The sequence below is a fragment of the Artemia sp. Qi Xiang Cuo genome, chromosome 11 (genome assembly GCF_049724085.1).
Source record: "Artemia sp. Qi Xiang Cuo chromosome 11, ASM4972408v1, whole genome shotgun sequence".
Classification (NCBI taxonomy): Eukaryota; Metazoa; Arthropoda; class Branchiopoda; order Anostraca; family Artemiidae; genus Artemia; species Artemia sp. Qi Xiang Cuo.
Window position 1 is genome coordinate 69,206,410 of NC_142804.1, and position 72,089 is coordinate 69,278,498.

Here is a 72,089-nt window from a genome sequence, read left to right on the forward strand (position 1 = left end):
GATTATGTAAAATTTTGTAAAATCCTTTTGATGCTAAACAAAATATTTGTATTAATAATTGATAATGCAAGATTTTAGTTACATGCAAACTTAAAAAGCATAGATTCTGAAATATTTGAATAGTTTCTTGACTCTGTGAAATGTTGTAAAATCCTTTTAAGGCTAAAAAAATAGATGTATTAATAATTGATAAAGGAAGATTTTAGTTACATACAAACTGCAAAAGCACAGAGTATGAAACATTTGAATAGTTTCTTGATTCTGTGAAATTTTGTAAAATCCTTCTGAGGCTAAAAAAATATGTGCATTAATTGATTGTGGATGATTTTAGTTACATGCAAACTGTAAAAGCATAGACTCTGAAACATCTGAATAGTTTTTTGATTCTGTGAAATGGTATAAAATCCTTTTGATGCAAAAAAATAACTGTATTAATTGATGATTGAAGATTTTAGTTACATGCAAATAGAAAAAACATAGATTCTGAAACATTTGAATAGTTTTTAATTCACTGAAATTTTGTAAAATCCTTTTGATGCTAAGAAAACTCTGTATTAATAATTGATAATACAAGATTTTAGTTACATGCCAACTGCAAAAGCATAGACTCTGAAACATTTGAATAGTTGCTCGATTCCGTAAAATGTTGTAAGGTCTTTTTGATGCTAAAAATATTTGTATTAATTGATAATGGAGGATTCTAGTTACATGCAAACTGTAAAAGTAAAGATTCTGAAACATTTGAATAGTTTCTTGATTTTGTTAATTGTGATAAAATCGTTTTGATGCTAAAAAGTATCTGTATTAATTGATAATTGAAGATTTTAGTTACATGTTAACTGCAAGAGCATAGATTCTGAAACATTTGAATAGTTTCTTGAGTCTCTCAAATGTTGTAATATTCTTTTGATACTAATAAAAATCTACAGTAATAAAACAAAAAGTGATACTATGAACATTATTTTTCTAATAGTAAAAAATAAAATTAAATAAAAATAAAATAAAAAAGTTGAAAAATTTTCCGTCCAAAAAATTTGAAGTACATAAAAGTTTTACTACAAATATTATTTTTCTAGTAGTAAAAATCACGACTAACATATCTAAATCGTTCTCATTTTGTATTTCGAAAATATTAAATGTGAATTTTATTCTTTTAAGTGTATTTCATGTCATTTTAAGACATTTAAAAAAAATCTGAAAAATTTCTATGTTAAAAAATATATAAATAATAAATAAAAGTTCACAAGAAAAATTAAACAAAAAAAGTTTAAAAAATGGGGGAGGGCGAAAAAGCTGGGGGAGGGGTATGGAGTCCCTTTGATATTGGGGTCCTTGGTGGTTGAGCTCTTTTGTGGTTGAGATATGGATGTCTAAGTCATTGCCTAAAATATATACGACTTTATTAGTTTTAACTTTTTGCATATTCCAAATACTAAACAATAATTTATATTAGCTTCACTCCTCACTTTGTACTTGTGTATTATAGTGACACACTTACACATTTTAAATTTCCAAGTTAAATTCACTTAATGCAGATTTTCTATAAAAATGTAAAATCGATTTCATCCAACCCAAATAAAAAATATGTATCTCTTAAGGGAGTCACCATATCCTCAAATTTGTCTTTCATTGGTATGCTATTAAAATTATAACCCCTTCTTTCTTCTGAAATTTAAATAATTATGGTCATTTGAATTTATCGTGATATCCATGTGCATGCAAGAACCATATGACAAAATTTACATAATTCTAACACACCTGTATGTTGGTCAAATTCCTGAAAAACAATTTGATGTCCGTCCAGCGTCACGGGCTATTTTGAACATGAGTAGATTTAATGTCACAGTATAATATATAATGTTCTGGTCGGAGTCCAATTGTCTCCCAAAAAAGGGTGTACGTTATGTATAGCAAGGGTCACCACTACTATCCTTAAATACATAATTTCCGGATCTTTCTCCTACATTGAACAAAATGGTTATCCCAAATTTTGATTGAATGTGTTTGGCGAAATGGTTGGCGTGGGAGGGGTGTTATTTGCCCTCCAATAATTTTTGACTATGAAAAAATGCACTAGCCCTTTTCAATTTCAAATCAAATGAGCCCTTTTTGAAGTTTCTATTACAACTCCTTCGATACGAAGTGCTTGTCTAAACAAAAAATTAATAAGAAAATGTGCCCACATTGCTCTTCACTTAAGCAGCCTTTTTGCGCTGCTTGTGAAAAAGCTCACTTGGATCTTCTGAATTCCAATCATATGAGCCCCATCCTAGTTGCTAGGAGGGGGGCTAGTTGCTCTCCAGTTCTTTTGACACTTAAAAGAAAAATCGAACTTGTAAATTTCCACTCATATTTTATAAAAGATTTTCTATAAAAATGTAAAATTGATTTCATCCAACCCAAATAAAAATATGTATCTCTTAAGGGAGTCACCATTTCCTCAAATTTGCCTTTCATTGGTATGCTATTAAAATTATAACCCCTTCTTTCTTCTGAAATTTAAATAATTATGGTCATTTGAATTTATCGTGATATCCATGTGCATGCAAGAACCATGTGGCAAAATTTACATAATTCTAACACACCTGTATGTTGGTCAAATTCCTGAAAAACAATTTGATGTCCGTCCAGCGTCACGGGCTATTTTGAACATGAGTAGATTTAATGTCACAGTATAATATATGATGTTCTGGTCGGAGTCCAATTGTCTCCCAAAAAAAGGTGTACGTTATGTATAGCAAGGGTCACCACTACTACCCTCAAAGACATAATTTCCGGATCTTTCCACTACATTGAACAAAATGGCTATCTTAAATTTTGATTGAATGTGTTTGGGGAAATGGTGGGCGTGGGAGGGGTGTTATTTGCCCTCCAATCATTTTCGACTATGAAAAAGGGCACTAGCCCTTTTCAATTTCAAATCGAATGAGCCCTTTTTGAAGTTTCTATTACAACTCCTTCGATACGAAGTGCTTGTCTAAACAAAAAATATATAAGATATTGTGCCCACATTGCTCTTCACTTAAGCAGCCTTTTTGCGCTGCTTGTGAAAAAGCTCACTTGATCGTCTGAATTCCAATCATATGAGCCCCATCCTAGTTGCTAGTAGGGGGGGGCTAGTTGCTCTCCAGTTCTTTTGACACTTAAAAGAAAAATCGAACTTGTAAATTTCCATTCAAATAAGCCTCCTCTAAAGTTCACACAACCACCCCTTCCATAAAAAGAATATATGCCCCCGAGGCACAAATTACAGTCCTTGCTCCAATACTCTCGGGGGTTATGGCAAACCCATGTGCCTAGTTATGTTATCTTTAGACTGTTTTTGAACAAATGGCTATCTCAAAAATTCTATCGGATAGATTTGGGGAAAAAAGACCGTAAAGGTGGGGGCTAGTTGATCTCTGACACTTTGACTCTCAAAAAGAGCACTAGAACTTTACATTTCCGATCCAATGAGACCCCACCGAAGTTTATGCGACCATCTTTTGCATAAAAACGTTATATGCCCCTGGGGCATAACTTTAAAACCTTTCCCTGAGGGCCGTGGTGGGTTGACATCTACAAAGACACAACTACTTGACCTTTGAACTACGCTGAAGAGAAGGGCAGTCTCAAGCTTTGCATTGGATGTATTAGGGGAAATGGCAGAAGTAGGGGGGCTGGTTGCCCTTTAATCACTTTCAACTGTAAAAAAAGCACTAGAAGTTGCAATTTCCAATCGAATGATTCTCTTTTGAAGTTTCTCCCACAACTGCTTCTATACGAAGCAGTCTAAAACAAAAAAAGGGCGTCTAAAACAAAAGGGTGGCCTTGGTCTAAAACAAAAAGGGTGTATTACCTCCGGTTACTTTGAATGTTAAAAGGGCCCTAGAATTTTTTATTACTAGTATGAAAGGATATGTATGGGCGGGTGTTTGCTTATCCCAGTGCCTGTCTTTGTCGGTTTGTATGTCTGAATCTATATAGTCGTATTTGTTTTCTTCTCTTTCACTCTCTTTGGCAATGTGTCTCGGCAGGTGTTTGCTTATCTCACTGCCTGTTTTTGTCGGTTTTTATATCTGAATCTATATGTTTGTATGTGTTTTTGTCTCTCTCACTTCCTTTGCTTGTGTGTCTTGGCGGCTGTTAGCTAATCTCAATGCCTGTCTTTGTTGTTTTGAATGTCCAGATTTCCCCAACATTCCCACTGTTGAATAGAATGGACCAAAAGGATGGTTTTTCAAAATTGATGGAGAAATACCTCTGGAATGTCATGACTTAGCAAAGGACATTGTTATCCCGTGCATAAATAGACCGGTGCCTAGGGACTCTTTGAATCACTACAATTTATCTTTGGTAGAGAATATGGGTATGCACTGGGCACTTTCAAAACAAAAGCTTATTGCCGACCTTAAACCGAAACAGAATATTGTTGCACACCATGTTCTTGCGGTGCGTGCTGGGCAACGGTTTCAATGTCACAAAGATTGATAGATCCCTCCAATTTTATCAAAAGCCTTACATGAAGACGTTTGTTGACACCTTTGTCAAGAAACAGTCAGAAGGAAAAGCAAAGGTCGAAAACGAAATTTTAAACTCATTTTGAATTCGGTTTTTCGTAAAATGTACGAGACTGTGCGCAAAAGGACTCGTTGTGACTTCATAACCGACCCAAAAAAATTTGTCCGAATTATTGCAGATCTGAACTTCACATCGATCACGATCATAAACTCCAATATGGTCCTTTATCATAGAAAAAAGAAACGTAGTATTAAATAAAAACACTGCCACTGGCAGTGCCTTTTTGGTAATTTCAAAGAAACTCATGTTGGAGTTGTATTACAATATGTATAAGCTCCAATAGCCGTGGGACGGACAAGTTCTGGTTTATTACGGGGACACTGATTCACTCCTGTTGAAAGTTAAAACTGATTTTGCTCATTCTCAATCAAGCATAATACAGGTGGGACGATTGGGGGGGATCCAAGCACTAATTCCCTTTTCTCTCAATTCTTTCTGTTTGATTTTCAGGGAATTACGAATGTCACGAACACCTTTTGTCCTATCGTCTGTTATATAGATATAGAGAGATTCACTTCCGGCTACTCTTCTGAACGGGTTTTCACGCAATTACTTGTTTCCCTGAAGGATACAGAATTTCTCCTTATCATCCTGGAGCTGGATTTTGATGAATCGATCCGTAAACTCAAGTAGTTCAAATTGGGTATTAATCCCAAGATATATAGTTTCTTGGTTCTGTGAAATTTTGTAAAAATCCCTTTAATGCTTAAAAAATACCTTTATTAATTGATAATTGAACATTTTAGTTACATGGAAATTGCAAAATTATAAAAAGGGGGAAAAGGGGAAGTACCTAATGATTTTAGGAAAACCTTAATTAAGCCACTTTATTAGAAAGGTGATAAAAGTGAGTGTGGTAATTATCAAGGGATTAGTCTGGTCTCTTTAGGTAGCAAATTACTTAGTAATATGATACTTTTTATCTTATGATCTTTGAAATGTCATAAAATGCTTAGTAATATGATCTTTGAAATGTCATAAAATGCTTTTGATGGTTAAATAAATACCTGTATTAATTGATAATAGAATATCTTAATTACAAGCAAACTGCAAAACCATAGATTCTGAAACATTTTAATAGATTTTTGATTCTGTGAAATGTTGTAAAATCCTTTTGATGCTAAAAAAAATACCTTTATTAATATATAATGGAAGATTTTAGTTACATTCAAACTGAAAAAGCTTAGATTCTGAAACATTTTAATAAATTTTTGATTCTGTGAAATGTTGTAAAATCCTTTTGATGCTAAAGAATACCTTTATTAATATATAATGGAAGATTTTAGGTACATTCAAACTGAAAAAGTTTAGATTCTGAAACATTTGAATAGTTTCTTGATTCTGTAAAAGGTTTTAAAATCCTTTTGGTGCTTAAAAAATACTTGTACTTATTGATAATTGAAGATTTTAGTTACAGTAAAACTTCAAAAACATAGATTCTGAAAAGTTTTAATAGTTTCTTGATTCTTTAAAATGTTGTAAAATCCTTTTGATGCTTAAGTAAATACCCGTATTAATTGATAATGGAAGATCTTATTTACAAGCAAACTGCAAAATAATGGATTCTGAAACATTTGAATAGTTTCTGGATTCTATGAAATCTAGTAAAATCCTTTTGATGCTAAAAAAATACCTTTATTAATATATAATGGAAGATTTTAGTTACATTCAAACTGAAAAAGCTTAGATTCTGAAACATTTGAATAGTTTCTTTATTCTGTAAAAGGTTTTAAAATCCTTTTGGTGCCTAAATTTACTTGTACCTATTGATAATTGAAGATTTTAGTTACAGTAAAACTGCAAAAACATAGATTCTGAAAAGTTTTAATAGTTTCTCGATTCTTTGAAATGTTGTAAAATCCTTTTGATGCTAAAGAATACCTTTATTAATATATAATGGAAGATTTTAGGTACATTCAAACTGAAAAAGTTTAGATTCTGAAACATTTGAATAGTTTCTTGATTCTGTAAAAGGTTTTAAAATCCTTTTGGTTCTTAAAAAATACTTGTACTTATTGATAATTGAAGATTTTAGTTACAGTAAAACTGCAAAAACATAGATTCTGAAAAGTTTTAATAGTTTCTCGATTCTTTAAAATGTTGTAAAATCCTTTTGATGCTTAAGTAAATAGCTGTATTAATTGATAATGGAAGATCTTGTTTACAAGCAAACTGCAAAACCATGGATTCTGAAACATTTAAATAGTTTCTTGATTCTATGAAATGTTGTAAAATCCTTTTGATGCTAAGGAATACCTTTATTAATTGGTAATGGATGATTATAGTTACATTCAAACTTGAAAAGCATAGATTCTGAAACATTCGAATAGTTTTTGATTCTGTAAAAGGTTGTAAAATCATTTTGGTGCTTTAAAAAATACTTATATTTATTGATAATTGCAGATTTTAGTTACATGGAAACTGCAAAAGCATAGATTCTGAAAAATTTTAATAGTTTGTTGATTCTGTGAAATGTTGTAAAATACTTTTGATGCTAAAAAATACCTGTATTAATTGATAATTGACACTTTTAGTTACATGTAAATTGTAAAAGCATAGATTCTGAAACATTTGAATAGTGTCTTGATTTTTTGAATTGTTGTAAAATACTTTTGATGCTAAAAAATATCCGTCTTGATTGATAATGGAAAATTTTTGTAAAATGCAAAATGCAAAAGCATAGATATTGAAACATTTGAAGAGTTTCTTCATCCTGTGAAATGTTATAAAATCCTTTTGATGCTAAAAAATGCCAGTATTTATTAGTAATGGATGATTCTATTTACATGCAAACTGCAAAAGTAAAGATTCTGAAACCTTTGAATAGTTTCTTGATTTTGTTAATTGTGATAAAATCCTTCTGATGCTAAAAAATACCCGTATAAATTGATTATGGAAGATTTTAGTTACATGCAAACTGCAAAAGCATAGATTCTGAAACTTTTAAATAGTTTCTTGATTCTGTGAAAAATTGTAAAATTCTTTTGATGCTAAAAAATATTTGCATTAATTGATAATGGAAAATTTCAGTTACATGCATACTGCAAAAGCATAGATTGCTTAACATTTGAATAGTTTCTTGATTCTGTGAAATGTTGTAAAATCCTTTTCATGATAAATAAAATACCTCTATTAATTGATAATGAAATATTTTAGTTATATGCAAACTGTAAAACCATAAATTCTGAAACCTTCGAATAGTTTTTTGATTTTGTGAATTGTAGTAAAATCCTTTTGATGCTAAAAAATACCCGTATAAATTGATCATGGAAGATTTTATTCACATGCAAACTGCAAAAGCATGGATTCTGAAACATTTGAATAGTTTCTTGATTCTTTAAAATTTTGTAAAATTCTTTTGATGCTAAAGAATATCTGTATTAATTGATAATTGAAAATTTATTTACCTGCAAACTGCAAAAGCATAGATTCGGAAACATTTGAATAGTTTCTTGATTTTGTGACATTTTGTAAAAATCCTTTTGATGCTTAAAAAAATACCTGTATTAATGGATAATTGAAGATTTTAGTTAGCTGCAGACTGCAAAAGCATGGATTCTGAAACATTTGAATTATTTCTTGATTCTGTGAAACTTTGTAAAATCCATTTGATGCTAAACAAAATATTTGTATTAATAATTGATAATGGAAGATTTTAGTTACATGCAAACTTAAAAAGCATAGATTCTGAAATATTTGAATAGTTTCTTGACTCTGTGAAATGTTGTAAAATCCTTTTAAGGCTAAAAAAATATATGTATTAGTAATTGATAAAGGAAGATTTTAGTTACATACAAACTGTAAAAGCACAGAGTATGAAACATTTGAATAGTTTCTTGATTTTGTGAAATGTTGTAAAATCCTTTTAAGGCTAAAAAATATCTGTATTAATTGATAGTAGAAGATTTTAGTTACATGCAAACTGTAAAAGCATAGATTCTGAAGCATCTGAATAGTTTTTTGATTCTGTGAAATGTTATAAAATCCTTTTGATGCTAAAAAATAACTGTATTAATTGATGATTGAAGAGATTCTGAAACATTTGAATAGTTTTTAATTCACTGAAATTTTGTAAAATCCTTTTGATGCTAAGAAAACTCTGTATTAATAATTGATAATACAAGATTTTAGTTACATGCCAACTGCAAAAGCATAGATTCTGAAACATTTGAATAGTTGCTCGATTCCGTAAAATGTTGTAAGGTCTTTTTGATGCTAAAAATATTTGTATTAATTGATAATGGAAGATTCTAGTTACTTGCAAACAGTAAAATCATAGATTGCGAAACATTTGAATAGTTTCTTGATTCTCTGAAATGTTGTAAAATCCTTTTGATGCTAAAAAATATCTGTAGTAATTGATAATGAAAGATTTTAGTTACATGCAAACTGCAAAAGTATAGATTCTGAAACATTTGAATAGTTTCTTGAGTCTATGAAGTATTGTAAAATCGTTTTGATGCTAAAAAGTATCTGTATTAATTGATAATTGAAGATTTTAGTTACATGTTAACTGCAAGAGCATAGATTCTGAAACATTTGAATGGTTTCTTGAGTCTCTCAAATGTTGTAATATTCTTTTGATACTAATAAAAATCTACAGTAATAAAACAAAAAGTGATACTATGAACATTATTTTTCTAATAGTAAAAAATAAAATTAAATAAAAATAAAATAAAAAAGTTGAAAAATTTTCCGTCCAAAAAATTTCAAGTAAATAAAAGTTTTTACTAAAAATATTATTTTTCTAATAGTAAAAATCACGACTAACATATCTAAATCGTTTTCATTTTGTATTTCGAAAATATTAAATGTGAATTTTATTCTTTTAAGTGTATTTCATGTTATTTTAAGACATTTAAAAAAATCTGAAAAATTTCTATGTTAAAAAATATAAAAATAATAAATAAAAGTTCACAAAAAAATTAAACAAAAAAAGGTTAAAAAATGGGGGAGGGCGAAAAAGCTGGGGGAGGGGTATGGAGTCACTTTGATATTGGGGTCCTTGGTGGTTGAGCTCTTTTGTGGTTGAGATATGGATGTCGAAGGGCTGCCTTATCATTGCCTAAAATATATACGACTTTATTAGTTTTAACTTTCTGCATATTCCCAATACTAAACAATATTTTACACTCCTCACTTTTTACTTGTGTATTATAGTGACACACTTACACATTTAAAATTTCCACGTTAAATTCACTTAATGCAGATTTTCTATAAAAATGTAAAATCGATTTCATCCAACCCAAATAAAAAATATGTATCTCTTAAGGGAGTCACCATTTCCTCAAATTTGCCTTTCATTGGTATGCTATGAAAATTGTAACCCTTTCCTTCTTCTGAAATTCAAATAATTATGGTCATTTGAATTTATCGTGATATCCATGTGCATGCAAGAACCATGTGACAAAATTTACATAATTCTAACACACCTGTATGTTGGTCAAATTCCTGAAAAACAATTTAATGTCCGCCCAGCGTCACGGGCTATTTTGAACATGAGTAGATCTAATGTCACAGTATAATATATGATGTTCTGGTCGGAGTCCAATTGTCTCCCAAATAAGGGTGTACGTTATGTATAGCAAGGGTCCCTACTACTATCCTCAAAAACATAATTTCCGGATCTTTCCACTACATTGAACAAAATGGCTATCTCAAATTTTGATTGAATGTGTTTGGGGAAATTGTGGGCTGGGGAGGGGTGTTATTTGCCCTCCAATCATTTTCGACTATGAAAAAGGGCACTAGCCCTTTTCAATTTCAAATCGAATGAGCCCTTTTTGAAGTTTCTATTACAACTCCTTCGATACGAAGTGCTTGTCTAAACAAAAAATATATAAGATATTGTGCCCACATTGCTCTTCACTTAAGCAGCACTTTTGCGCTGCTTGTGAAAAAGCTCACTTGATCTTCTGAATTCCAATCATATGAGCCCCATCCTAGTTGCTAGGAGGGGGGCTAGTTGCTCTCCAGTTCTTTTGCCACTTAAAATAAAAATCGAATTTGTAAATTTCCACTCAAATAAGCCTCCTCTAAAGTTCACACAACCACCCCTTCCATAAAAAGAATATATACCCCCAAGGCACAACTTACAGTCCTTGCTCCAATACTCTCGGGGGTTATGGCAAACCCATGTGCCTAGTTATGTTATCTTTAGACTGGTTTTGAACAAACGTCTATCTCAAAAATTCTATCGGATACATTTGGGGGAAAAAACCGTAAGGGTGGGGGCTAGTTGATCTCTGACACATTGATTCTCAAAAAGAGCACTAGAACTTTACATTTCCGATCCAATGAGACCCCATCGAAGTTTATGTGACCATCTTTTGCATAAAAACGTTATATGCCCCTGGGGCATAACTTTAAAACCTTTCCCTGAGGGCTGTGGTGGGTTGACATCTACAAAGACACAACTACTTGACCTTTGAACTACGCTGAAGAGAAGGGCAATCTCAAGCTTTGCATTGAATGTATTAGGGGAAATGATAGAAGTAGGGGGGCTGGTTGCCCTTTAATCACTTTCAACTGTAAAAAAAGCACTAGAAGTTGCAATTTCCAATCGAACGATTCTCTTTTGAAGTTTCTCCCACAACTGCTTCTATACGAAGCAGTCTAAAACAAAAAAAGGGCGTCTAAAACAAAAGGGTGGCCTTGGTCTAAAACAAAAAAGGGTGTATTACCTCCGGTTACTTTGAATGTTAAAAGGGCCCTAGAATTTTTCATTACTATTCCAATGAGCCCAGTCCAAAGTTATACAGCCATCCTTTTTATTAAAACTTTATAGTCCCCCCAGGACACAACTTACAACCCTTGCCCTGAGGGATGTTGGGGGGTCATACTCAAAGAAATGATTTTCGGACTTTTCAACTACGATAAACAAAACGACTATCTCTATATTTTGATTGGATGTTTTTGGAGAAATGATGGTCGTGGAAGGGGTGTTATTTGCCCTCTAATTACTTTCGACAATTAAAAAGGCCACTAGCCCTTTCAATTTCCAATCGAATGAGCCCTTTTTGAAGTTTCTACGACAACTCCTTCGATACGAAGTGCCTAAACAAACAAAGAATAATACAATGTGCCCACATCACTCTTTACTTAGACATTGATATTGCGCTACAATCCTTGGTTCAATGAAGCTCTTTACTTTTCTTTGAGAAACTTCGTTTGTGGAAAAATTTTTTCCATTTGAATTAATTAACAAATAATAAGCCAGTTCCTGTTGTTTTTTTTTTTTACTGAAAATCAGCTAAACAATAGATAAGGCTGCAAAGAGGGAGAGGAAGTTCTAGGTTTTAAATAACACCTTTTCCTGTCTCCAAATATTTCTGGAAAATTAGACACAACAGATTTTTTCTTCGTTGAATCAGAGTTTGGAGAACTGTATTATGTTTCCATTCATGAAACTCTTTTAAATTTAATACTGAAATAGCCTACGTTTTCTGTGCTTAAAACTTGCCTTTTTATTTTTCTGTTCATGTCGTGTTTTTTGTGTGAGTTTTAATTCTACTTTAGTCAACCAAATCTTCCGCATGTAGCTTTTTCCTAGCGCAATTAATCTTACTCAAAGTCCTCTATATTATGCCTTTTACAAAATTCAGCTCGTTTTGTTGCATTTTTAAGCTTTGATTTTGAACATTGTAGCTGCTTGCTAATTTTATTTAAATTCTACCAATCAAAAACTATCAATAAAGCATTTAGCTACTAAGTGGAAAATACTTTGTTTAACTTACACATGAGAAAGGCAAAGCGGCATTGGTTTCAAGTCATTCGGGAAATATGCCTTTAAAATCCAATTGAGCTTGCGAATCCAATCTGTGCTAGAATACGACTGGATAAATCAACCCTCAAATATTTAGAGCCTTTGGACCCATAAAAGACAAGTTACCAAAGCAATTAAAGCACGCCACCTTTTCCTCTATTACAAAAGTTTAAAATCATTGATGTGAAAGAATGTGAAATTGAAGCCCAGAAAATGAAAATATTAAAAAATTTGAATAGAGAATATGAAGAGCTGCATATACTTTGCAAAATAATCATCAAACTCTTAAATTCAGAGTTTGAGTCTCCTCCCATGTTTTTCGAAAAGCCTCATTAAAGTCAAAGGGGCTAAAATTGTTTCCCTTCAGTAGAAAAAATAACAAAAATTGACGCTACAGAGATAATACGTTAGGACCGCCAAGAACTCACTCAACCAATTTTGAAGCTGTAACGGTCCTGAATGATGTGAGTTCGCGCTGTTTGCCTAAGAAGGAGAACATGACACGGATGAATGTTTGTGGGTGTCGAACTCCTTGAGTCGAAAGATCTACTGAAAGATATTTGTGAATATCTAATAAATAAGAGACAACCAAGCCAGTAGCTCTGTAGCCCACAGAGTGAAGCAAAAGGAAAAGGGCTAAATAGTATCAACTGAAAAGCTTGCCTGCTGTGAAATAGAAGAAGAAGAAGGGCCAATTTAAGCTTATGCTTATCTCATGTACTCTGACTCGCTTCAGTGTGTACAGAGCATCATTATTGTACCCTGAATAAAATAAAAGAAGCAAACCAAGCCGTTTGAAAGCTAATACAGTATAAGCTCTTATGCACTCAAAAAAACATTGCCTCAGTAACTTACTCTGTTTCGGTGTGGTTATCCCTTTAGCTCTTCTTGATAAATGCGGTAAGCAGAGCGCTTAATTTCAGCATAGGGTTTAAATTGGACAAAAAAGATATAGTTGATAATGAACAAAAAAAATACTGAAAACTTTCAACTTTGTTATTGTTTTGTGTCTGCTTTTTATTTCAAGTTTCATTGTGTTAATTGTTCTCAGCTATTATTTTATGGCATCTGGATGTTAAGTTTAGTTGTGCAACCAAGTTGCACACTGAAAATTCTCGTGCAAGAAAAAGAGTAAATAAATAGTTTTTGTGATATTTGTTTTCTTTTATAACGTTAGTCGTTTTTAGAGGAAAGACAATTAGTGGTAAAATTGGATTTTAGTCCAGAAAACTGAGCCTTTTTGCTTTGTTCGCTGTCAAATTGAAAATAAGTCTGTAGACTGTAGGCATTAATATTACTCTTGTGCTTTATGGATGTCTCTTATGCAGTGGTGTCTTTCAGGGGGGGGGGGAAGAGAGGGCAGTTGCACCCCAATAATTAGGAAAATCCTATATTTTATTAAGTAGCTTTAAAACTGTTGCTCATTTTAAGTGTAAAATTTGCTGTTTACTTTGAGCACATAATTTTTTTAATTAATCCATGCTCTTTTTTAACATAAGGAAAACGAGAAAAATAGGGATCCATTACACTTTAAATAGAACTGTTCATTTCAAACACATTTCTAATATCTGTAAATTGGACAGAAATAGAATTATTGAATAATAAGAAGGTAGGCCTACAGTGAATTGAATTTCCTACATGAAAAAAAAATCTTTGAAACAGAAAATAAGACTTATTTTGCTTTTATAAATATTTCTTTTAACAAGCTCCCAAAAAACAATTGACATAATTGTACAGAGGATTATTATTGTCATTAGCCGCATTTCACACAAAGCTACTAGCGGGACATTTATACCTGCATCAGCATACTGTATGCAATGTCTGCTGAGGATAAGATAAAGTGACTTTACAAAAAATATGTATATTTTTCTCAGAATTTACAAATTTTTCGTGCATGTAAAAACGGTACCAACCCATTCTATTTTTCTATTTTCTTTCAGTTTTGTCTTGCAGTACAAGGAGACCTGCTTTGCTTGTGAAAGAAATTATTGACATATTAACGATATTCAGTGGAAACCCCCTTCCAGAAACGTATACCCCATACCCTAATTTACACAAGAACAGCTTTTGTGTAATTTTTATAGAATTCTTTCTTTTAAAGAAAAATAATAAGGGAAAAGCATTTTTCAAACTCTATGAGTCAATTTTTCCTTCCAATTGACATCCCTTCAATTTTTAATTAATTTAAGGTATCTGCCGCAATGATGCTAAGAATTGATTAGATATTTTGGATATTCTTTGTCAAACAATGACCAACGGTAAGTTAATAATTTTAATTTTAACTTTTTCAAATACTTTCAAATTTGAACTACGGTGGCTATTGAAATGTAGGGAATATGCCACTATATAATGTTACTCAATTTGAGGCAATTCTTTGACTTATCCTGTGTCTTTATTTAGCGAGAACTATTGTGCTGCCTGTGAATTTAATTTCGGCTTTATATGGCCTGCTAATATCAGTGCTATTTGTTAATGTAAATTGACTAACCCACAAACAAATCAATTTGATAAAAAAGCACAAATAATATTTAAATAAATCACGTATATTAAAATTTTAGCACCACAAATTAAATATTACCTTACCTTCGACCTTAGATCCTCTAGTGCCTCCGGAGCCACCCAGGGCATCGATGAAGAGACTCCTGCCGTCCCTCAAATGGGCTGCTGCCATAACGTCTATAGAATGGGGTTGTATAGACGTATTCGCGTTGAAAAGGTCCCTCTGGTATGTTTGGCGTAGTGTGTTCTTTGGTTTTCCCCTTCGCTGCGATCCCGTTGGTTACTACTAGAGGATGGACTTTGGTGTTCAGTCGTCTTTCATATGATCATGTTGATGACTAGAGGTTGCCCAGTAATTTGATGTATTGTCTGGTTTGAGATGTGTTGTGTCTAGTTTATGTTGAGGATTCTTCGGAGACAATTATTCTCAAAGGCTTGGAGACTCTTCCAGCATTCGCTTCCATACATTATAACTGGAGGATATTACTGTAGAAGACTCAAGTTTTAGCCTGTTTGAGAACTTTTGTGAGTGCCAAATCTGTTTCAGCCAGGTAAACGACCCACTAGCCTGTCCATTTCGAGAATGGATCTCTTTGTCTATTGCCCCTGTATTCTCTACTGTCCTTCCCAGATATTTAAACTGAACAACCTGTCCTACATCCTTGTTGCCGCACTTTACGTTGAGGGGGATCCCGTGACAGCTATACTTTTAGTTTTTGATGCATTTTTCTTGACGCCAAACCGAAGTGCATTTTCTCTCAGAACACCCAAAAACTGTTAAAGTTTCTGCTTGTCTGATTCAAGGTAACTAAAGTCATCTACAAAGTCTATATCCGCAATCCTCTTTTCGTTTCTGATGTGGATTCCGTAGTTTTTGTATCTGCAGAGGACGTAATCTATACCAGTATGGTGAGAAAAGAGGACAGGACACATCCTTGCTTTACTCCAGAAAGATTGAAGGGTAGCTAGTTCCCCTCATAGACCCTTCTTTTCTCCGAAGGTGTCCAATCAAAATTTAATCTTTATAAGAACACATTACTTCGTAAGAACACAGAAAACCGTGTTGTTCATCCCTTATATGCTTGTCGATCATTGGCTGATTACGAGGCAGAATTATAAGGGCAAAAAGCTTTCCCGGAATAGAAAGCAAACTGATACCTTGCAAGTTGTCTCAGGGCATGACATCACCTTTTTTGAATAGTTTCACAAGTGTAATGCGTATCCACTGTTTTGGGACAACTTCGGCGACCCTTATCGTGCTAAACAGTAGAATCCAGGTTTTCAAACAGGATCTAACAGACGTTTTTAGCATTTCAGCGGAAATTCTATCTTCTTCTATTTGAGCAGGCGGGCTTTTCGGTCGATACGATTTAGCCCTTTTCGTTTTGCTTACTCTGTGGGTTGAACAGAGCTACTGGCTTGGTTACCTCTTATTTATTAGATATCCCCAGATATCTTTCAGTAGATATTTTGACTCAAGGAGTTCGATTATAAGATGATAGATTTCGATCTTTACTCTGTGTACAGGTGTAGTCGGCTAGACTCTTGGCTGATAGTGAGATTTTGTGGTGTTTGAAGCACTTTAACAGTTTACAATGCAAGGTATGCTGTGCAGACGTCAGCGTATTACATTTAAATAGACAGTGGTCAATTGTTTCATTATACACATTACAAAACCTGAAAAGAGGGGACAAGGGAACTGAACCACTTGAATTAGGAAACTGATAAGAGAATGCAAGAAAATTTAGTCCATATCCTTGTTGGGAAAGGGGGAAAGATTAGGATTATTCTTATTAAACATAATATCTGATAGTCTCCATCGGCAAATATCTTTAATGAGGATTGGTCTCCCACTCGGCTGGTTAATATGTATAGCATTTTTTGCTATTTCGTCTGCCTGATGATTACCACATGTACCAGAGTGGCTAGGAACATACTGAAGATAAGTTCTCATACCACTTGAAGCAAGATTATCAATAATACTAAGACAGTGATAAGTGTCAACATCCAACTTATACTGAGGAGCTGAATACAGCAACTCATGGTTTGACAAAGAGTCAGAATAAACTATAATACTATTTGAATTAGCAATCAAAGGTTGTTTTTTTATAAGGTTGTCTAATGCCATGATTATGTCATTTAACTCAGCAAACATTATAGATACATTATTATACAATCTCTCACCCATTGCAATATTCAGGTGAGGAAGGAAAGCGCCACTTGCTACCTTCTCATTCAGTTTGACCCAACAACAAAAATTTGCTAGTGGTTTTAATATGTAATTGTATTAAGTTCAAAAAATATTTTCTGGGCGAAAGCAATGGGGGTTAAATCTTTTGTCCACTTTGAGAAATCAGTATCTATCATCTTCTGGAGCTCTTCCGTTCATCAGCTTCTTTAACGCTGAAACTATCTCAGTTTCTACAGGAGTATCGGTGTCGAATTCAAGATTAAGCAAAGGAATCTCTGATATAGTGAGGAGACTAATCGGATCTGGACGGTTTGAGAAACTTTCAAAATGGTTGGCCTAGGTTTCTTTTATCGCTTTCTCTTCTGTGACTATTTTTCCGTTTTTGCCCTTGACAAGGCCATTAGTTTCTTACTGCTTGTCGATCATCTCGTTAGTGATCCTGTAGACCGTCTTGGAATCTCCTTTTTTTGCCACCGTCTCTGTTTCCGCTGCCTGGTTCTCCAGGAAAGTCCTTTTGTCGGATCTATCATTTTCTTCACGAGCTTGTCTTTATCCCTATACGCCTGGAGCTTCGTCACTGCATCATTCTGGAATCCTGATAAAACTAATTTTGTCTCAGAATTTTTTTTCATAGATCAAGTGCCAAGTTTCATCAGAGATCTACTGGTGTTTTTGTCTTTTTTTATGTCCAAACACTTCCTTTGCGACATTATTGAAAGCGTTGCTTATACTATCCCATATAGTGTCCACGTCTCCCTCTCCTAGACCCAGATGTATAACAGCCTTAAACCTATTGTGGAGACTCAAAAAGAATTTCCTCCTAACTTCTGGTTCAGCAAGGTTATCAGTTATATAGGGCCATCAAGGAGTATGTCTTCTTTTTTGAGGTCTTCAGTTTGATCACAATCTTGGCTATACAGAGACTGTCGTCTTAGCCCACGTCAGCTCCTCTGAGTGTCCTTACGTCTTGAAGAGTTGATCGCCATGTCTTATTTATAAGAAAGTGGTCAATCTGATTTTGTGTTGTACCGTCACGGCAGGCCCATACTTTTGGATATTTTTGTGACTAAATTGTGTTCCGCCAATTAGGAGATCATTTGTGGAAGCCAACCCTATAAGTAGGGCTCCATTTTCATTTCAGTTGCTGAGACCATGTAGGACAAGTACTTCTGAGCAGTAGGATTTATCGTTGCCTACTTTGTCGTTGAAGCACCTGTCGAATATAACTACGTCATGATGCGGTATCTCTTTGAACACTGAGTTAAGAGTGTCAGAGAAACGCTTTTTAACCCCCTCTTCATCATCATTCGTTGGTCCATAACACGCAACTACAGTCAATTTCATGTGGTGTCCCAGGACCCTCACAAAAATTAATCTATTGTGGACAGAAGTCCAGCTGATGAGGTATTTCGCTGCCTTTTGGGACATTAACATTGATACTCCTGCTTCTCGCTTCTTTTTGAGTCCACTGTAGATTATTTTTCGGCCATTATCAAGTGTTTCTTTGCCAAAACCGGTCCATCTCACTTCTGACAGTGCTATTATGTCAAGATTGTAGGCAGCTGCTTTTTGCAGGATCCACTCGGTTTTGTTGAGCTGCCACATTGTCTCTACGTTCCGAAAACCAAACCTAAGAGGTCGTTTTGCGACCATAAAATTAGACCCGGGTGATTCCTTGTTGTCGTCATTTGAGGCGTTTATTCTTCATTGATGTTTCAATCGCTGATTGGTTTTGACGGGAAAAGGACGCAAATCCTTTGCCTAACCCTCCAATCAAAATTACAAGCACATGAATAGTGCGACACCCGAGGCTATTAGAATATAACTTGGTTCAATCATGAGATTGAGCATCCTTTGCTGGGCGCGGGAGCTGGGGGAAGCGGAGAGGAAATATGTATTGCAGAATTTTTGGTGAATCTGACTGAAGTAAGCCGAATGTATGTGACATTTACCTTCGCTCACCCGAAAGCTTGTTTATGCTATAATACTGTTGTCCATACCAGCTTATTGCTGACAATTTTATTAAAAGACAAGCACCACCACTTGTATTTATGATGTTTAATGTTTGTTTATTGCTTGTAATGTATTGTGTTTTCAAATTTACCAACTAGCGTGTTTGTTAAAAAGTTACTTTTCACCACTACCACTTGAATAGCACCCCCTCTTGCTCCCTCCAATAGAAATACTGTAGTTTTGCCCCTGCTCTTTTGCGCCATGGCAAAAGCTGCAAAACGTGCAATTTTGGCCTTATTTAGCGAAATCGGGCTCAATCTAGTAGATCTTTTAGCCGAAACAGACAAAAAATAAATTCTAGGATTGATAATAAAGAAAGCACTTAATAAAGAAAAGGAGTATTAATAAAAATAAAACAAATTTTCCAGTGAAAAATGGGACTTCTCCAATGGCTGGCTGATATGTCATTTGTTAAAGAAAAAGAAGGTCTAAGACTGGGAAATCTAGATAAAAGATATAGGGATCCAAAGTATGATCCTCATGAAGGCTTTGATTATGAAAGAAAGCCTAGAGGTAAGTATCACTGGAATTGATGAATTCTCATATCCTTGTTATGCAATATCACTTCTCTTTATGAAAGGTAAATCTTATGTTGTAGTACGGAAGTCTGATAGACTATGCTAGGAAATAAACATAGCAAGGTCTTTGTTTACCACTCAATTCCCCATTGAAGCTAGCCTATTGCTCTTTGCAAATAGGCTATTTCAATCATGTCAAATTAAAGACAATTATAAGACATAGGGTAAAATTCTACTTTAGTTACTTTTGGCTATCTTGGAAAGGAGTTGGGTTAGGAAAATGAAACTTTCAGGGATGGATGTACATGCTAAGGTTTGTCCCAGGAAGGTACTTTTAAGTACTCACCTCTCAGCCTCCCCCCCCCTCTATAGCATGTTATATTAAAGCACATAACAAGTTTTTTTTAAATCATAATTAAAAATTAAATAAAAAAAAAAAAAAAAAAAAAATCATTAAAAAACAAACAAATTCTATAAAACAAGTTAATAAAAATATATTCCAAAATCCTATTTAAATCCTAAGCCATTTAATTTTCAACCCATGCTGACTTTCTTTATGGTATATGAAACCCGGTTAGTTGTGATGTCACACTTGCCTTATCAGACACCCTTACCCTTAAGGGTAGCAGGCACATGCCAAAGGACTCTGTTGATAAGACCATTTAAACTGTATTAATTAGGGAAAGGATTTCACAAGAGAGAACAGTAAAAATAACCTAATCCTTTTTAGAGGACAAATTATGTCATAGGAAGATGTTTAGGAAGCATTAATAGATAGAGTGCTAAAAACATCAGAATCGACTTCAGAGGACACGTTATATCACGGGAAGAGGTTTTTAAAATCCCCCTTCCCCCCAAACTCAAAATTTCCAAAATTTTACTTTATAAGCTTTTTAAATATTTCTAAAGCACTAATAGATAGAGCGCTACAAGTTTCAGAATTGACTTCAGAGGACACGTTATATCAGGGGAAGAGGGTTTTAAAATCCCCCTTCCACCCAAACTCAAAAATTTCCAAAATTTTATTTTAGAAGCTTTTTAAATATTTCTTAAGCTTTAATAGATAGAGTGCTAAAAACATCAGAATCGACTTCAGAGGACACTTTATATCACGGGAAGTGGTTTTGAAAATCCCCCTTCCACCCAAACTCAAAATTTTCAAAAATTATAATTTAGAAGCTTTTTAAATATTTCTAAAGCGCTAAGACATTGAGTGCTAAAAACATCAGAATCGACTTCAGAGGACACCTTATATCACAGGAAGAGGTTTTGAAAATCCCCCTTTCCCCCAAACACAAAATTTACAAAAATTTTACTTTATAAGCTTTTTTATATATTTATAAAGCACTAAGAGATAGAGAGCTACAAGTTTCAGAATTGACTTCAGAGGACACGTTATATCACGGGAAGAGGGTTTTAAAATCCCCCTTCCCCCCTAACTCAAAATTTTCCAAAATTTTACTTTATAAGCTTTTTTAAAAATTACTAAAGCACTAATAGATAGAGCACTACAAATATCAGAATTGACTTCAGAGGACAAATTATGTTACGGGAAGATGTTTTAGGAATCCCCCTTCCCCCTAACTCAAAATTCCTAACTCAAAATCCCCTTCCCCCCAATCTCAAAATTTTCTAAAATTCTACTTTAGAAGCTTTATAAATATTTCTAAAGCATTAAGAGATAGAGTTCTAAAAACATCAGAATCAACTTCAGATGACATGTTATATCACGGGAAGAGGTTGTTAAAATCCCCCTTCCCCCCAAACTCAAAATTTTCCAAAAAGCTACTTTAGAAGCTTTTTAAATATTTATAAAGCACTAATAGATAGAGTGCTAAAAACATCAGAATAGACGAGGATATTTACATCTGTTAAGAAGCGACTATTTCAAATGCAGGAAAAACCCATACTAAGTTGACCTATCTTTCCAATATATTCATAACCCAATTCACTGTTATGTTTGTTCAACTATTCCTGCTGTTTAACAATGAAACAATTACTTAAAGCCGCAATAGATATTACAAGTTACAGCTTCAGTCTTTAAATGACAATTACTGAGATATGTCTTGCAATTTTTGTGAAATAAATTTCTGTGGTGGTATCGTTCAATTTTCTACTGTTGAGGCAGTCTTAGAGTTGTATTATAACCATTGCATGTTATTGAGAAGCAGGAATTGCGATATTTGTGGCCAGATTTGTGTAAAATATAGAAATTCGTTCCGTTGCCAGAAGTCTAGGCTTATACCTATCCGAGGTGGCCGTGAATATTCTCAGGTAAAGTGTAATTTTTCAAAATCGATCTATGACAAAACATGGATGGCTCGTTCACACCTTTCTGAGCTAGAAAATTTCCGTTTTTTGAGGATTTGGCTTCAAATACCGTCTCCAAGGAAGGATTTCATGATCAACAATGTTACTTGTTGTAAACAAACCTTTGTGGATTGGAGCCAGTTCTGCAGAGAGGTTTGTATATACATATGTCATTCAAACTTTGCTCCTTTGGGAGGAGAAGGAGTCATTGTTGAGATAGATGAAGCCCATTTTGGGAAGCGTAAATATAATAGTGGTCGGATTGTCAAGGGTAAATGGGTATTTGGTGGAATAGAGCGAGGAACTGGTAATTCATTTATGGTTTCTGTGCCAGATAGAAGTAGTGCCGTGTTGTTGGGACTTATCCAAAAGCGAATCCTGCCTGGGACAACAATTATCAGTGACTGTTGGAGGGCCTATGTTTGCCTGGCTAGCCAGGTCTATCAGCATTTATGCATCGACCACAGTATATTTTGTTGACCCTGCAACAGGTGCTCACACACAAAACATCGAAAGACACTGGCGTGACGTTCGAGACAATATACCCAGATATGGCAGAAGAGAAGAACATATGGAATGATATCTGGCAGAGCACTATTTCAAAAAAAATATTCAATCTCCTCAAGAATGCACCATTTCATGAAATATATATTGGAGCTTTATAACCCCAACTAATTTGTTTTTTATGGGTATTATTTACTAATTATTTTTTAAAACATTGTAACAGAAAATTTGGCAATTTACGATATCTAACCCCATTTGTTCTGAAAGCAGTTCAAATGTTTTTGTCCAAATAGTTTAGTGTAGTAATCTTGATTCTTGAAGCTACGAGACGTTATTAAAGTGTAAATAGGGAGGGGGAGAGAGGGGGCAGAAGTAAATATTTGACTATAGATTATTCGGTACTTGTGCATTATAAATAATCCAACACTATACACTAAATAAGTTAATTTTGGTTAATTTTAATTAAATAAAATAAAATATGATTAAAATATAATATTTTATAAAGTAATTTGGGATATATATTGGCACATTAGGGGGTGGGGGGTAAATCATAGCATATATTAAATACGTAACCTAACCCAGGTACCTTTTTCCCTCCCTAAACCCAAAAAAAACACAGTTTCAATATTGTAAACGCAATAAGAAATCACGCTTTGCGATCCATTTGTCTAACAAATACCCGTTTGTCTGGTTTCCTTGTACAGTCTATAGTGGTGGGCTATTTATAATGCACAAGTAACAAATAATCTATATTCGTTTTGATTATTTTTTTTTGGAAACCACTTAACATTTTGAGTTGGGTAACCACATAAAACATATTCAAATAGCTTAATTCTATAATGTTGAAAATTTTTGCTTTTATTTTTTAAATCCGCGATTTAAAATATGTAAAAAATGTTTGAACTTATATAAAAATTTTCTTTAGAGGGTGCAAAGGTTAGCTGCAAGGGGATTTGATAGCGGGGGGAGGGGGTGGGTGAGGGCAGTGGTCAGCAACCTGCTTGAGGTGCCCCTGCTTATACTAATCTAAGCTGACCATTTCGTTGCAACGTGTTGCACTGGAATAATACTCTAAAATCTGGTTGATAAATTGCCTGTCTAAAAAATTTGTCTAAGTTTCGTAAAAGGGTGAAACAAGCCCTAAAAGTCAAAGATTTTAATAAAACTCATACCATCAAATTTGTGGTTCTTGGCGAATACCCGCTGGAAAATCCCCCCGGAAAATACCTCCCCGCAGAAAATACCCCCCTCCCCACGAGAAATACCCTCACGGAAAATCCCCCTCCCCCCAAAAAATACCCCCGTGGAAAATAAGGCTTTTCAAATTTCAAATTATCAACCAGATTTTAGAGTATGAAGGGGGAATGGGATGAATGGTAAGGAGGATTTCTAAAACTTTGAGTAACCTTTAAAAATTTGTGAGTTATAGCAACGGAACCTTGCAAAATAGATCTTCTGTTTAAATGAAGTACAACAAAATTGTTTTCAGCTTCAAAATTTTTCTCAATCCCAAATTATAAGGTTTTAAATATATGCAAATACATTTCCTAAATTTTGGAAATAAAACATTGATATGGCTTAAGATTCTACTCAAATAACTGAAATTGCATTTTCAGAACTATAGCCAGAGAAAAAGAAACTGATAACTGAAAATTAAGGTAAAATGTTGTTTTGTCAAAATTTCAATGGGTAATGGGTATTTCAAAAACATCTTCCCATGACATAAAAAACATCTTCCCATAACATAAATTGTCCTCTAAAGTTGATTCTGATGTTTGTAGCGCTCTATGTCTTAGCGCTTTAGAAATATTTAAAAAGCTCCTAAAGTAAAAATTTGGAAAATTTTGAGTTTGGGGGAAGGGGGATTTTAAAAACCTCTTCCCGTGATATAACGTGTCCTCTGAAGTGGATTTTGATGTTTTTAGCACTCTATCTATTATTGCTTTAGAAATATTTAAAAAGCTTCTAAAATAGAATTTTAGAAAATTTTGAGTTTGGGGGGAAGGGGGATTTTAAAAACCTCTTCCCATGATATAACGTGTCCTCTGAATTCGATTCTGATGTTTTTAGACCTCTATCTATTAGTGCTTTAGAAATATTTTAAAATATTCTAAATTAGATTTTTTGAAAATTTTGAGTTTGGGGGGAAGGGGGATTTTCAAAACATCTTCCCGTGATATAATGTGTCCTCTGAAGTTGATTCTGATGTTTTTAGCTCTCTATCTATTAAAGCTTTAGAAATATTTAGAAAGCTTCTAAAGTAGAATTTTGGAAAATTTTGAGTTAGGGGGGAAGGGGGATTCCAAAAACATCTTGCCGTAACATAATTTGTCCTCTGAAGTCGATTCTGATGTTTTTAGCACTCAATGTCTTAGTGCTTTAGAAATATTTAAAAAGCTACTAAAGCAGAATTTTAGAAAATTTTGAGATTGGGGGGAAGGGGGATTTTAAAAACCTCTTCCCGTGATATAACGTGTCCTCTGAAGTCGATTCTGATGTTTTTAGCACTCTATGTCTTAGCGCTTTAGAAATATTTAAAAAGCTTATAAAGTAGAATTTTGGAAAATTTTTAGTTTGGGAGGAAGGGGGATATTCAAAACCACTTCCCGTGATATAACGTGTCCTCTATATTCGTTTCCGTAGTATGGCTTGCTATGTTTCGGATTTATGTATAAATATATACATATGCGACGATATTTAAGTTTTGGAAATTATTGATTGTGTTTTTCGGGGGTTTTAAAAAACATATTAACCTTATCAAAGTTTTACTATTTATTATATCATTAATGTTTTATATGACAATCTATAAAATAATTACTAATATTTATATATCTTATAAATTATAATTTTTGAAAATTTTGAGTTAGGGGGGAAGGGAGATTCCAAAAACATCTTCCCGTAACATAATTTGTCCTCTGAAGTCAATTCTGATATTTGTAGTGCTCTATCTATTAGTGCTTTAGAAATATTTAAAAAGCTTCTAAAGTAAAATTTTGGAAATTTTTGAGTTTGGGGGAAGGGGGATTTCAAAAACATCTTCCCGTTATATAACGTGTCCTCTGAAGTCGATTCTCATGTTTTTAGCACTCAATGTCTTAGTGATTTAGAAATATTTAAAAATCTCCTAAAGCAGAATTTTAGAAAATTTTGAGATTGGGGGGAAGGGGGATTTTAAAAACCTCTTCCCGTGATATAACGTGTCCTCTGAAGTCGATTCTGATGTTTTTAGCACTCTATGTCTTAGAGCTTTAGAAATATTTAAAAATCTTCTAAAGTATAATTTTTGAAAAATTTGAGTTTGGGTGGAAGGGGGATTTTAAAAACAACTTCCAGTGATATAACGTGTCCTCTGAAGTCGATTCTGATGTTTTTAGCACTCTATGTCTTAGCGCTTTAGAACTATTGAAAAAAGCTTCGAAATTAAAGTTTTGGAAAATTTTGAGTTTGAGGGAAGGGGGATTTCAAAAACATCATCCCATAACATATTTTTTCCTCTGAAGTCGATTCCGATATTTGTAGCGCTTTATGTCTTAGAGCTTTATAAATATTTAAAAAACCTTCTAAAGTAGAATTTTGGAAAATTTTGAGTTTGGGGGGAAGGAGGATTTTCAAAACCTCTTCCTGTAGAGTGCTTTGAAAATCCTCCTTGAAGGAGGATTTTCAAAACCTCTTCCCGTAGCACTCTATGTTTTAGCGCTTTAGAAATATTTAAAAAGCTCCTAAAGTAGAATTTTAGAAAATTTTGAGTTTGGGAAGAAGGGGGTTTTAAAAACCTCTTCCCGTGATATAACGTGTCCTCTGAAGTCGATTCTGATGTTTTTAGTACTCTATGTCTTAGCGCTTTAGAAATATTTAAAAAACCTTCTAAAGTAGAATTTTTGAAAATTTTGAGTTTGGGGGGAAGGGGGATTTTAAAACCCTCTTCCCCTGATATAGCTTGTCCTCTTAAGTCGCTTCTTAACATTTTATAGCTATATCTAATTTTTATTTATTAATTAATTCACATGAATATTATTTTTATATTGTGATTATATTTTTTTTTTTTTGAATTTTGTTACTATAACAAAATTAACATGATATAACGTGTACTCTGAAGTCTATTCTGATGTTTTTAGCACTCTATGTATTAGTGCTTTAGAAATATTTAAAAAAGCTTCTAAAGTATAATTTTTGAAAATTGAGTTTGTGCGGAAGGGGGATTTTAAAAACCACTTCACGTTATAGCCTGGTTCCTCAGAAGTTGAGTCGGAAGTTTGGAGCGCTATGTATCATAAATATTCATAAAAATTTCAACAGCATTTAAAATAAAATTTTGTAATATTTAGAGGTAGGGGGGCCGAAGGAGTTTCAAACACTATACCCGTGAGATAAAGTGTCCTCTGAAGTCCCGTCTGAAAATTTTAGCGCTCTCTCTATTAGTGCTTTATAAATATTTAAAAGATTATAAATTAAAAATTTGTAAATTTTGAGTTTGGGGGGAAGGGGGATTTTAAAAACCTCTTTCCGTGATATAACGTGTCCTCTGAAGTCGATTCTGATGTTTTTAGCACTTTATCTATTAATGCTTCCTAAACATCTTCCTATGACATAATTTGTCCTCTAAAAAGGATTAGGTTATTTTTACTGATCTCTCTTGTGAAATCCTTTCCCTAATTAATACAGTTTAAATGGTCTTATCAACAGAGTTGTTTGGCATGTGCCTGCTACCCTTAAGGGTAAGGGTGTCTGATAAGGCAAGTGTGACATCACAACTAACCGGGGTTCATATACCATAAAGAAAGTCCGCATGGGTTGAAAATTAAATTGCTTAGGATTTAAATAGGATTTTGGAATATATTTTAATGAACAAGGTTAAAAGCAGAAGTTGTGTAAGGTCAGCAGTGATTTATATTTATGATAGTAATATAGGATGAAATATGAGTTAAAAACAACTAGTAATGTGCAGTAATTTACCAGTATATAGAGGGGGGATGAGTGGAGGTAGGTACTTCAAAGTACCTTCCCGGGACAAACCTTAGCATGTACATCCATCCCTGAAAGTTTCATTTTCCTAACCCAACTCCTTTCCAAGATAGCCAAAAGTAACTAAAGTAGAATTTTACCAGACATAGTATTACATAGGAAAAAGAAAAGTATATCATTCTATTAGTTAGCCTACTGTTATAAAGCTGGGGTAAAATTACTTTCTGGTGCAAATGAATGTCAAATTTGGATTCAGGGTGCAAATCTGACTGTAGGCAAGATTTAAGTTTGAACTTCACCCACATCCCCTAATCTGCAAAAATAGATAAACTTTGGTCAATATCTACCAAATCATATTATTGAGTTAGGAATTAAGAGAATACACCATTCAATGCCTTTTTTTATGCTTATTACAAATATAATAAGTATTTCTATCGGAAATGAATTTCAGCCCCCCCCCTATATAGGCTATATCTAACCTAACCCTGAATTGGCATAGGCTATAGAGGGGGGGGCTGAAGTTCATTTCCGATAGAAATGCTTAATATATCTGTAATCAGCATAAAAAAGGCAGCAAATGGTGTATTCACTTTAGTCCTAACTCAATAATATGATTTAGTAGACATTGACCTAAATTTCTAGCAGGCCATATAATTTAGCTAAGATGAAAGTTAAATTATCATTTGATGCCTTTTTTATGCTGTTTCATAACTCATTAGGCCTAGGCAAATTGCTTTAGGGCTATTTGCATCTTGAGCCCTTAAAGGGACCCCAAATGTATTTCATTTTTGTAACCACACAAAGATGTTTTTTTTTTTGGAAAAGACCACTTTTCTTTGGTTTTCTGGAAAAATAGGTTTCCATGTTTATGGACCACCCCTATTTTACTACAGCATGATGAAGTGTAAGGGCATTAACAAGAACTCTGCCTTCTTTGTCAATTTTTCAGCATAAATAAAAAATGTGGTCTCTGTTTTGACAAGCAATTGAAAAGAAAAAATTATATTTAATATTTGTGATTTATTGAATTAACATCAAACAATGAAGTTACATTTTTAGAATCAGCTCTCTGTTAATATGTGAATAAAACTGAAACACTAAAAGGATATATACACCAAAATACAATAATTGGCAAGTCCAAAAAGAGGTCCTTGTAGGTAAGTCAATAAACTAATAATTTCAAGCAAGCATGTACCCAGGATCTTTTTTGAGAGGGTTTTACTCGAATTTTTTTTTTTGAGGGGGGGGTTACACAAAAAAAAACTTAAAAAATGCATACACAATTTGTTTATATTCATTTTGTTACATTTTTACAAGTCAGACAAACATTTTTTTTGGGGGGGGGGTCAAACCCCCTTCTGGGTATGGCCTTGATTTCAAGTGTTTCATCTTAAATGATTTTAATAAAAATCATATTAATGTATAGCTTAGATTGTTAGCTTTTCTCTGATATATACAATTCTTCTTAGTACCTCTTTGGTCACAAAATGTGAAGGTTTTAGTCTTATATAATTTTACTCAATTGGATACTGGTTTTTTACCCTAAGATGTTCAATAGTAATATATTAACAATTCAAATCTCGTTATTTGGCAACTCAAAACTGTTTTCCTACTGTTTCATGTTTTTTGAATGCTATCAACAAAAATAAAAACATCTTTTGATGCCTTTTTCATGCTCTTTCATAAATCAATAATTGCTTCTGGGGCTAATTGCATCTTAAGTCCTTGAAGGGGTCCCAAAGATATTTATATGAATTATGAAAGAGCATATAAAAGCATAAAATGATGTTTTCACTTTCATACTAGCTAAATTATATGGCAAACTGGAAATTTACCTAAAAATTTATCCCCCACCCCCTAATGTGCAAATATATACCCTGAATTGTTGACAACAAAGTTTCATCTTTGCTAAATTATTTTGCTTACTAGAAATTTACCCAAATATATACCATGAATTGGTATGTATAGGGTTGGGGGTAAAGTTAATTTTTAATGTAAATCAATTTTAAAGTTGGATTCAGGAAGCAATTCTGACTTTAGAGGTAAGTTTGTTTCTTAGTTGTCTGAATAATTCATCAGAGGCAACACAATAGCATTGCCCATAGTAAAGGCCATATGGCTTCAATGTTTTATTTTTTTTTTCCAGAGGCACTTCATATAGAAGGGGTCATAGCATTAACTTCTGAGCAGGCTCATTTGATTGGAAATCTGGAATTTTAATGCCCTTTTTAAGAGTCAAAAAATGATCTGAGTGCAAATAGCACCCCCCCCTCCCCAAGCCCTTTTTCCCAAATACATCCAATATAAATTTTGAGATAGCCATTTTGTTAAAAAAAAGTTCAAAGATCATATAAACAAAACTCCAGTGTATACACAGCCCCCCAGGGCCTGGGCACAGGCATTGTAAGTTAGGCCCTGGGGATAAGTATGGTTCTTATAGAAGGGATGCTTATATAAACTTCAGAGAGCGCTCATTTGATTGAAAATTAAAAGTTCTAGTTCACTTTTTAAGAATCAAAAGAGATTAGAGGGTAACTACCCTCCCCCCCCCCCACATGCCCTCTTTTCCCCAAATACATCAGATAAAAATTTGGAGATAGACATTTTGTTAAAAGTAGTTCAAAGGTCAGGTTACAAAACTGCCCAGGGCCCTAGGGCAGGCATTTTAAGTAATGCCTTTGGGGCATAAAAGGTTCTTATGGAAGGGATGCTTGTATAAACTTCAGAGATGGCTCATTTGATTGGAAATTGAAATTTCCATTTCACTTTTTAAGAGTGTAATGTGATTGAAAGGAAGCTAGCAACCCTCCCCCCCCCCCTTGCCTTTTTTCCCCAAATACATCATTTACAAATTTTGAGGTAGCTATTTTGTTAAAAATAGTTCAAAGCTCATATAACAAAAACTCTGGGGTAGACACAACCCCCACATGCCCTCTTTTCCCCAAATGATTCAGATAAAAATTTGGAGATAGACATTTTGTTAAAAGTAGTTCAAAGGTCAGATAACAAAACTGCCCAGGGCCCTAGGGCAGGCATTTTAAGTAATGCCTTTGGGGCATAAAAGGTTCTTATGGAAGGGATGCTTGTATAAACTTCAGAGATGGCTCATTTGATTGGAAATTGAAATTTCCATTTGACTTTTTAAGAGTGTAATGTGATTAAAAGGAAGCTAGCCACCCTCCCCCCTTGCCTTTTCCCCCAAATACATCATGTACAAATTTTGAGGTAGCTATTTTGTTAAAAATAGTTCGAAGCTCCTATAACAAAAACTCTGGGGTAGACACAACCCACCAGGGCCCAGGGGGAGGCATTGTAAGTTATGCCCTGTTGGCAACTATGGTTCTAATAGAAGGGATGCTTGTAAAAACTTTGGAGAAGGTTGATTGAAAATTAAAAGTTCTAGTTCAGTTTTTCAGAGTCAAAAGAGATTGGAGGGTAGCTTTCCCCCTCCCCATTCCATTTTTTCCCAAAATGCATCAGATACAAATTTTGAGATAGACATTTTGTAAAAAAAAATAGTTCAAAGATCATATAAGAAAAATGCCAGTATCAATACAACCTCCCAGGGCCCAGGCACAAGCATTGAAAGTTATACCCTGGGGTCAAATATGGTTCTTACAGAAGGGATGCTTGTATAAACTTCAGAGAGGGCTTATTTGATTGAAAATTAAAGTTCTAGGTCACTTTTTAAGAGTCAAAAGGGATCAGAGGGCAGATTTGATAGTTCACAATCAGATAACAAAAACTTCAGTGTCAACACCACCCCCCAGGGTCTGGGGGCAGGTGTTGTAAGTTATCCCCTGGGGGCATATATAGTTTTTATGGAAGAGATGCTTGTATAAACCTTAGAGGGCTTAATTGGAAACTGAAAGTTCTAGTTCACGTTTTAAGAGTCTAAAGTGAGTGTAGGGCAGCTAGCCCCTCCTCTCTCCACACCCTTTTCTCCAAACCCATCCGAAAGAATTTTTGAGATGACCATTTTCTCAGAAATAGTGCAAAGGTCAAATAACAAAGAATCAGGTGTCAACAAAACCCCCAGGGCCTAGGGGTAGATGTTGTAAGTTCTTCCCTGGAGGCAAACATGGTTCTTATAAAAGGGATGAATGTATATACTTCAGAGAGGGCTCATTTGTTTGGACATTAAATCGGAAGGCAACTAGCCCCTCCCCCACCACTTTTTTCTTGTTTTTTTTTGTTAAAAATAGTTCAGGTTCTATAAAAGACAAAGTAAATAGTGTGGAAGTGGCCCTATCCTCAAAATGTAGCATGGATGAAACAAAGCAAATTGTGCAAGCAGAAGTCTGAGCACTTAGTGCCAACTTTCAGCAGTCATTAGAATCCAAAGTACAACAGATCATCCATGCTGAAAAAGACCAAGAGTCACGGAAAAACAACATTGTTGCATTTGGTATTGACGCTTCCATTGATGACACTAACGCTCTCAAGCAGTTTTTATCAACCAAGTATGGAATCAATTGCGGTCCCATAACTAATGTCCGTCGCCTGAAGCAGAATATACAGGCTAGCAATCCAACCCAGAATACGGCACCGCCCCTTTTGTTTACTGTGTCATCCTTTCAAATAAAAACAGATCTTGAAAGAGTCTTTCTCAAGGAAAGGAGCAGTACAGTTCCGCCATGATTGATCAAAACAGGATCAAGAGAGATATAAAGCACTTGTTGCAGAGCTTAAGGACAGAATAGCTGGTGGTGAACAAAACCTTGCAATCTGTGACCTCAGTATTGTGTCAAAAAACGCGAAAAGCGGAGGAGAAGTCTCTCCTCCGAACCCAATGCAGATGTAGAATTCCAAGTTGTGAACTATGTAAATAATGTAAATATGGGTGTTACCAAACATGTTAGTGCTTTTTCTACGGAAAGACTCTCATGCATGACTAGTGACAGCTCATTGGAGAGCGAAACAAGCTCTGGAAGCTACTACACTGCTAACTCAAAAGCGCCAGCGACCACTTTAGGCAAAACAGATGAGGACTCTGGTCAGCCGGGCAACGGGATCAATGACCGGAGTAAGCAACACCAAAAACGAGTAAGTACAGATTTTTATGCTCTAATTACTAACGTTGACCAACTTCCTAACAAATTGAACGAGCTGAAATCCGTGATTTATTCCAAAAATTATGATCTGGTCCTATTGACTGAGGTTTGTCCCAAGTCCAGTAGAAACAGGCTCAAAGATTCCCATGTTAAGATTCCAGGGTATGGTTTCATGTCAAACCTACAGTCTTCAGAATGCAGGCATGATATGTTGGCGCTATTCAAGACATGTTATAGTATACAATCATTATGTCTCCCAGGTAACTCACAATTTGTTGAATCTGTATGGTTCGACCTATGTGATGACGGTGGTGGAGTAATAACCAGAGTAGGCTGTATTTACAGAAGCCCATCTGCCTCAGATTGCCAAGAAACCGAGCGGACAATAGCAACAATGCTGCATAAAGCAACTATGAATTACACGGGGAACCTTTTTATAGCTGGTGATTTCAACTTCCCTGACCTCATATGGAAGGAGGGATATCCGTATATACCTGTACTTACAAACAGAAGCAGAAGGACGAATTTATTCACAGACTGCCTACCTTAATCTCTACCGGATTGTCGAACAAGCTACTAGAGGCCGACTTTTCCAGAGACCAACTCTACTGGACCTAGTGTTCTTACGGGATAAAGACCAGCTTCGGAACATAAATTACTTACCTCCTCTAGGAAAGAGCGATCATCTAATCCTAGAAGTGAATGTGTCATTTTGTAAGATAAAAAATGATTACATAAAGAAAACTTATGTAGACTACAAGGCAATCAGAAAAGAGCTGGAAGGTGTAGTTTGGTCACCTTTACTTCAAGGGGACGTTGACCAACAATGGGCTAACCTAAAGGACAAGCTACTTACACTTAAAAAAAAACACACGTCAGTAAAACTCACGCCAAAGCCCAAAACACTGCCTTTCATGACCCCCGAGATAAGCAAGGAAAGAAACAGGAGGGGACGGTACTGGAGAAAGTACAATAAAGGAGGGAAGGAAAAACACTACCAAAAGTTTGCAAAAGCTCAAAACAAACTAAAAAGCCTAACTAAACAACTTTATGCATGGTTCAAGTCCAAGCTAGCTGATGATAGTAAGAATAACCCGAAGAAGTTCTGGAAGTACATATCAAGTAAGGACCACAGCAGACGGTCAGTAAAAGCACTCGGTACAGATGATAGCAAGGAAGTGACCAACATGAAGGACATCACCGAACTCCTAAACAGGCAGTTTGCGTCGGTTTTCACCAATGAACCAGATGGTCCTCTTCCTCATAGCCCATCAAACGACATCCCAAACCCGATGCCACCTATTCTACTCCCCCCCCCCCTGTCGTCCAAAAGCGACTTGAAGCGCTAGACGTCAATAAGTCCGCCGGTCCTGATAACTTGCACCCAAGACTATTGAAGGAGCTTGCCAAAGAAATTGCACAACCACTATGCAATATATTCCAACTGTTACTTGACTCAAAAAGGTACCCAAAGACTGGAAGCTGACCCATGTCACCCCAATATTCAAGAAAGGTGACCGCACCAAAGCCAAAAACTACAGACCCATCAGTCTGACCTCAGCGGTTGCAAAAACCCTTGAGCGGATTGTGAATGCTGATATTTTGACACATCTCCATAATAATAATATACTTTCCCCCAACCAGCACGGATTTCTGCCAGGAAAATTGGTTGAGACCAATCTCCTTGAGACATACATCACCATAACAGATCACCTGGAGAAAGGAATCCCTGTGGACCTGATTTTAATGGACCTTGCCAAGGCTTCCGACAAGGTACCACACAACCGTCTCAGATTGAAACTTTCAGCAGCAGGTACCCACTCGGACGTGGTCGATTGGGTCATGGACTTTCTGACTGGTCGGAGTCAGCAGGTTCGACTCTTCACAGCTAATGGCAACAAGGTTTTCTCCGAGCCATGTGATGTTGTAAGCGGAGTCCCCCAGGGTACTGTTTTGGGCCCTATCCTTTTCCTTACATACATCAACGATATGGTGAACGGAACAGAAAACAGCGTCACTCTGTATGCCAACAACTCCAAGCTTTTCGGGGCTGCAAACCAACAAAGTCTACAGTGTGACCTTGATAAAATCTAAACGTGGGCACAAGATTGGCTACTTTAATTCAACACATCGAAGTGCAGTGTCCTTCACTTTGGAAGCAACAACCCCCATCACCAGTACAACATGTCCAATCCCAATTCACTGGCTAGCTTAGTACTAAAGACAAGTCCCAAAGAAAGAGATCTAGGAGTGCTGATAGATGAACAATTGAAGTTCCATAGCCACTGGCAACAAGCAGTTTCAAAAGCAAATTTAAGCCTTGGTCTCCTCAAATGCACCATAACCATCTGTTCCCGTACAGTCTTTCTAAGGCTATATAAGGCTATAGTTAGACCCGTTTTTGGATTTTGGTATGTGTCTCACCTCCCCTTCTTATAAGAATGATACCAGTCTAATCAAAGGAGTTCAGAGACGTGCCACGAAGTGCATAGCTGGCCTACAAGATCTCCCGTACAACATGAGACTGGAACGCATGCAGCTGCCAACACTCGTCTTCAGACGCCGCCGTGGTGATATGAAGCTGACCTACAAGTATAACGCACAACCAAATAACCCCCTCTTTACCAAACATTCAAGTCAGCACCATACAAGAGGACACTCACATAAGCTGTCAAAACACAAACGCAGCAACACTTCTTCTCCGAGCATGTTGTCAATGATTGGAATAGCCTTCAAGCTGAAATGGCGACTGCACCTACGGCTGCGTCCTTCAAGTCCAGACTTGACAGGGAGTGGAATAACAAGCCATGGAAATATGAGTGGGGCTGTCCGTCCCACTCAACTACTGACTGATGCCAACTTTATCATAATGAGTGTCTTGCTAGGAGGCTGATGCTGCTTGTCATACCCAACCATCTCGCATACTCTATCCGAAGTTGCTTTTATGCGGCAGCGTCAGCTTTAATCCACTGAGAATGATCTTTACAGGCCTTACCTACCTCGTAGCCACCGCTACTGAGTGGGCTTAAATTGCATCTCTCTAGCAGACCTCTCCTATGGCGTGTCACTGGGCCCTAACACAGTGACGAATTTTTGTCCATCATTGACCTGGAGCACAACAGATCCAGTATGGACCTTAATTTGCTCCAAAGTGTGAATTAAGGTAAACAACAGATACCGTATTAAAACTCTGGGATTAACACAAACCCCCAGGCCCAGGAACAGGAGTTGTAAGTTTTACCCTGGCAGTGTAGAAGGGATACTTGTATAAACTTCAAAGAGGGCTCATTTGATTGAAAATTGAATGTTCTAGATCACTTTTAAAGAGTCAAAAGAGATCAAAGGGCAATCCCCCCCCCCATGCCCTTTTTTCCCCAAACCTATCCAATAAAAATTTTGAGTTAGTCATTTTTTTAAAAATAGCTCAAACATCAGGTAATAAAAACTCAAATCCCCAGAGTCCAGGGGCAAGTGTTTTAAGTTATGCCCTGTGGCATTTTATTTAAATGGGGTTTTTATGTAAGGAATGGAAGATATGGTCATATAAACTTTGGAGAGGACTCAAATGACGCATCCCCTAAAATTAAATCTAACCCCCTAATATTCTCTCATTTGCAGCAGAAATGGGAGGATAGCTCTATATAGCCTACTGCTTGTGAGTAGTTATCTCTTATTTAAAGTTATTTTTTTTTTAATTCTCTTCTGTTACTAAGTTTTAGACAATGGAAAACTAAAGGTCATAAAGGCAATAAGGTTTTGATGTTTTATTGTTTTTTTTAGTTGTGCCTTAACATTAGTGAAAACAGAGCTACCACAGTGTTGCCAGAAAGTGAAACAAAAAACAAGCCCAAGCCTTTAAAATGTCCCCATCCCTTTGAAAACCAAGACTATCATTATGGGCAGGTCGGAAACTGCTAAAATTGTCCAAATTTGTGTATTTCACACGAATTTATGGTGCTAAAGTCAAAAAAAAATTGCACCAAGCCACAACATATACATGATCTGATAAGTGTAGTTGGATTAGTTTAGATTAGTTTTTTTGGTCTGGCTATTTCAAACTTAGCACCTATTTTTTGAAATGAACACGGCAAAAAGGTGTCCCTTGTTAAATCAAACTTTGCATGGAATCTTTCAAAACAAGTATGGAAAAAAAGCAGTCCACACTTTTTGTTAATTCCTTAACCTTTTAGAAAATCCTCATCATTTTGTCCATAACAGGATTTAAAAATTGTATTACAAAAGTGCTGCAAATTAAAGCACATACTACATTGCTACACATGGTGAAATAGTGCTAAAATAATTCTTTTGTGCTGAAGTCAGAAAAAGCTTTGCCCCTAATCTAACTTTATTTTTACCTTGCTTGCTTACCCTTGGTTCATCCTGCTCTGCTTTCATGGAAGAACAACCATTTTGCATGATCCACCAAAATTCATCTGTTTTTAGCTGCAGGTTTATGTGTCATAATGGTTAAACAGCTGTGAACTCTTTTTACTAACTTTATTAGAACTTAATACAGTTTACTCCTATGGATACACTGGTCTATACAATAACAAGTCAAAGACGTACAATATCTTAGGTTTATTATCGCATAAAAATTTTTGGTACAGTTGTAATACATTATTTAAAGATAACTTTATAATTAAAGTAAAGCCTGAAAAAGAAACGTGAGAATGGGGTTAATACAAAAGTCTTCATAATCCCAAAAGGAAATAATACGGGCAGCTAAAAACCAATCAATAAAAAAAAGAAGAAAAGGGATGGGCAGGGCTAACTGAGAGAACACTTACAACAAATCAACACATTTTTTATCATTCAAGTAAAAAAAAAAAGAAAAAAAAAAGACATTTAGATCCATAAGACAATACGGGATTTAAGACTCAAAGGAGGCTAGGATATTATCTAGATTGACTAGATGGGTTGTTTGATCATTTTCTTCAACTTCACAAACCTTATAAATATCACTATTGAAAAGCAGCATAGTAACAAAAAATATCAACATGTGATATCTCTGTTCTTCAAACAGAAGACTAATTCACCTTAAGACTAAAAGGGCTTGTGATGCACATGAAAATGCTATAAAATATAGTTTTAAAGTATTCAGAGCCTCTTTGCCATAAACCATGCTACTAGTCTATTAAATGCAAGAGTTAAATTACAGGCCCATTCTTTTGCACCAAGATCTCACATGTTTCTGCAAAGATTTCCGTTCTTTTAACTCATCTTTGTTCTAATACCTTACAGCTCACTGATGTTAGCAAAAAGTGTGAAAGACGCCATCTATCTGCCATATAGAACGATGATGAGAGAACTTTGATGATATACTCATCATTGTTCTCTGACCTCTGATCAGAGCAGAATGATGAAAGACGTTTGCAAAAGAATGCCATAAGATGTAAGATCTTAGTGCTAAGATCTTAGTACATAGATGAGTAAAAGAATGGCCCTTATGTTTGACACTACCTTCATCAACATCCAGAAACAATACAGCCTGTGCAGTGGCATATTCAGGATTTTGTTTCGGGGGGGCGTCATTCTACCTTTTTATAGCAGGAGCAAGAAAATTATCTATCATAGTGCAAGATTTCAGGCGGGGGTAGGTAGGGGGGGTATCTAGGTAAAGAAATAAAAAGTACACACTTGTCATGAGTATTTCTAGTTGTTGACTTTTTTTTGTTTGAGAATGGATGACAAAATTTTGCCAACAAAGTCAGGATTTAAAAAAAAAAAAAGTTAGAAGCAGTGAGAGTTTCTATTTTGGGCGAGTAGATGTTTTGAAACTGCCACAGAGCAGCAGAATTTAGAAAATATAAAAAAAAGAAGTGCATTATTCCTTATATTTTGCCTGTAGGACCCTTGTTTTAGAGAACCAAATAAATAAAAAATAATATTATATCAAAGAAAATTGCCCAGAAATTGGTTTCAGAGGGGTGGGGGCCTCAGTCTACCTATTATAGCCGCCATGAAAGCAAGAAATGTATTGATATTAACATTGTTTACAGAGGATGAAGCACAATTAAAGTTTAAAAAACAGAATCAACTGCACTTAAAGAAACGAGCAACAAAAGACGACCTAATCTCTCACAGTAACAGCCGCCAGTCTTTTTTTGCTGCAAATCGATCAAAAACTTGGTCAGGATCGACCTGGATATCATGGTTCAGGGTCATGTGAGCTAGTCTGTTCAGATGCTCCTTGCCTGTGGAGCTCTGCAGATAGGTTTTCAATCGCTTAAGACAGCTAAAGCTCCTCTCAGCAGCAACAGTAGTCACTGGTAATGTCTGAAAAATCGTCAAAAGCCTTCAAATGCATGGGAAAAATCTTGCATCACATGACACAAGAGTCAAAGCAACAGTTGATGGTTTCTCAGAGATTCCCAGCCACTTCTGTTTCCAAAGGACTAACTCACATTCGAGCACACGTCTACCCCTGTAAAATCCCTCGTAAAGAGCAACAGCATTCACAAATTCATTAATATTTAATGACTTGCTGTTAGCTGGCAAAATCCTTCCAATTTTGAAAGATGCCTCCTGATGGCACAAAAATCTTTGATCAAGTTCTCCAATAAGTGAAGCAAAGTAAGGTTCAACAATGACTCGCGATAAAAAACCTTGATGAACTCATTATTGTTGATGGACTTTCAGCAGATAGACCTTGGAACAGCCAGAGCCACATTTACCTCTTGTGCAAGCTCATAGGCTTTCTGAAGAATTGTTTCAAAATCATTTTGTTTTAACTGCAGTAAAGTATCAGAACATAGCTCAATATGCCGACAGCACTCAACTAAGTCTAAATCTTTGGCTTGCAGTTTCTTAGAGGCAGAGGGCATTATGGCACTTACAAACTCTAGCATAGCCATCATGAACATAAAACTAAATTAGGTTGCTGCTGAAACCAATGCATTCGCTTTTGAAATAACTTCTGTATTGCACTGTATGCTACCAACTATTTCCTCAAGTAGGCTACATAAATAATTGCACAATACAAAGACATAAAAACTGAAATGCAATTGTGACACTCTACCCATCTCGTTTCACACAACCTTTCTCACAGGACTATCAGGACAAACAACAGCAACTGCTTCTACAAACATATTTGTTCTTTTTGGTGAGGATGATAAAAATTATATAATCTGCTGTATAGTAGCAAAGGTTTACCTAACAAGTCCTACCCTATTAGTTTTACATAAAGCCAAATTTAAGCTGTGTGATGCACAGTGGGTGTAGATCACATGCGGATATTTTTTCTTATTTCTGCCTGTGCATCAGAATAGCAGCCTGACATGTTGCTGGCCCCATCAAAACCAACCCCTACAAATTTCTCCATTTTTAAGCCAAACGTAATGCATTGGCTGATGATTTGTTCTGCTACTGCAGAGCCGGGGAGATTTCCGCAAACAGAAAACCTGAGAAACCGCTCTTAAAGTAAAGCATGAGTTTCATTGTAGTGTCTGACTACAAGAACTAACTGTTCCTTATTGGAAATGTCTGTAGTCTTGTCGGCAAGGATTGAAAATGCTACTGAACTATTTACATCACTCACAATGCTTGGCACAATAATGGATGCAACACAATCAATCAGGTCATTTTGAAAGATGGGAGATATATACTGTGCATGTTTTGCGCCATTTTTTAGGTTTTCTTTTAAACATTGCTCTCCGCTCTCTATCATTAAGCGCAAAACACCACGAAAAATGCCTTCATTTACGTTAGTTTTGTCACATAGTTTACTCTCCTTTCTGTGTCCTCACAGAGGTAACTCATGCCACCTGCAAAAAAGGACCATGTGCAGAATTGATGTTAGAATTTCGCGATTTTTCTTTTTTATTTCAGCTTCTGCACTCGATATAGCAGACACAATGCTCCTAGTTCGTTTTTCATAAACGGAGACAAAGCTTTCGGCGCTAATCATTGAATCAAGATGGTAACAAGAGTTCTGATGCGCCCACGTGTCTGAAAGTAAATCCTTAGAGTCCTGTGTATGGTTTCTAAACCAGAGAGCCTCGGACCTGATGGCTACCCTTCCCAGCAGCTTGACAAGCAAATAAAACGCATTTTGCACAAAAGACACCCATGCATGATGGACTGAAGACCAATTATTCTGGGAAAGTTTGTAACCAAGAGTACTGAAAGGATCAAAATTTCGTTTTTCCCTTTTCAATAAATGCTTTCAAATGAAATGGAAAGTTCTGGTTCGGCTTGAAGTGACTAGTTAAAAGATTGTATTTTTCTTCATCTGAAAGCTTTTTGAGTTGATCTGGTTTTCCCGCATACAAGCTGATATCAAACTTTGAAAGAACATGGGACGAGTCTACAGAATCCTGTTCTGTTGGCTGGTGAAATTCGGTCATATCTGAGCCCTTCGAGCAAGAAGCATCCACACTTCTCATGACATAGTCAATACTACTAGAAGCAGAGGTACTACTGCCATCGCCAAAATCCAAGTCTAAAAATAAAAAGACGAAATGAAGTCACGAAAAGAAATAAGTAAAAAGTACAAAAACAGAATAAAAGATAGTGTGAATTAAAAATTATTAGATAAATCATAGTTCTATTAAATATCTTGGTCTTTAATGGACGGGAAATAAAAAACATAGAGATATCAATTCAGCTTTAGATCCACAGCTTCTTGGAAAAACATACAAAAAAGGGTGCAAAGATTAGTTGCTTATTTTTGGCAAACCCTATATTTTCTTAAAGCAGAACTGAAGATATTATCTATATTCTAAAGTTAGATTTCCATTTACATTATGATATTCTTCAAAACTGAAACGCATGAATTATTGTGCTAGTCCAAGTTTCTGAATTTTGGGTTCAAAATTTTTATTCATGACACAAGACCCAGGTCAACAAGCGTGCCAAATTTCAATCCTTCAAAACATGGGATCTAGAGAAAAAATCTAGTAATGGGGAAACGCTGCGTTTTCTGCACGATTGCCTATTCAGCAAAAGATCTTAATATGTCCAGTCATTCTGAAGGTGTCTATTTTATATGATCTATATGCTTTTCAAATTGAAATACTCTGGATACTGTTGAATTCGCATGAAAAAATGTGTGATCACTTCCACACGGAAGCGCTATTTGGAGCATCATGTAGTGTGACCTTAACAGTAAAGTGCCAAGAAAGTGCCCTCTACCCGACTGTTCCAAGGTTTCAAAGATTGCCCTTGAATCGTTAAAAGACTCATTTTATCACTTATCTTGCTGTTCCTGGGCACAATCAATTTTGGCAATTAAATCATAATCAGAACATTTTTTCTCCCAATTTTACTAATGATCGCAAAAACTCGTTTTCCTCGTAAAACTCGTATAAAAACAAAACAATTAACTTTTGTTAATTAAATGATTTGCGTAGGCCTACATGACTTGTTTGGTAGGTCAAAGTTTGCCCGCCCCTACTCAAAAGTATTGAATTTTAGAGACACGGCTCTAAATGATCAATTCACAATGCCTTCAAATAGTACTGCTGTTTAGCAGACCATTGAGCCTTGGCTGAACAATTCTTGTACACTTTAAAACAAGCTTGATTTATCTCATCTAGATGAGACAAATGTTTTCTGTGTAGCCTGTTCTTTAATTGGATTGAGCTTATTAGTCCTTTTGTAATCCAAGGCTTTTTTGGTCTATTGTAATGTCTTAAATGGATGAAGACACGGGACAAGTCAACTTGAGCCCTTTGATGAATTCATTAACAAAATGATGAGAAGCTTGATTTGTATCCTTGCAGTTTTAGGCATGGCGAGGAGTCAATTTTAAGCAGCCGTTCATTCAAGTGCTGAACAGATGCTGTATTTTAGTCTTCTAGTTGTCTTGATCAGAGTTGCTGCTTGTCAATATGTAGGAATCTCCATCAGAAGCATAAAGTGGTCTGATATGTCATCAACAATACATTACATGTATCAAATTAAATATTTTAAAAAATATTGTAAATTATTGCTGCTGTCAAGCTTTTAAGAAGAAAAAGAAGAAGGATTTATTGAAAAAAACACATCAACAAAAAATTATTGCTACCTCCTCTATAAAGTTAAGCCTTTCCGTGGAGGAGGTAGTGAAAACAAAATCCATAAAACTAAGAACACTTGGCCACCAACACCACTAATACCATCACACTAAACAATAAATACAAAATAGTTTCATATATTATACTTCCTCTGGGAACATCATATCAACAAAACCCCCACAATAAATAAATCAATTAATCAGTCAAAACTCATATTCAGCAAAAAGAAGTTCCTTGATGATTTTTCTAAAGAGATTGGGGTCACCAATAGTTTTAATATCACCATTCAGACTATTCCATTTTCGTGTACCTCTATAAAAAACAGAAAAACATGAACGGGAAGATAAACCTCTAGGTACATAGAAGTCCGTGCTACCTTTTGTATCATGAGAATGAGCAGTAGACCTAATGGACAATAAATCACCAAAGCAACGAGGCTGAACATCCTGCTGCAGTCCAAAAATAAACCACAATACATAGAATTCACGAAGGCCTGCAGCCGGCAAAATTTTTAAAGTTGGGTAAATTTCTCGAACAGACATACGTGGAGATATACTGGCTAAAATTCTTACTGCATGATTTTGTAGAACGCTTATTGGTTTTAGGGTAGAAGAAAAAGTAGAGAGCCAAATACTCGAACAATAAAGTATATACGGGTGTATTAAAGAAAAATAAAGATGGCGAAGGACAGACTTGGGAAAACAATGTTGGAGTTTCTTCATTACACCGAGATTTCTTGCCAGAATTTTGCTAGTTAAAGTAACATGTTCCTTAAAAGATAGAGTTTCATCTATTACAATCCCAAGGTATTTAAAAGACGTAGTCTTTTAAATAAAAGACTGTAAAATACTTTGAACGTACGGGAACTGCCAAGCTGTTCAGACTTTGTAGCTCTGGGGATCAGTGCAGGTTAGCTCATCCGCCAATACGTCAGAGGGGACTCGTTTCACTACACCAATATAGTTTGTGTAGACTGTGTAAGCAAACTTAAGCTTACAACTTAAGTTTGAATATGACAAGCTGGGAGAAAGCCTAGCAAACAACAAAGTGTCAAAAAATTAACTGCCAAAGTTCAATAATATGTAGATGAAAGAGCTTCAGTAGCACTTCTTATATCAATACTAAAATCCCCAGTATACGTAATTTTTTTTTTACTCCACTCAATTGCAACAGAAGAAAATATATCTAATTTACTAATAAAATGTTGCACCTAAAAACTACGTAAATCGTTTTAGCCTAAATTATAGTAAAATCTATATCAGACCATTTAGAAAGTGGATTGTTTCACCATTGGAGTGATTCAAAAGAGTCACCTATATTTTGACAGGGCCTGTTGCTGTCTGTTCAACTTCCAACCCAAATTTGAGATTTTTCTTTTTAGTTTTATTGATAAGTGCTAAGAAAGGGAAAAATGACTTCCATATGAACATCTGCAATTTTTTGTAGTAGCGGTTACTCATAAATTCGACAGCTAAATATTTATCAGTGGACCCTGGAATTTCGACACCAATTATTTCTCATTTGTTTTACATGTTCAGTGAAGTTTTAACAGAGTCACCTATATTTCGACAGGGCCTGTTGCTGTCTGTCAAAAATTTTGACAAGGTTACTACAAGATATTTGCAAAAGAAATAAATCCATTCGTAGAAGCCATTATCTATGTTTGAATTTGACCGAAGGAACATTTTAAGTGCGCCTGGTATTCCACTACATTAAACAAGAATTTTCGACACTTGGAACCTAGTTTTGACAATGAAATATTTGCTGCCATTTTTATTTAATTTTATCAAGAGAAAACTAATGTGACCAGAATTCAGATAAAATCGTATGTATCTTGATGCATTGGTGCTAATCCCAACTTTTTTTTGCAATAAATAACCTAGTTACAGCATGTTCCTTTCTTGTTGATAACAAGAGACTGACTGAATTAAGTATTTTTTCTTATTTGGGTGTACCGGATATTGTGTCAACGTTTCCTATTGTTGAAATACAAAAACAACTTCAAGAGATGGCGCTCCAAGTCAGGGCTAAGCAGAGTTATTCCGTTTTGAAGGAAAATTTCGGCAGGGATTCCAAAATTGCATTGTTGAATCATTCGTACCTTTACCCTATTATATTGTCCATGGGATCAAGTTTGGCTACAAGTTCTTCAGAGCTGAGAAAGACAAAGTAATTCCTAAAAGCTGTTTTAAATGTGGGATTCTGATACTCTGAAGTGTGCTTGTTGCAATGATAAGCATAAGATACTCCTTGCAATAATACGGTTTTTTGCCCCAACTGCTACTCAAAGAAACATCCATCCTATAGTTTCAGTTGCCCTGCTATGAAGAAGTTTCTTAAATGAATATAATTACTTCAGCTATGTCCTTTAATTCAAATGGAGTCCTTGGAAAATTTGTAGTGCTAAATGAATTTGTCACTGAAAATAGTTCTATACTATGTTTGCAAAAGCAGCATTTGTTGAAACATCTGTTAAATATGTTAAGTTCCCTTTCAAGTTTACACAATATATTTACAGTTCATGTAAGGCCTACTGGAGGTCACCCAGCAAATGATGTCTACATTTGTTCCTAAAGAATTTAGTGCTATTTTATCTTACCCTGATGAATATTTTCTTCCTTGCACACTTTTCGATTGTGTTTTGGTCAATTGCTATTTGCCTACAGATTATCATAATGATTTGTCTTTTTAAGCATTTACATTTGCTTGCTGAAGACTTAGTAATTGTATTGCCCAATTACATTCAAGTTTACACAGTATTATTCGTGGTGATTTTGACTGTGATCTTGATCATGTAAATGGGCATAGCACAATTAATTTTGTCTTTACCAGATTTTAATATTTGCTACAAGTCACTTGATTTTACTTATTCTTATTAGAGTGGGAGTACAAGTAATACTAATCTGACTCATTCTAATTTTTTATGTTAAAAGTGATCCTGGATATCCCAATAAATTATTACTTGCCAACTCAGTCTTCTGTAATTTATAATTTGGTTTCTATATTCTATATCTAATTCTGCTCCTATTCAGACAAAATATTTTGACAGGTTTACTTGGGATAATACTTTTATACTGGTTTACTGTGATTATTTTTGAATCTTTTGCTTGAAAGGTTGCTGTTCCTGCTAGCCTGAATAGTCATAATGGTAAAAATGAGTTTGAGCCTAATTGTATATATTTTCAATCATTATTTTGCTTAAAATATGGTGCTAGAGACACTTTTTGAGTAAAACAGTGTAAATCAAATATAGAAAAACCTTTTTAGTCATAAAATCAATTTCTTGTTCATGCTAATCATGGATCTAAATTGGCTTTTTATTTTTGAAAAATTATGGAAAGCTGAGGTCACCTGGTTTTCCTGCATGAAGGAAAAGAAAGCGATTTTCCAGTCAGAGCTTCAATTGTCATAATACTATTCTGCTAATGGAGACTTATATGAGGTTGACTTGAATAAGAAGAAACTCTGGAAAGCTCTATGTTTAACAAAAAGAATTAATGAACCTTCCAAAAAGAATAGACCTTCACTTGGGGAGTGGGAATCTTATGATGATCCTTAGCAATTTCTGCATATAGATAAAACTTTGATTTTGTCTATTTCCTTTCTATTTTGCATAATTTTTCAATTTCTTTTGACTCTTTATGTTGCAAATTAAAACCAAATTTATTTCAACATATGGATGGGATTAACTCAAATCATGTCAAATTAGTTCCCAATTCTTTTCTTCTGCTTCTTTTGAAATTCTTTAATCTTATCCTCAAGTCTGGTAATATTCTTATATATTTCAAGGTGGAATGGTAACTTCTATTGCAAGATCTGGTGAGAGACCTCTGACTGTGTGACCCTTATAGATCAATAGGGTTCTATGATTGATACGCTTTTGAATTATATATGGAGGTTTTTTTTAACATTTGGATGTTGACTTTAACCAAGTTGGCTTCAAAAGAGGAATAGGCTGTGACCATACCCATGCAACTTTTGATATAATTATTAACGAATCAAGGTCTTCTGGCTCCCTGCTTTATACACTTTTGATTGATATAAAGCAAGCCTTTGACAATATTTCACATGCTTCTGTTCTTTCAGCCCTAATTAGTGGTGGGACCCTCTTTCTGTTGTTAAAGTTCGCAGATCCTGGTATTGCGGGCTTAAAATAAAAATTGCTAATTCAGAATCTTTTTCTAAACTAATTTCATGTTTGGTGGTGTCTTCATTCACTATCCACAACCTGTATCTCTTTGGGGCAGCATGTGTATTTTATTGCATATGCTGATGATATTATTCTGTTGAGTCGTTCTGAAACTAGTTGCATTAGGAACTAATTCTGTATGCTAGTTGCAACTGAACTAATTTGTAACAGGAGTATGCATCTTCATTTCCCGTTTGTGAAACTGTTCTTTATCTGGGGTCATCTTATTGTGGTTCAGGTCGAAGTTTGAAGTCAATGTTAATTTTAAATATTCAAGACAAAATTAGAAAGGCATTTTGCTCAATAATAGAGCTTCAAGGTATCTATCGTTGTGATATTTTAGGCTCTCTTTTTAATGCAATTGCCCTTCTCCATGTTTTCTATCCTGCCTTTCTTCTCCAAGATTTTAAATTCGGTCATTTTTATACAATTTGCGTCTGCTATTTTAAATACTGTTTAATGTCTGCTATTTTACATCGCATTTGCCAGCAAGTTAAGGTGGCTATAACCTCCTTTATTTTTCGCTGGGTTGGAAATGATGTTATCTGAATATCACAGGAGCATCCCAGTGACATTTCCACTCGACACTTGCCCACTCACAATCAACAGCTTTTTTAAAGGAATTTATAGAGGAAGTTGAAACAGTAGAATCAGAAAAGACTGTTCCAGGCTTTCCTGTTCCAGGAAAGACTGTTCTAGTGGAGAGAGCAGCAGAGGTGAGTCAAATGACGTCAAAGTATATTTGTTGTCACATACCCAGTGCAGCAATGTTCTAAATTTGTTTATGGTGAGATCAAGACCATACAACTTCTACCAAAAGAACTAAAAAGAATACAATAAACCATACTTTTCTGTTTAATGAATGCTCGCTTGCATGGGTGTAAAATCCAATCAATTAAAATCATGATATCCTGTCAGTGGTGTAGCTAAGGGGGGGGTGTTTCAAGGTGTTTGCAACCACATGCCGACACATTGGAAATTAAGCTTATTTGTCTGCATGCTGACGATTTTGTTAACACAGTCTTTAAGTCCCTTCTCCAAACTTAGAACCCTATCTACACCTCTGTATCCAGTGTGCCTAGCATGGATTTGTTTGTAAGAGAACATATCATATGAATGTAAAGTAAAGCTTTCACAGTAATATGTGAATGATTAAAATATAAATTCTGGCTATTGAAATTTTGGGTTTTGAATAATCAATTTCAATATTGCTCACTTCTTTCAATCGGATTTTCACATATTTTTATTTATGGAACTAAACTGGCTTAAAACAGTCTTACTGTCCAGATTAGAAATTTATTTGGCTTGATTTTTTTTTCTAAATATTTTCTAAATCAATATTTTAGCTAAAAAGTGTTTTTCTTGAGTGGAATTTATAGGGAAATTATATCAGATAAATTGGTATTTATATCAGGCCCCAAAAAATCATATTGGCCAGGCCCTAGCTATCTTCATTCCTTCTCCCTCCAGAGGGCACTAAGCTATGATGATTTTTAACACTGTTTGTGTTATAACTGTTTGTGTTTGTGTTATGATTCCCGCCACAAGTAACAAGTAAGTAAGGCTTAGGCAGAGCAAAACATGACAGGCAAGATTGTAAGCAATAGTTGTAGATGAAAACAAGCTAGCGAGAGAGGGAAATTTTAAAGTAGCTCTGATAATTGTTTCTTAAGGATTAACTGGTGAAGTTTCTAAAGAGCAAACTTGTGTGGACTGTAGACAGTGTTGCCATCTGGTGACAAAAAATTACCAGATCTTAGTGTTTTTTTGCAATATTCTAGGGATTTCTGTGCAAATTTAGTGATTTTTTGTTTAAGCAATATTCAAAATCATCAGAAATAGCGACAAATCACTAGGGTGGCAACCCTGACTTTACCTCGAGAGAGTTAATTTCCAGAATTCAAGGTAGATTCTAAGCCAAATTCCAATTATGGATCAAAATTAGAGGAGGCATCACTTTCCAGACAAGGCTGTATTCTTCTGCTAGTGTTTGATTTACTGCAACTTTGGGAAAGGGATGCTGCCACATTTTGAACAGCAAACAGCAGAGCGAGAATGCCAGAATCTGCAACCACGATTCATCAAATAGAATAGTGGCTTGTCCAAACAATCTTGCTCATGCAGTGGTTACTGCTTGCTTCACTGATGTATTCAAGACTGCTGTTGACAAGATTTGGTCCACCAAACCGTGGGAAGTAAAGTGGGACGCAATCAAGTCATTGCCCCCCCCCCCATCATTACTGGCTATCTTTCCTTAAATATGAGTAGTGGTGTTTTTAAGGAACCGTAATTGTAATCGAAAATGCATGATGATCAGATTTACAGTGGAGCTTAATTAATTCGCAAGTAATGTCAAATTAAAAATCTAGTGAATTTCTTAAAGCTGCTGGGCGTGGAAATTGTACTATTTTAGTGGATATTTGAGACTATAGTACTACAGGGCATCTATTTATTTTGCCCTTTCTTTTTCTTTTGGTTACTTGATTAGTTTTATTAAATTCTAAAGAAGTTGCTGTCTAAAATACAGCAATTCAATATAGGGCTAATTTTCCTAGAATTTCTAGGACCTACTCCCTGCAGACCTTACAAGTAGGAAAGGAAAAGTGATGTGGGATTTAAGACATCTGCCATAACAATATCAAACAGTTTGTGGTAGCAAACTGTGAGTAAGAAGTAACTGCTCAAAGAGGAGGGTATTTTCGGCCTTTAAATCTATAGATTTTGTAGATTGTTCCTGTTGTATGTCTATATAATTTGCCTGTTATGACAAATGTGGTATTTTTTGCGGTGGGAGGGGTGGGGGTCAAGTAAAATTTTCACTAATGCAGGTGAATTCTTCCATCTGCCACTTATGTCTGTTTCCACCATCATCACTAAATATATTAGTAAATATCTTCCATATATTTATATATCTTCCATAAGCTCTCATATATTTTTATGGTTAGTGAAATTTAAAAAAAATTGAATTGTTTTCAAAGAAAATTGCAGGTACATTTTGAAGTGAAATCGGATGCAAATCTTTACTTGTATATGAAGGTCCCATTTGCCAAAGGTCCCTCTTTTCCAACTCGTATGTTACCTTGAATTGTTGCTAACAATTTAGACGGCAAAACAACTAACATGTCATCAGTGCTTAAAAGGATGTATATCCTTTTAAGGATATTGAATTGATTTTTGTTTGCGTCAGCACAAACGTGGTTCTGTTTTTCTTTTTTTTTTTTTTTTTAGAACAAAAAACCTCTTTCGAAGAAATGCAAGCTGCAAAGATTCCTTTCAAGCAACGAGACTATTGTGCTCATTTGTTTCTTGATTTTGAGGCTTGTAGAAAAAGAAATTTTCCAGCAGGATGGAGATGTCATCATGAAAAACATGCTTTGGATATGTGCAAATATGATGAGTATGTCTCTTTTTGTTTAATTCTAGAAAGTGCCCACTTTTCGTCACCTGGTGCACATCTCAAAACACTACGTGTGCATCACAACTCTGCTTTGCTTGGCACATTTTTTGCCACTGGTGGCACAGTTCTCGTTATGTTTGGTACACTTCCGCCACAGTTGGCACCTGCCACCTCGTGTGTATGGTTTCTGAATGCGGGTACTTCCTAGGTTTAGTTGCTCAGCACAGCGTTTACTTGACCTTTTACCGTGGCGTGGCATAGAGCGGTGAGGCTAGGGTCCTATCTTCTCTTCCTGGGAAACCAGGTAACTTTGATTAATGTTGCCTTATGTATTTTGAAGCAAACTCATAAAATTCATCAATTTCAAAATATATAAAATCAAAATGTAATGTCAGAAGTACCTAGCAAAATTTAGCAATTTAACAATAATAATTGCTTATATATATATATTATATAAGCAATTTAGCAATAGTAGCAGCAAAATTTTCAATTTTTTTAATCTTTACATTTATAGTGAACATTTGATAATTGTTTAATTGTTTTATGTTTAGAATGGGGAGGGGGGCTGTTTCTCTTTTTTTTTGTATGCATCTAATTCAAAAAGACGAATTTAGAAACTTAGTATTAACCCAATCTTGCCTGTTCAAAATGGTGTATTTTCAAATGGTATTATCTGGGTTTACTCCAGTGCCAGCGTGGATTATATATTATGGTCTCATGCCCTATGATTGAAAATATGAGAGGATTGTTAATAGGAAGGGGAGTGCATTTTAGGCCACAATTTACTAGTTTTTCTTAAAGAGGAGGGCGGGCAATCCTAGAGTGGAATCGTTGAATTTTAAACATCATTCCGTATTTGAATATTTAGTACTTATAAAACACAACTGCTTCTGAAAAACTAAATAAAAGCAAATGAGGAAAAAAGAGGAAAAAAAATCATTTTTAACTTAATTTTGCTGTTGTTTTTAGTTAAGCTCTAATATTCCTGAGCATCAATTGGAAATGTCTTCAAATATTTTTGTTTTCGTTAATTTTTTGTTTATTTTATTAGCCTCTGTTAGATAATTTGTCAAGATACATCTGTCTAGTTCGCTTTTAAAGTATGCTTGCCTCTGTTAGTTAATTCGTCAAAATATGTCTGGCTAGTTCGTTTTAAAGTATGATTTTTTTTTCAAAATACTTGCTTCGTTGGTGGATATGTGATCCATTTTAACTCTGCCGTTTTAAAATTGCTAGTGTAGTTAAAATTGCTGCTAGTAAATAAGGATTTAATGATGCTAGCCTAGCCTAAGTTGAATGTTTTGTTCAAAATATTTCAGATCGCCAATCAAAAGATATCTGAGTTTAGACGAGCTATGCTCCTACACCCACCATACTACCCTAACTTTTCACCCTCAGACTTCGTCTTGCTTTGCTCTCTTCTTGCGTGGTCTTGCGTAGCTCTTCTTGCGTGGTAAAAAAAATTCAAATGAATTTACTGAAAAGAAATGTGCATTGTCAGTTTAATATACATATGCTGATATTTATTGCTTAAAATCTTAATTAATATTTGATTTCTAAAAGTTACAAAAGTGAGAATACTTAAAAGAATGTTTTTCAATGAAGTATTAATTATATTCTGGCTTTTAGAAAGCATGGGGCTTAGAACCCTACTCATATTGATTTCTGCTCGTTTTGAGTTTGACTTTATTATTTATTTTAATTTCTGTTTGTTTTGGGTTTCATTTATTTATTGATACAGATTTGTGGTAGTTGTATACTTGGTAGATTATTTGATTCTATTTTTGTTCATTTTTGGTTTAATTGAGTTCTTTACTTTTTTTTGAAAAACTTATTTTGTGGAAAAACTTTTTCTAATTAATTTCTGTTCGTTTTGTATTGACATATTTTTTTCAGGGAGAAAATACTGAGGCTCTTCTAAAGTTAAACAACCATCCCTTCCGTAAAAACTTTAAATGCACCCTGGCATAACTTACAACCCTTGCCCCTAATCTCTGGGGTTCGTTTCAACCCCAAAAGCCTTGTTATATGATATTTAGACTATTTTGAGTAGAATGGGTATTTCAAAATTTCTATTAGATGCATTTCGGGACAACACGACGTGGGGGGGGGGGGAGGAGGGAGCTGCCCTCTCACTTTGACTCTTAAAAAGAGCACTAGAGCGTCTGATTAACAATTCAATGAACCCCCTCCGAAGTTTATATGACCAAGCGTTCTATAAAAACTTTATATGTCCCCAGGGCATAGCTTACAACCCTTGCCCTGAGGTCTGGGGAATTTTTTATCCTCAAGAACATATTTTCCAGACCCCTCTGATATGCTGAACAAAATAGCTATCTCAAAATTTTGATTGTAAGTGTTTGGGGAAATGACGGGCATGGGGGGGATTTGCCCTCTGATCAATTTTGGCTAATAAAAAGACATTAGTCATCCCCATTTCCAATCGAATGAGCCCTTTTTGACGCTTCTACGACAAAACTTTCTATAAAAACTTTATATACCCCAAGGACATAACTTAGGACCCTTGTCCTGAGGGCTATGGGGGGAGGGCTGTCATCATCAAAGACATAATTTCCAAAGCTTTCAACTCCGTTGAACAAACTGGCCATATCAAAACGTTGATCGGAAATGTTTGGGGAAACGATGGGCGTGGGGCGGGGTGATTCTCCCTCCGATTACTTTCGACTATTAAAAAGGACAATAGCCCTCTCAATTTCCAATCTAATGACCCCTTTTGAAGTTTTTACGACAACGCTTTCTATAAAAAAAACAGTATATGCCCCCCGGGCATAACTTACAATCTTAGCCTTGAGGGCTGTGGGGGGAGGGGGGTTTTCATACTCAAAAATGTAATTTCCGGACCTTTCAAGTATGTCCAACAAAATGGCTATATCAAAATGTAGATCGGAGGTGTTTGAGTAAATGATGGGCGTGCGCCCTCCGATCGCTGTTCACTATTAATAAGGGAAGTAGCCCGCTCAATTCTCAGTTTAATGAGCCCTTTTTGAAGTTTCTACGACAACGCATTAGATAAGAACCTTATATGCCCCCAGAGCATAACTTACAACCTTAGCCCTGAGGACTCCGGACGGAGGGGGGTTGTCATACTCAAAAACATAATTTCCGGACCCTTCAACTACGTTCAACAAAAGGGCCGTATAAAAATGTGGATTGGAAGTATTTGTGAAAATGATGGGCGTGGGGGGCATTTACTCTTCGATCACTTTCGATCATTAATAATTGCATTAGTCCTCCCAGTTCACAATTGAATTAGCCTTTTTTGTACTTTCTGCGACAACGCTATCTATAAAAAAACCTTATATGCCCCCAGGGCATAACTTACAACCCTTGCCATGAGAGCTCTGAGGGGATTATCATCCTCAAAGACCTAATTTCCAAAACTTCCAGCTGTGTTGAACAAAATGGATATCTCAAAATTTGATTGCATGTGTTTGGGGAAATGGTGGGCATGAGAGGGGGGTTAGTTGCCCTCCAATCACTTTCAACTATTAAAAAGGGCACTAGCCATTTCAATTTACAATTGAATGAGCTCTTTTTGAAGTATCTACGACAACGCTTTCTATAAATACCTTCTATGCCCCAAGGGAATAACTTACAACCCTTGCCCTGAGAGGTGTGGGGGATGGGTACCATCCTCAAAGACCTAATTTCCAAAACTCAACTGCGTTGAACAAAATGGATATCTCAAAATTTGATTGCATGTGATTGTGGAAATGGTGGGAGTAAGAGGGGGGTTAGTTACCCTCCAGTTACTCTCGACAATGAAAAAGGGCACTAGCCCTTTGAATTTCAAATCGAATGGGCCCTTTTCGAAGTTTCAACGACAACGCTTTCTAAAAAAAACCTTTTATGCCCCAAGGGCATTACTTATAACGCTTGCCCCAAGAGGTGTGGGGGGACTGTCATCCTCAAAGACATAATTTCCAGAACTTTGAACTACGTTGAACAAAATGGCTGTCTTAAAATTATTATTGGATTTTTTTGGGAAAATGGTGGGCGTGAGAGGGGGTTTAGATGCCCTCCAATCACTTTCGATTATTAAAAACGGCACTAGCCCTTTTAATTTCCAATCAAATGAGCCCTTTGTGGAGTTTCTACGACAACGCTTCCAGTAAAAAACCTTATATGCCCCCAGGGTATAACTTACAACCCTTGCCCTGAGGGCTCTGAGGGGATTATCATCCTTAAAGACCTAATATCCAAAACTTTCAACTTTGCTGAACAAAATGGATATCTCAAAATTTTGATTGCATGTGTTTGAGGAAATGGTGGGCGCGAGAGGGGGTTAGTTGCCCTCCAATCATTTTCAACTATTAAAAAGAGCACTAGCTCTTTTAATTTCCAATTGAATGAGCCCTCTTTGAAGTTTCTACGACAGCTTTCAATAAAAACCTTATTTGCCCCCAGGTCATAAATTACAATCCTTGGCCTGAGGACTGTGGGGGGAGTGTCCTCCTCAAAGGCATGATTTCTAGATCTTTCAACTATATTGAACAAAATGGCTATCTAAAAATATTGATTGTTTGTTTTTGGGGAAATGGTTGGCGTGGAAGGGGTGTTATTTGCCTTCTAATCACTTTCGACTATTAAAAAGGGCACAAGTCATTTTAATTTCCAATTGAATGAGCCCTTTTCGAAGTTTCTACGACAACTGCTTCGATAAGAAGTTCCCTGGTCTAAGACCAACAAAAAAAAGCGCTGCCTATGAAAATTACATTCTATATAAGAAAAAGAAGAATCTTGTAATTTGGTTCTATTTTTACAAAATCCTGGCTGTCATCCTGGATAGGGTATCGTTTTCCTGGCTCTCATAAACTACATCCTTATGTCTTTCAAGGATAGATACAAATTTGTGGACGATTCATCCTTCCTACTGGATTATGTACTCGAAGGAGACATTGCTGTGCCAGAATTTGCCCGTAACATTACTAGTATGTTTCACACCGATTGTCAACTTGTAAGTCTCACTCTCAATGAAATTAAGTTGAAGGTAATGAGGTTTAACCCTCTAAAAACTGATTTCCAAGAGCCAGTATCCCTCTTCCAGCCTGTAAACAATGAGAAGATACCGGGCCTTACCTTCTCAACTGATTGCAGATTCGGCTACGATTGTTAGGCTACGCTGCCCCGCAATCGCTCATTACAATGAAAAGGTTGGGTTTCAGTGAAAAGTCAATAAAACTGGCCTACATGACTTACGTTCTGTCTGTACTAGAATACATATGTTCTGTTTGGGGCCCAAGTTTCTAGTTAAGCTCCGGGCTAACCCAAGATATTGTGGCCATTCAAATACGCTCTTGTAAAATTATGACGGGAGATAGTTACACTTTTTACGAAAAGGTCCTTGAATTACCGGGACTTGAGTCACTCCACAACCACCGCCAAAATCTTATAATCAAATTTGGACAATTCATTCTAAGAAGCTCAAAACATAGGTATATCCTCCCCCCAAATTCACCCCCAAACAAACTCACCAGAAGACAGAATACGTTGGAGTCAGTTTATTGTCTCACAACGTGGTATCATCATTCTTTTATTCCCTTTCACGGGTCTGTTTAACAGCATAAAGTAATCATAGTCTGTGTTTGTGCAATTCTTATGTACCTTGTAAACAGTTCAGTTTTACTGCTTCTTAGTCCTATGTCGGGTATGTCAATAAATATGTGTATGTCTATGAAACAACATAATTTTGTGAAAATTGGCTATTCTTCAATGGCTTCGTATGTTGGCTGGCTAGTTTTGGGAACAAAAAGAGGACTTTATGATACCTGTGTGTTTTTATGGTTTCGTTTTTGTTTTAAAATAAATTTTATTTGCATGGCCCCACTGAAAGGGGCCTCCTCCCGATCATAGTCTGAGGAACGTCCTCAATAGGATAACATACGAAATTTGGACTTAAAAGTGAACATTTATCTATGAACAGAAGTAAGAAACGTGACTCTTTGTTTTCTGAGAAAGCTGTCCAGTTTTATTCTTCTTTTGTTTCTTTCTTGTCTGTATGGTAATTTAAATTTTATTAGACTAAATAAGTTATGTTCTTGTTCAGATCTAAATAATTTATGTTCTTGCTAGGATTATATTTTACTATTTGTATGTGACTGATGCATATGTGAACAAGGGTGAATTCGTTTAGATTGGGCGGGGGTGAATCGAAAGACTTGTTCCTAAGTGAAAAAAATGTATTGACGGGTCTTTATTTTCCCTTTAAGGTGTGCTTTAAGGTATTTTCTATGTGTGGGTTGTGACTTGACACATTCCCGACGGAAATTTATTCAGTATATTCTTCTCTTTACTGTAGTTTGGTTTGTGGATGATATCCCAAAAATTAAATTTTTCGTGTAGCCTATGCATCTCCCTGATGAAACCGAGAAAATTAAATGAAAAGATACTTTTGGTATGGTTGACTTTATTGTCACCAAGTTGTATCGTTAAGAAAAAGTCAATTATGAGACCATAACAGGGTAGGTGCGTACACAGAACAAGGTGCACTTTGGATCCTACGCTCAAGGTTGTGACATATGGGGGCTAGAATTCCATCGGTACTGTAGAATCTCCAAGATTATACAGATAATCAACCCATTTATTTGAATATTATATCCCACGCCCATTCATCCAAAGTACTATAGTACAACTATTATTAAAATTCGTTCCACCATTTTGTCTAACATAGTAAATGGTAAGCCAAAGTCAAGATTCTCTTAGAGAAAAACTGAGAGGATTTAAAGTATTATTTTCTTGACCAACGAAAAAACTTTATCAATTGAAAACAAATTTCAATTTTAAAAAATTCCACAAAAAATGTCTTTCAGAGAAAAGTAAAGAGAACATTAAACCAATGAGATGAGATATGAGATATATATTTATTAAAAAGAAAACAAACACTAATCGCCTTTCGCCTGCCAAGAAAGGCAATAAGCTTGAAAGGGCAAGCAAGGTTATCACTCTCAACTAATTAAAACAACATTCATACCGAGCTACTCAACACACAAGAAACTCACCTGATGAAGGAATAAACGAAAAAAAGAGAGAAAGTGGAAAAGACAAGAAGTAGATAGAAAAAAAAAAATGGGCAAATACCTTAAACAGAATGACAACCTGGAGTGGGCTTGACATCAAATTCACTCACGAGATAAAAGAAACTTCTTTCCCCGTGACTTGAAAGCCGGAAGACTGGGCGCATATTTCACACGTTCGGGCAATATATTCCAAACATGGGGACCATAATGGCGAATCACAAAAGATGCCCGAGTGGTGCTCCTAAACTCATGAGTTAAGTTATCAGCTTTTCTTGTATTATGAGGTTAAATAAAGTCAAATAATTTATCCAGCATAAAATACCCATAAATCACTATCAATAAATAAATGAAACCCAAATCGAACAGAAATTACTATAAATACCCAACTCAAATCCCCCCCCCCCGAACTCTTGCCCTGTAATTTACATATGTCTTGGGTTTCTTTGTTTTCATTCTTACCCTCCTCTCCCCCGTCAAAACAAAATTCCATATACGTGTGTACATGTATGCGTGTATACGTGTGTGTAATACAGGGATTGTAATGAATCGTCTTTATGAATGCCTAAAAAGAAATCAGTTTTTGCGAAAGACTTCATTTTTGACATGAGAAGTTTGTTTGCATTGGGGGGGGTCGCTTTTTCCCACTAGATACTTTGTTTCAAGAAATGGTCATCTGCTTATTTCTTTTACCTTTAGCACTTGTAAGAAAAACAAAATTTCTGATGGAATTTTATTGTCTTCTAGCCATGTTCTGAGGATGAGGGAATTTGAAAGAGAGAAACGAATTGACGAAAAACGAGCTCGTGCTGATATGGGTCAAGCGTGAACTCTGGTGAACTATAATTCAATTTTGGTAGTTTTGTTTGTGTAAATAAAACTGATTCTTGGTTATTTTCTTGTACTTCATGTTGTAGAAGATAAGATCTAAACGAAGCAAATCTTTGGCGTTTTAATGTTGGCATAAGAGGAATTACAACTACAAATCCCATTGACAGTGAAGTGTTTCCGAGTCAAAACAGAACGTGGAGCAAAGTTTTAGTTTAATTAATGATAATTCGAATAGTAATTTGAAGTTTACCTTTCTTTGGATCAAACGTGTAATTTTTGAAAGCTGGCAATTTATTTTGTTTTGCTAAGTTGGTTTACAGAAAATAGGGAAGTTGAAAAAATGTCGCACCTATTGTGCTTTTTTTATCAAAAGAAGTATGTATATTCCCAGTAGTATTCCCAGTATAAAGTAGAAGACAAGAAAGAATTAGTATTAATCCAGCTAAAATTTTATTAACTTAGACGACTTCGATTAATAATTATAGATGGAGGTGTTTGTTGTTTTTTTAGACAAAGTGTTTAGAAGATTAAGATAATAAAATTTGTACTCTCCTTTAATAATTACTTTAAGTCGAAAAGAAAAATGCTGGTCGTGTATGCTATGGAAAAAATATACTAATTCTGATATATAAAGTGGAAACCTCTAACGCAAACAACGAAAGTCAGGGTTTATACCTAGCCTATATGGAATAATTATACATTACATATTGAAGTTGAGAAAAACTATTCTGCTCAATGAATACTGAAAATAGAATACACAGAGTTTGTGGGAACGAGGGTGTGGTACTTAAAATAGGTGCAATATTGGACCAAAAATCTTAAATTTTTGGATGCTCTTACGATTTACCCAAACCTATACCGAGGCCTTCCATTCAACCTAAAGAAAAATTTCTCGTACCCCCACCCCCTCGTGTGGAATTTGTGGGGACAATGTTCTGGCCCTTTGAACTTTAAAGTAATTTTAGAATCTAGACCATTAATTTTGGCGTCTTTATATGTTTTGTCCAACTTTATGGGAAGGCCTTTCTACCTTAAAATGGATCCTTCCCCCTGCATGTTGGCATGCTTCCTCATAGTTTTGTTTCTGCAAGTAGGCTGTGTAAATAAATACAAAATTCCACCTGTTCAAGATGTAGCCAATCGGGTACCGGAAACCCCTGGCACACATGACAACCATAGCACATTAGTGGCTTTTCCGCCTATGCAATAAAAAGCTAACTGTGTAAATGAAAATTTGGAAATTGTAAGTACCAAGGACAGTGAAAATAGTGTCTGGTTATTTTAATTGGCTAACTGGAAATTTACAAAGCCATGTATATCTTAGGAAGTTAAAAAACAATTGATATTCTATTTTCCCTATGCAGTTTTTGGCAGTGGAAGGTGCCAGATTTAAATAAGAAGAAATATGGGTGAAAAATCAGCAAAAATAGCTAAATATTTTGCAACAAATAGCTTAAGAAGGTAAAGCTTTATTCGGAGGTGTAGTTGTATTGGGGGATTAACCGATTGTTAATGTTTGAATTTGTACGGACGAAAAGTTTTGTCAGATTTAATTAATTATTTTTTCTTATTTGTTTTCGTGGTTCAGCATGGCAATACTGACGAAAATATGATACTACCCTAAAGACTTTATGATTTAAAACTAACAAAACCAGGATCAGGGTTTTTAAGTATGAATAGATCTAAAATGGGCCCAAGGGAGCAAAAATGCTATTAAGCTGATGTCGTTGGTATTTTAAGTCTTTAATATAAAATGTATATTATAAACACTAATTAATCACCTTTTCAACAAATAGAAAAGTATTTAACAGCACTTTGAAAGTATAAAGCGCCTGCAGTCTGCAGTAACATAGTTTAGTCTAGAACCCATAGACACTAATTTTCTGGTGTTAAAATAGAACGAAAAACACAGAGTTTAATCGCCTTTTGTAAACGTATGAATAGTACTTTTGGTAAATTGGAGAGATTCCCAGCACTCCTCCCACGCATATTTACGGACACTTACTCTCTAATTAAAAACTAAACTTAAAAATAAAACAAATTAGAAATAAATTGTTACTTATAAATCAATATAAAAAAGATAAATCAATATAAAATAGATCTACTGTAAAGTATGACAAGTACATATCCCAGCCACAATGAATGCATTGGCAGACGGTAGATCTTTCCAATGCTAATTTTTCAGGGGGGGGCTGATAATATTACGTTATGGGGGACGCAACCCCCTCCTTCAGAAGGCATTGGAGGCCAAATCATGCGTTTTGAATGGTAAACAAATTTCTAGAGCGAAACTTGTCTGCTGAAAACAAATTTCCAGAGTGATCCACCTTAAACATATCTTGATTGCAAATTAAATAAAAAGGAAAGTTTATTAAATGTGTAATTACCTTTCAATTGTTTGAACGCTAATTCTAAAACCATCATGTTTGTACAATTATGCATTGCTATATTTGTTTGTAATTTCCAGAATGATCCACCTAGAACATATCTTGATTGCAAATTAAATAAAAAGGAAAGTTTATTAAGTATATAATTTGCTTTCAATTGTTCGAACGCTAATTTTAAATCCTTCATGTTTGTACAATTATGCATTGCTATATTTGATTGTATTTTCAATATGACTCATTTATTTTTAGCGTAGTTTTCGTTTTTGTGTCTCCCTCCTCTGAAATCAGTTCTGGTGTCTGATTGCTTATCTCACTAGAAATGCTTGCTGCAAATAATTTGTACTGCAATTTTGCCTAATTTAACTATTTAGTTCCAAAAAAATTTAAAGAGCAAAACTGATGAAAGGAATATAAAATTATTTATATATGACATCTATATTTATAATTTATATATAATATATTTAACAAAGGTACAGCAAATATTTCAGTTTTGAGCGGTTGAAGTGACTAAAGGAAAACTAAATCGATAAATTTATTTCGTATTTGTTTTTAGTCTCAATGAAAATCATCTTCTTCTTCTTAAAAATTGCACAAGAGAAAAATTTGCAATTAAAGAGCTTGAAATTGAAAATTGTGCACAAGTTTGTGATTAGATTATTTATGAAACTCAAATTTTTAAATTTAGATGATTGCTGAAGCTACTTGCAAACAATTGTGAAGGGTCTCCTTTCAAGAATCGTATACACCAAGGTGGCGCGGGCCATGCATTTCTGAAGTGTCCCACGTATGGTGGAAGATAGATGCACATTATAAATCCTTACATAATTCTGAACTTTCCCAGTATGCGAGATGGTAGTGGAACAGGCGGAGGACGTGTAAACATGATCACGTCTAATACTGTATTTTTAAAAATTTCAACAAATTTTTATAGGGAATCGAAACTAAGTTATTCAAATATAGAAAAGCATTGCAATACACGAGTAGCTAACAGCCACCTGGCATCTAACAAGAATGGTAGTAATACTGAAACACGTAGTAATAGACAATTAGTGATGTGAAGAAGTATGGGTGAATGGTGGCACGCGGTAACCCCACCCCCCCCGCCCAGAAAATACTCCCCTGGCGAAAATTCCCCCCGGAAAAGACCACCTCCAAGCGGCTGGCTGGTCTCCAATCACTTTAGACTTTAAAAAAGGACTAGAACTCTCAATTTCTGATCGAAAGAGCACATTTTGAAGTTTGAGCGACCATGAGGTAAAGGTGTGGATGAGGAAGGGGCAGTCCCCCTCCTATACGGACTGAATTCTGCTCATTTTGGGGCTTAATGTTGGTCTACTTTCATAATAACAGCGTAGACCAGAAATCATAAAGGATTAGATGTCAATTTCACATTTTATGTGTTTTTTAACGTTTCTTTTGTACCCCTCCCGAAAAAAATACCCCAACCCCTCGAAACAAAAATCCAGGTTACAACTTCTTAAACTTTTTGGTGCCATATGTTTTTCGCTTAAGTTTTGATGATTTTTCACCTACATGTATTTTTTTTTCTTTTTTTAATTTGGCACCCGCTACTGCCAAAAATTGCAGAACTTCATGTTGAAGTATTTTCAATAAAATTTAAATTGCGATTTTTTTCAAAATTTTTAAGATATTTGAGTGTGTTAATTCCCCTTTTTCACTTTCTGCTTCTCAGGGTGGGTGTTAATGCTGATGTTGTTTTTTTGGTTTAATAAATATATATCTCTCTCAATTAAACCAAAAAAAACATAACTCAAATAAAATTCTCAGGTTTGGAAAACCCTATTTTCCGCGGGGTTGGGGGGGGGGGGGTAAACGCCTAAAACTGTCTGAACAAATGGCGCTCCGAAGGTAACAGAGAGTGGGTAGTCCATCATGTACTATTGGGAAGGTTTCAGAAACAGCGATTTGCCTCATGTCTCTGGTTTAATCATTATTCTTAATTTTGGAATTATTCTTCATTGATGCAGCTAATGTGAATAGAGTAATATCTATCTTTTGAATTGTTTTCAATTCACATGCCTCTTTTGTAAACATATTATTAAAAAAAATGTAACATATACAAGCAATATTTTTTAAATATAAGCTATCTCTTTTCAATTGAAAATGTTTTCTCTTGTATTTGTCTTTTTACATATTAATGCCAAAGGCCAGCTCCACGAAAATCCTTGGTTTCTTTTTTATGCGATGATGGGGAAAAGCAGCAGATACGCCATCTATTCCAAGTACGCCAATCAATGCCGTATGCGATAGAGCCTTGTTAGTCGACACGACAAAAAATTTTGCCATTTTATTTGATTATCTGTCGACCCAGTGGACATTCATACATAAAATTTTGACGACAACTAAACGTTGTTTTTGTACTTGGTGGTATAGAAATTATTAAATAAAAATTAAAGGTGAATTAATACACTTGTTTAAAAAAAAAGGAAAAATTACGGTTTCAGAAACAAATTAGAAACAATTTAGAACAACCCATAAAAAGTGTGCTTGATTAGCTATTTCCCGGTCAACCGCAGCATAGGTACTATACAGTAACGAAAATTTGTTTTGAAAATAGGACATCACAGGGCCTCAAATTGATTAATTTCGTATTAGCTTATGATGCTAGTCAGCCAGCATATGACCAGCCATCGCTAAAAATTCGTCATTGCGCACGCGCGATGGCGGGGTCAATTAGAAATTGCTTGAGATATGCTGTGTTCCAAAGGTTTTTGGAGAAGGTAGGAATTTCCGTTTCTGTATAATACATTTACCTATAATCAGAGTTGCCACCCCTAGTGGTTTATCACTATTTCTAGAGATTTTGTATATTACCTAAACTAAAAATCACTATGTTTGCTCATAAATCACTGGATTATTGAAGAAAACCACTAAATCAACCAGAAAATCATATAGTGATATTTGTTACCAATTGGCAACGCTGTCTATGCTGTATAGTCGACATAGAAAGCACAAATGAAACGCTTATATTGCTTCAGTTTTTTTATGTTGTCTTTCAAGACACCAGACCGCTAAAAAGTCAGAGCCCGATATGTTTCTAATCAAGTTTTTGCTTTAGCTTTTTCCTGGAGCCAAAACCGTACCCAAAGGGGGGGGGGGGGTTGGAACCCCCCCCCCGAAATGTTTGTTTGACTCGTAAAACCGTAACAAAAATGGATATAAACAAATTTTGTATGCGTTCTTTGAGATTTTTTTGTGTCCCCCCCCTGAAAAAAATCTTTGAGTAAAACCCCCTCCGAAAAAAATTCTGGGTACGGCCTTGCCTGGAGCTGTTTCTGTTGAAGCTATTAATTTAAGAAAATTAATGAAATGAACGGGTCTTCAGGAAAAACCAAACAAAAGGGCTCGATTTGCTATTTCCAGTCGACATAGAAAGACACAAATCCGTCGCTAAAAAATAAAGTTTCTACTTGACTGTCTTTCGACTTTGTACTGCTGAATCAAATGTAGCTCAGGTCTTTCCTTAAATGTAGCTTCAGGTCTTTCAGTCGACTTTGTACTGCTGAATCAAATGTAGCTCAGGTCTTTCCTTAAATTAAGCTTCAGGTCTTTCCTTCGACTTTGTACGTCTGAATCAAATGTAGCTCAGGTCTTTCCTTAAATGTAGCTTCAGGTCTTTCCTTCGTCTTTGTACTGCTGTATCAAATGTATCTCAGGTCTTTCCTTAAATGTAGCTTCAGTTCTTTCATTCGACTGTGTACTGATGAATCAAATTTAGATCAGGTCTTTCCTTAAATTCTACTTTGTAGCCAAAATTACCTCAAGCAAGAACCAAGAAAAAAAAATTATATAAAAATTATGAACAAATCTTTTTAAGGCTATGTTAATATCGAACAACACCTCTAAATAGAGAAGTATTACAGAAAATAAGTAGCCTAGTCGTAGAAAAAGAAAAGTTTCTTCTTATTCTATTTAACAGCGGGCGGGCTTTTCAGTGATACTATTTAGCCCTTTTCCTTTTGCTTCACTCTGTGGGCTACAGAGCTACTGGCTTGATTGCCTCATGATTATTAGATATTTTCACATATCTTTCAGTAGATATTTTGACTCTAGCAGTTCAATTATGAGTTGATAGATGTCGATTTCTATGCTCTGTGTGCAGGTATAGTTGGCTAGGCTATTGGCTGATAGTGAGATTTTGTGGTGTTTCAATCGTTTTAACAGTTTGCAAAGCAGGGTATGTTGTGCAGACGTCAGCATATTACATTCAAATAGGCAATGGTCAATTGTTTCATTATTCATATTACAATGCCTGCAAAGAGGGGACAGGGGAATTGAACCAAGTTTCTATTAATTTTCTTGTCTAAAATATTTCTTCTTCTGAAAAATGCCGACTAATATAAGAATTTGTGGAGCAGTCTAAGTTAATTTAGAGTAAAGCATTAATATTGACCTGAACTTGATGATGATCTTCTAGAAGAAGCTGAATAATAACGTGGTTATCTTATTTTAAAAGAAAGATCATAATTATTTTGAAGAGGAAATTGTTCGGAAAATTTCCAAAACGAGTAATTTTACGAGAAAGTTTTTTTTTTGCTAATGTTGCTTCACGTATTTTTTTTATTTCAGGTCATCTTATATAGTGTCAGGGCGCTAAAAACAAAGAACCTCATGTGCCACTAATAAAGCTTTTACCTGGGATTCCCCCTAGAACTGTTTCTGTTAAAGCTTCTTTTAAAGGAATCAATAATTGGGTATTCGATAAACCATTGGGGTGCAGCGTTATGCACCCCCCAATATTTGCTTATTTCTGTTCCCTTTCGCACTTGTAAGAAAAACATAATTTCTGATGGAATTTTATTGTCTTCTAGCCATGTTCTGAGGATGAGGGAATTTGAAAGAGAGAAACGAATTGACGAAAAACGAGCTCGTGCTGATATGGGTCAAGCGTGAACTCTGGTGAACTATAATTCAATTTTGGTAGTTTTGTTTGTGTAAATAAAACTAGCTGACTAGTTTTGACTATAATTTTTGACTAGGTGACTATAATTCAATTTTGGGATATTTTTAATTTGGCACCCGCTACTGCCAAAAATTGCAGAACTTCATGTTGAAGTATTTTCAATAAAATTTAAATTGCGATTTTTTTCAAAATTTTTAAGATATTTGAGTGTGTTAATTCCCCTTTTTCACTTTCTGCTTCTCAGGGTGGGTGTTAATGCTGATGTTGTTTTTTTGGTTTAATAAATATATATCTCTCTCAATTAAACCAAAAAAAACATAACTCAAATAAAATTCTCAGGTTTGGAAAACCCTATTTTCCGCGGGGTTGGGGGGGGGGGGGGTAAACGCCTAAAACTGTCTGAACAAATGGCGCTCCGAAGGTAACAGAGAGTGGGTAGTCCATCATGTACTATTGGGAAGGTTTCAGAAACAGCGATTTGCCTCATGTCTCTGGTTTAATCATTATTCTTAATTTTGGAATTATTCCTCATTGATGCAGCTAATGTGAATAGAGTAATATCTATCTTTTGAATTGTTTTCAATTCACATGCCTCTTTTGTAAACATATTATTAAAAAAAATGTAACATATACAAGCAATATTTTTTAAATATAAGCTATCTCTTTTCAATTGAAAATGTTTTCTCTTGTATTTGTCTTTTTACATATTAATGCCAAAGGCCAGCTCCACGAAAATCCTTGGTTTCTTTTTTATGCGATGATGGGGAAAAGCAGCAGATACGCCATCTATTCCAAGTACGCCAATGAATGCCGTATGCGATAGAGCCTTGTTAGTCGACACGACAAAAAATTTTGCCATTTTATTTGATTATCTGTCGACCCAGTGGACATTCATACATAAAATTTTGACGACAACTAAACGTTGTTTTTGTACTTGGTGGTATAGAAATTATTAAATAAAAATTAAAGGTGAATTAATACACTTTTTTAAAAAAAAAGGAAAAATTACGGTTTCAGAAACAAATTAGAAACAATTTAGAACAACCCATAAAAAGTGTGCTTGATTAGCTATTTCCCGGTCAACCGCAGCATAGGTACTATACAGTAACGAAAATTTGTTTTGAAAATAGGACATCACAGGGCCTCAAATTGATTAATTTCGTATTAGCTTATGATGCTAGTCAGCCAGCATATGACCAGCCATCGCTAAAAATTCGTCATTGCGCACGCGCGATGGCGGGGTCAATTAGAAATTGCTTGAGATATGCTGTGTTCCAAAGGTTTTTGGAGAAGGTAGGAATTTCCGTTTCTGTATAATACATTTACCTATAATCAGAGTTGCCACCCCTAGTGGTTTATCACTATTTCTAGAGATTTTGTATATTACCTAAACTAAAAATCACTATGTTTGCTCATAAATCACTGGATTATTGAAGAAAACCACTAAATCAACCAGAAAATCATATAGTGATATTTGTTACCAATTGGCAACGCTGTCTATGCTGTATAGTCGACATAGAAAGCACAAATGAAACGTTTATATTGCTTCAGTTTTTTTATGTTGCCTTTCAAGACACCAGACCGCTAAAAAGTCAGAGCCCGATATGTTTCTAATCAAGTTTTTGCTTTAGCTTTTTCCTGGAGCCAAAACCGTACCCAAAGGGGGGGGGGGGTTGGAACCCCCCCCCCCCCGAAATGTTTGTTTGACTCGTAAAACCGTAACAAAAATGGATATAAACAAATTTTGTATGCGTTCTTTGAGATTTTTTTGTGTCCCCCCCCCTGAAAAAAATCTGAGTAAAACCCCCTCCGAAAAAAATTCTGGGTACGGCCTTGCCTGGAGCTGTTTCTAGGGGATTCCCCCTAGAACTGTTTCTGTTAAAGCTTCTTTTAAAGGAATCAATAATTGGGTATTCGATAAACCATTGGGGTGCAGCGTTATGCACCCCCCAATATTTGCTTATTTCTGTTCCCTTTCGCACTTGTAAGAAAAACATAATTTCTTTCTATATGACATTATAGAGGAAAAACGTTTTCACTGAGGGAAAACGTCCTGAACCTTAGCTATTCTACTTCTTATATCTTAATTGCATCCAACATCTTTGATAATAATATTATGCAGCTCTGAAGCTATCCAGTTGACCCATTGTTTCGTAGAATACCCAATAATCAATAATTGGGTATTCGAAAAACTGTTGGGGTGCAGCGTCTACGAAGTTGTTCTTTGAGTACTGGGTACAGTAGGCTATATCTCTTCCCAGCGAACTACACTTGAGTATTTGATTTTTCGCTTATTCCTACTGTGCTTTTTTCCTATAAGACCAGTAAAAAATGATCATGGAAGGAATTTTCAAAAATGTGGTAGAGGTTTTGTCATTTTACTAGTAATTGAAGTCACACAAATTATTTTAAAAAAGATCAGTGGAGGAATTTGCTGTATAGAGGATTTGTTATTTGAGCATAACTCAATTTGTTTTGGTATTTTTTTATATTTTTTTTTTTTTATTTTACTTTAAATATTTTAAAAAGTGCAATGTCTCAACACAGCTAACACTTAGTTTCAGTCGCATTTTGGCTAAGGAATCTGGATCTACCAATAGATTGGAATGGAGGTGGGGCGGATGTTGCTGCGGTGGCCTCCAGTGTCTTGGTGCAGCAATGAAGTGCTAGCAGTAGTAGTAGCAATCCGAATAAACAGAGCCCTCTCTAGTGACACCCTTCATGAGTATGGGCGTTGGTTTTAGACAAGGAGACGATAAGTCTCTTTTTTTTAAAATTAAATAAAAATAACAAGTTTTTTTTAACTGAAAGTAAGGAGCGACATTAAAACTTAAAACGAACAAAAATTATTCCGTATATGAAAGGGGCTGTGCTCTCCTCAACGCCTTGCTCTTTACGCTAAATTTTTTTATTGTTTTAAAAAATAGAGTTGTGATAAAGAGTCAAACTTTCAAACTCAAAACTAGAGTTGTGAGAAAGATCTGGTGACTTTGGGGAAAAAATTAGCGTGGGAGGAGGCCTAGTTTGGTCACTTAAAGAGGCACCAGAACTTTTAATTTCCGTTTGAATGAGCCCTCCTGCAATATTCTAGGACCACTGGGTCAATACGATCACCTGGGGAAAAAACAAATAAACACGAATCCGTGATCTTTCTTGTGGCAAAAAATACAAAATTCTACAGTTTTGCAGATAGGAGCTTGAAACCTCTACAGTAGGGTTCTCTGATACCCTGAATCTGATGGTATGTCATTAAGGCTCTATGACTTTTAGGGGGTGTTTCCCCCTTTTTTCGAAAATAAGGCAAATTTTCTCAGGCGCGTAAACTTTGAGGGGTAAGACTAAACTTGATGAAACATAACTAAACTTGATATATTTGAAATCGGAATAAAAATCTGATTCTTTTGATGTATCTATTGATATCAGAATTCCTTTTTTTAGAGTTTCAGTTACTATTGAGCCGGATCGCTCCTTACTTACAGTTTGTTACCAAGAACTGTTTGATCAGGTCGTATTCCTATTTTTTAAAGACCTACAATTCCCTTGCCATGTCCTATTTACTAGGGTATTAAAAATCCATGTTTTAAGTTGCTCTTTTAGATAATGTATTTGTACTTTTTTGCTAAAGCTTTGGTAAGTCCAAACCTTTACAGAAAGCAATGTCAAGGGAGCCCTTGTTCACACGATGCCCTCGTTCTATAGCCTGTAGATTTTACATTTCTAAAGTTTTGTGAGCACTCACCAAACTTGAACATGGCTGTTGAATTCTTCGGTAAAAAGGCTCTTCAAAATCTAAGTTCCACTCCGATGTTAAAACACTTCCAACACTATTTTCTCCGTTTGATATTACTCTGACTTATTTACACTCTTCAGACTTCATCTTCAGTCGTTCTTCAGAATAATAAAACATATCGGCGCTGTCACACCGATACATATATCGGCAATATGTGTTTTTCTCGCATATCGGCAAGTTTCCAAACACCGTTCTGAAATCGAGGATCAGCAGAGCACCATAAATCTCTTTCTCTCTCTCTAACAACTCACCGCAGCACCAAGCCGCCTGAGGCCAACACAGCTACGCACGCTCCTCCTCCACCCCAATCTATTCAAATCCTCCCTTTTTACATCCGCCCACGAAGTTCCCATTTCCTTTAAATCTTTCTTTATGACGTCCTCCCACCCCAGACGGGGACGACCTGCTTTCCGTTTAGCCCTAGATGGTTGGCCGAAAAGAACAATCTTCGGCAATCTGTCATCCTTCATCCGTACAACGTGCCCTAACCACCTCAACCTTTCTTTCATTATAGCCCTAGAGAGCGGTATTGAACCACATTTTTCGTATAGCCTATTGTTTGAAATACGGTTAGTCAGCCGGGTACCCAGAACAATCCTTAAGCAATTTCTCTGGGAGGACCAAAATCTGAAGTATGGTTGAAGAAACTTTTCCTTCTGGCCTTCCTTTTTGGGAACAACTTATCAGCGTGTTTTGTGCGCAAGTTTTGTGTGACGGATTTATAAGACACCTCCTCTTGGATTTTTTTCTAGTAGTTGTTTGCAAAACTGGTAGCAGAAAGTCCAACATTGGGGACCCATCTTTTTAATAAACATTAATCAGGAATTTGTTTCAAACTGGACCAACATTTTAAGCGGGTCGTAAACACCATTCTCAAAGGGAGGGTCAGCAGAGCACCATAGATCAGGAGGTCTAAGTTATGGTGGTATAAATTGTTCCTTCTGATCCCTCCTACTGGGAACATCTTGTCAAAGTATTTTGTCTGGTAGGTTTTGCGTGGCAGATTTATGAGACACATTCTCTTGGATTTCTTTTCCAGGAATTGCTTGCAAAATTGGTAACAGAAAGTCCAACATTGGCAGCACATCTTTTTAATAAAGATTAATCAGGAATTTGTTTCAGGCTGGCGAATTATATATAAGAAACCAGGCTCTGGTTCCAAGGCCCGATGAAGTGATGCAGCGACTGTGACCCTTGGGCCAAAGATATAAAGCAGCTTAAGCCAGAATGCATTCGCACCTTCTAACTGTGCAGCACAACTCTCAGCTGCTAAGCTTTACCAGATTGAATCGAAATCTTATAGGCCAATCGCACGGACGTGGATGACAATAATTTAAATCTTACATCGCTGAGGTCATATCGAGGAAGAACACCTGATATTATAATCTTTTCTGTTGACCATGTCAGTGCTGTTGACTAAATTCCGCCAGTCCGTCTGTTATCTAGGCCGAAAAAAAATTATTGATATTCCTAAGCTCTCACCCCTCCCCTTTTTTTCACTGAGATAAGTCAGTTGCAGACCATGAAGGGCATAATTGTGCTTAGCTCCTGCTGTTTCGAGATTCCGATAAGTGTGCTTGTGACAAGAATTTAGGAACCCTTCAAAGAGGTTATGTTGGAAGAACAGGGGTAAGAACATAACCTCTTCTCCCAAAGAGGTTGTGTTGGATATTTGGCTGATATCCATTATTTCTTGTTGATATATATTACGAGGACTAGAATTTAGATGCCTCTTGCCCTACTCCCCCCACAGTAATTGTATTCGTCCCGAGCCCCCTGAAAATTGCCTAAAAAAATCGATTTAGATTAAATAATACTTTCTTTTAGACAGTGGCGTTAATATCATGGATTTTTTTTTTGGGGGAGGGGAATACTTTTTTTGAAATCTAGGGAGAGGCAGGATTTTTTTTTTCTTCTACAATTTTTCCCAGGAAATACCAAAAAAATAATTTTTTCAATTAAAGTACCAAAATTGTTATTTTTTAAAATCTAGGAGCGGGCAAAAACTATAGGAAGGTGTGATAGATTTTACATGTATAGAAATGTGCTCGTGTCTCCCGTATTACCCAGAAAGGTTAGATTGGCTCTTGACTCCAATAAACCATAATTAGCACACCCCTTCGGGTATTATTTATATTTGACAATTATTTAAACAAATTTAAACAAATTCTGCAATTATTTAATTATATTTAATTATTTAATTATATTAAAACAATCATTTAATTATATTTAAACAAATTCTGCGGATGAAGGATGGCAGATTGCAAAAGGCCATCCCTTATGGCCAACAATAGATAATTCAATTGAGCCTCTCTCAGGCAGCACCGACCAAGGCTAAAAAAAATTCCAAATAGGAGATAAAAGAAGCTTTAATACAGTAACTCTATACAGTAACGTAACTATACAGTTTTGTTACCATTCAGTAAAGAAAATTTGTTTCAGAAATGGGAAACATTCTAGCGCCTCAAAGGGGCGGTGATCAGGGTACATAACTATTGATTAGTTTCGTATTAACTTCATGATATTATAACACCTGATAATAGAAATTTTGCTGTTCACCAGGTCAGTGCTGTTGATTGATTTCCGCAAGTCCATTTGTTACCTAGGCCGAAAAATATTTATTGATAGTCCTACACTCTCACCCCCCTCCCTTGTCCCATGGAGATAAGTCAGTTGCAGCCTTGAGGGCCATAACTGTGTGCCTAGCTCCTACTTTTCACCTTCGCTCCTGCGGTTTCGATATTCCGATAAGTGTACCTATGACAAGAATCTAGAAACCCCTCTTCCTCTTAAGAGATTATGCTGACATTGGCTGATTTTTTTTTATTCACTAGAGGTTGGAGTTTGGCTCTTCAGTTGGGGGGGGGGGGATCTCAAGGTCCGGTAATAGACCTCAATGATTTTGATAGTTCAAATAAATTCCAAATCGATGTGTCAACTCATGTCTATGACTATCAAGGAAATCCATGTTGAGTTGTTTCAGTGCATCATCGGATGCTGAGTAGGTTTTGTCCAAGTATAGTCTTTACAGGTCTAATTTTGTAACATCTCAGGTCCGTCTGATTGGAATTTCTTCAGCCCTGGAAGCTAAGCTGGGCATGCATATTCAAGAGAAGGTCTAGCATAACTGAAATATCAGGTCAAAACCTTAGTTGGCATACCAAGT

General features: G+C 35.5%; 2 protein-coding genes across 2 annotated transcripts; one reads left to right on the forward strand and one right to left on the reverse strand.

Moving 5' to 3' along the window:
- Positions 1 to 18,152: 18,152 nt before the first annotated feature.
- LOC148947284 (protein CFDP2-like) lies at positions 18,153 to 18,620 on the reverse strand. Its single transcript, XM_089096553.1, has one exon. The coding sequence runs from the start codon at positions 18,618 to 18,620 to the stop codon at positions 18,153 to 18,155; it is 468 nt and encodes a 155-aa protein (XP_088952679.1).
- Positions 18,621 to 19,372: 752 nt separating this feature from the next.
- Positions 19,373 to 57,885, forward strand: ND-B18 (NADH dehydrogenase (ubiquinone) B18 subunit). The gene is made up of 3 exons (XM_089097367.1): positions 19,373 to 19,541; positions 49,789 to 49,957; positions 57,739 to 57,885. Exons 1-3 carry the CDS (start codon positions 19,403 to 19,405, stop codon positions 57,818 to 57,820), a joined length of 390 nt encoding a protein of 129 aa, XP_088953493.1. The 5' UTR covers positions 19,373 to 19,402; the 3' UTR covers positions 57,821 to 57,885.
- Positions 57,886 to 72,089: the final 14,204 nt, after the last annotated feature.

Coding starts and splice junctions, on each gene's coding strand:
- ND-B18 (XM_089097367.1), top strand. CDS start 19,403: ATGGGACTTCTCCAATGGCTGGCTGATATGTCATTTGTTAAAGAAAAA. Junction 19,542..49,788: donor TTATGAAAGAAAGCCTAGAG/GTAAGTATCACT, acceptor TTTTTTTTTTAG/AACAAAAAACCTCTTTCGAA. Junction 49,958..57,738: donor GATATGTGCAAATATGATGA/GTATGTCTCTTT, acceptor ATTGTCTTCTAG/CCATGTTCTGAGGATGAGGG.
- LOC148947284 (XM_089096553.1), bottom strand. CDS start 18,620: ATGTGGCAGCTCAACAAAACCGAGTGGATCCTGCAAAAAGCAGCTGCC.